Source organism: Hemiscyllium ocellatum, chromosome 6 (genome assembly GCF_020745735.1).
Source record: "Hemiscyllium ocellatum isolate sHemOce1 chromosome 6, sHemOce1.pat.X.cur, whole genome shotgun sequence".
NCBI classification, from domain to species: domain Eukaryota; kingdom Metazoa; phylum Chordata; class Chondrichthyes; order Orectolobiformes; family Hemiscylliidae; genus Hemiscyllium; species Hemiscyllium ocellatum.
This window is the reverse complement of record NC_083406.1, coordinates 111144480-111213176: the sequence shown is the minus strand read 5'-3', so window position 1 is coordinate 111213176 and position 68697 is coordinate 111144480. Positions and strand designations below refer to the sequence as shown.

Here is a 68697-nt window from a genome sequence, read left to right as displayed (position 1 = left end):
AATTTTATTATGCTCCTAGTTAATGGTAATACTGGATAATTAATATTTTAGAATGAAACATACCTTGATGGATCACATTTTATTTTTACAATTGGTTAGCATCTGGTTATCCACTGAACCATAATGACAGGAGGCTGCAGATGTTCTTTAACAAAAGAACGTAACTATTACACAAAATAAAGAAAACAAATAATATGATACAGTTTTTAAAAAACTTTTAAAAATCAGCAAAACGAAATTTCAATCTGTTTCTGAACACTGTCCTTCACAGATGTATGATTCCAAGAAATTTCACTCTGATCTCAACCTTTACTTAACTGACCCCACTTTGCTTTGAGTGTGGCAGCAATTTTATAAATCATTCCTGAGTTTACCAGCAAGCCCTGTTCACAACTCTGATGGTCCAAACTCTTTCAGTTCTGCCAGTTTGAAGATTTTTATCTGAACTCTCCTGCCTTGGAAACTTCACAAACAAAAACACTCCAGCTCAGTTATCTGAGCTCCTGAACTGACTTGACTCTCCTGCAGGGAGAAGCTGTTTCATCTGTTGAAGTGAACTTGTCTTCCTCTGAACTAAAACTTTGAACCCTCTGCTCTGAATTAGAAACTAAATCACTTGAATCTGTGTTGTAAACGCAACAATATAAACAGTTAATCTCTTAACACTACAGATGCAAACTAGACAAGTGACTGAAGTCTCATACCTTCAAAATTATGTGTTTACTATCCAAATGACTTTATGGTATTTAAACAAAAAAAACTTATGGGACTAACCAAAACCATATGGTTCTGCCTTTTTTTAAAAAAATCCAAATCCCCAAAGTGTAATACATAACAGATATTCAACACAATTTTAAAATTTTCTCACTGTCATAATGGGTTTTCAATTCTTGTCCTCAAAGCATTAGTTTGGACTTTTGGATTGCTAGTCTAATGACATTACAACTCCATGAACTTTCTCTAGAATTCCTACAGTGTAGAAACAAGTCCACACTGACTCTCCGAAGAGCATCCCACCGGACTCACTCGCCTACCCTATCCCTGTACTTCTTGTGGCTAATTCATCTAGCCTGCACATCCCTGGGCACCAGGGGCAATTTAGCATGGCCAATGCACCTAACCTGCACATCGTTGGACTCATGGAGGATACCCACAGGGAAAATGTACAAAGTTTACACAGACAGTCACCCAAGGCTAGAGTTGAACCTGGATCCCTAGTATTGTAAGGCAGCAGTGCTGACCACTGAACACTGTAGAGCTAAACGAGATTCAGAGCTGTGCAAATATGATAGGATTCAAGGTAAAGCCTGATGCTACATTTATTCATTCAGACTTCATTTTCCAATGGGTTTCATTGTTGAATTATCAGGATACTGAGCCAGTGCTGTTTGTTCCTTTGCCTGACCCACAGCACTGAGTGTGATTATGGAAGTCTGACCAAATCTGGAAGTCGAATGCACCTGGATTTGGAATCTGTTGCTGCAACTTAAGGGTCTCTCAATGGTTTACTTTTCTGCTCAGTTTAAATGTCAGCCTTCATGTGCTGCATTTGAAAAACACTATAATGCAGTTACATCTGAAGATGGGTCACTAGACTCAAACCATTCATTGCCTTCTCTCCAGAGATGGTGCCAGATCTGATGAGTTTCTCCAGCAATTTCTGTTTTTGTTTCAGATTTCTAGCATCCATGGTATGTTTTTGTTTTATGAACACAATTATATCATGTAAAATAAAAGCAGTATTTATTATGACCTAAGATTAATCAAAAATGTAACAAATATTCTGTAGCAATTGTTTTAAAATGTCAGTAACACGTTCAAGTGTTTTCTATATTTTGATGACATGTCCTTGCAAAAATGTCTTTACATTCAGAGTAGATCCCTTGAAGTACCACTTTCTTCCAAGCAGATAGAGTGCTTCAGAAAAATATAAATAATACACACACATATCTATAATGCTGCAGAATCCTACAATTTCGGGCTGATCCAGTTTCAAGGCTGATCCAGTTTAATACTGCAAGTGTTAAACTCACAAATGATATTGATTGCAGACAACATAACAATAAGTGGCAAGGCAGGTTGAAGAGGGATACAAACAGTTGACAGAGAGATATTGATAGCTTAAGTAAATTGGCAAAAGGTTGGCAAATGGAGTATAATGTGAGAAAATGCAAAGTTGTTCATTTTCGAAGAAGAACAAATAATGGAATATTAGTTAAATGGTGAAAAACTGCAGGAAGTTGCAACACAAAGGAACTTGTGCATGAAACATGGAGAGCTGGCACATGGGTGTAGCAAGTAATCATGAAGGCTAATTTCAAAGGAGTTGGAGTGTAAGACTTGTTCTCGGTGCTGGTGAGGCCACATCTGGAGTATTATGAGCAGTTCTGGTCCCCTTATTTAAGGAAAGATATAATTTCATTGGATCATCATCAGATCATTATCTACTCCTTTGTCTGTCCAACCACTCTTCTCTCTCTTTGGGCTCTATCCCCATCTTTCGTTTTACTCCTTACCTCGTCCCCCCACCCTATCTTCTGCATAGAAACCAAAACTTTCCTAGCTACCATCAGTTCTGAGGAAGGATCACCAGACCTGAAACAATAACTCTGATTTCTCTTCTCAGATGCTGCCAGACCTGCTGAGTTTTTCCAGAAACTTCTGTTTTTGTCTATAATTTCACTGGAGGCAGTTCAGAGAATGTCGACCAGGATGATGCCCGGTATGGAGGGACTTTCTTGAGAGCAAAGGCTAGACAGGTAGGATTCTACTCATTGGAGTTGAGAGAAATGAGAGTGATCTCATTGAAACATGTTGGATTCTTAAGGGGTTTGTCAAGGTAAATGCTGAGAGGACTTTTCCCCTCATGGGAGACACTAGGACCAGAGGCTTAGGCTCAGAATAAAGGAGCACTGATTTAAGACTGAGGTGCAAGGGGAATGTCTTCTTTCAGAGTCGTGAGAGTCATTGGAATATCTTGCCACAGAGAGCTGTGGGGACAGAGTCCTGATGTATATTTAAGGCTGAGATAGATAGATTCTTAATCAGTTGGGGAATCAAGGGTTATGGGGAAAACACAGGAACATGGATGTGAGGAATGTCATCCAACCAGCATGATCCCACTGAATTGCTAGAAGAAGTGGTAGATGATATGTGTTTAGTTACAACATGTAAAAGACATTTGGACAGGTACATGGATAGGAATGGTCTAAACGCAGGTAAGTGGGACCAGTTTAGTTTGGGAAACTTGGTTGGCAAGGACAAGTTGGAGACAAGGGTCTGTTTCCACGTTGTATGACTCTAAGACTCTACAAATCAATGTATGTAAAAGACAGGTCAATAGTGTGGAAAATAAAACATCTCGGTTTTACTAAAGAGTACAAGGGTGAGTATTTTATGTTAAACTTCTGCAAAACAGTGCTTTCAACTCAATTAGATTCCTCAAGAAGGGCTCATGCCCGAATGTCGATTCTCCTGCTCCTTGGATGCTGCCTGACCTGCTGCGCTTTTCCAGCAACACATTTTCAGCTTTCAACTCAATTAGTTCTGCTCACCACACTTTAGGAAGGAAGTGAAGGTTTTGGAGTGAGTACAGAAAAGATTCATGAGAATGGTTTTAGGGATTAGGAACTGCCATTATGTCTATAGGTTGGAAAAGAAAACACTGAGAGTAAATTTCATAGTGATATTTAATGAGGTATCTGGATACATTAAATTAGGAGAAAATGTTTCCAATGCTGGAAGGATTGCGAAGCTGAGGATGCAGAATTAAATTAGTTGGCGAAAGAAGAAATGGTGACAGGATAATAGAGTCATAGAGGTCTCCACATGACAACAGGCCCTTCAGCCCATGCCACTAGGTTTCATAATTAAACTAGACAACTTCATTACGATCTCAAAACTATTGCTTTAGAGTTTTGGGGAAGATGCTTCCATTTGATGATTTCAAGAGGGAATTGAATTGTTATCCAAAAAGGAGAGTGTGCAGGGTATTAGGGAGAAGATGGGAGCATAATGCTTGCTGAGTTGCTGGTTCAGAGAGCTAGCACAGATTGGACGGGCCTACAGGCCTGCATTCCATGATTCTATGATAATCTCAAAATTGGAGCTGAGCTTTCAGTGATGGTGTCAGGCAGCACAAAAGCTGGTGGAAATCTGGAGCTATTTCCCAAACAGCTACAGGCATTGGAGTCAAATTAGAAACTTCAAAACTGATATTGATAGATATCTGCTATGTAAAGACTCAAAAGGATCACAAGCAAGATGGCACATGAAGTGAAGATAAAGATTGGCTTTCATCTGATGGAATGATGCAAGTGGCTGGAAGGGCTGAATGGCCTACTCTTCTTCCAATCATCCTTTAAATGCGTTTGTGATTCAGGAATGCACAATGCATGAACAAGCAATAACAGAACGCCATATGTGTGCCAGAAACCATTTGCTCGCTCAAGGGTGGTGATAATAGACATAAAAAGTTCGGCCAATATCAGCAAAAAATGAAAAATCTGACAAATTCCTTTCTGATTGGTTTAAGCAAACAAACTTTGTTGAGGTGATCTCTCTGGCCTGATAATCCCTTACAGCATTAGCCCTTTATACAAGATGACCTTCAACCCTGAGAGAAACATGCTCAGATTTTACATGATCTCAGTGATAGTGAGTTTTGAAAAGATTTGTAGCTCAGGTTGAAGTTCTGGATGTAAGTTTGCTCGCTGAGCTGGAAGGCTTGTTTTCAGATATTTTGTCGCCATACTAGGTAACATCATCAGTGAGCCTCCGGTGAAGCGGTGGTCCCGCTTTCTATTTATTTGTTTAGGTTTCCTTGGGTTGGTGACATCATTTCCTGTGTTAGTGCTGTCATTTCCAGTTCTTTTTCTGAGGTGGGGTCCAAGTTGATGTGTTTGTTGACGGAGTTCCTGTTGGACTGCCATGCTTCCATGAAATCTCTATCACTGGTATCCTTAAATACAGATGAGGAAGGACATTACTTTGCCTGGGAAAACACATCTATCCTGGGACAAGCCAAACAGAGGTACAGATGAGAATTCTGGAAATAACATCACCAACCCAAGGGAACCTAAACACATAAATAGAAAGCAGAACATAACACCAGCTTCACCAGATGTTCACTGACGATGTTACCTAGTACGGTGACGAAACGTCTGAACAAAGAACAAAGAAAATTTACAGCCCAGGAACAGGCCCCATCGACCCTTCAAGCCTGAGCCAATCCAAATTTACTGTCTAAACCTGTCGGTCAATTCCTAAGCGTTTGTATACCTCTGTTCCCCACCTACTCATGCATCTGTCCAGACGCATCTTTACTGAATCTACCGTGCCTGCCTCTACCACCTCTGCTGGCAACGCGTTCCAAATGCACACCACCCTCTGTGTGAAGTACTTGCCGCGTGTATCCCCCTTAAGCTTTCCACCTCTCACCTTGACCTTGAAAATGAACCTTCCAGCTCAGCGAGGATACTCACATCCATGATCTCATTGAATTGGAAACGATAACATAAATGTGCAGCATCTTGCATCAATTCTTGGGGTGAATTTGTTTTTGCAGATACTTTCTATTTTGTTCAAAAAACACATGATCTGCAGACAGTCAAGTCAATGTACCATTTTATAAATTCCTACTTTGGAAATAAAACCAATCTGACTCCGGATTGAGACACAGACTGACTCCATACAAGGTTTCACACTTAAAATGCATTGTCTGACCTGAGGTGTCACCTCTTTTACACTGACTTGAAAGTATTACTCAATCGAAACCTGCATCTCTATTCCAACTGATTAAAGATTTAATAGCCATCTTGGTTGGTTCAATACATTTGCATCAGTTGGATAACCCTTTGACCTTTTACTTACAAATTCTTTGTCCGATGTATTCGCTCTCACTAGCTACCTGAAGAAAGAGCGAAAGCTTGAGGCTTCAAATAAACCTGTTGGACAATAACCCGGTGTTGTGTGATTTTTGACCTTGTCCACCCCAGTCCAACATCAGCACCTCCACATCATTGCAGAAACAAAGGAAAAGCTTTTAGTCAGCAATAAACAATGGTTGAAGGAACTTTATGCCAATCGGTTAAATATTTAGATGACACACCACAGGATTTTCAGGTCATGAAAACTTGGCTGTCAAATGAAGACTTTTTTTATTTGAGCAGTTCTTTATCTGTTAAACAAAGCACAAGCTTAGTTTGAATAATGATAAGCAAAGTTTGTCAGTTTGCAGATCGTAAAACCAGTTTATTGTATTATTATATGTTGTGGTTCTGCTCGCCGAGCTGGAAGTTTTTGCTGCAAACGTTTCGTTCCCTGGCTAGGGAACATCATCAGTGCTGTTGGAGCCTCGTGTGAAGCGCTGCTTTGATGTTTCTTCCGGTATTTGTATTGGTTTGTTCTTGCCGCTTCGGGGTGTCAGTTTCAGCTGCAGTGATTTGTATGTGGGGTCCAGGTCGATGTGTCTGTTGATGGATGTTCTTGCCGTTTCCGGGTGTCAGTTTCAGCTGTAGTGGTTTGTATATGGTGTCCAGGTCAATGTGTCTGTTGATGGAGTTTGGGGATGAATGCCATGCTTCTAGGAATTCTCTGGCTGTTCTCTGTCTGGCTTGTCCTATGATAGTGGTGTTTTCCCAGTCAAATTCATGTTGCTGGTTGTCTGAGTGTATGGCTACTAGAGATAGCTGGTCGTGTCGTTTTGGGGCTAGCTGATGTTCATGGATGCGGATTGTTAGCTGTCTTCCTGTTTGTCCTATATAGTGTTTTGTGCAATCCTTGCATGGTATTTTGTAAACTACGTTAGTTTGGCTCATGCTGGGTATTGGGTCCTTTGTTCTAGTGAGTTGTTGTCTGAGCGTGGATGTTGGCTTGTGTGCTGTTATGAGTCCTAAGGGTCGCAGTAGTCTGGCTGTCAGTTCTGAGACGCTCCTGACGTATGGTAGAGTGGCTAGTCCTTTTGGTTGTGGCATGTCCTCGTTCCTCGGTCTATCTCTTAGGCATCTGGTGATAAAGTTGCGTGGGTATCCGTTTTTGGCGAATACCTTGTATAGATGTTCCTCTTCCTCTTTTCGCAGTTCTGGTGTACTGCAGTGTGTTGTGGCCCTTTTGAATAGTGTCCTGATGCAGCTTCGTTTGTGTGTGTTGGAGTGGTTACTTTCATAGTTTAAGACTTGGTCTGTGTGTGTTGGTTTCCTGTGTACCCTTGTGGTGAATTCTCCGTTGGGTGTTCTCTCTACTAACACGTCTAGGAATGGGAGTTGGCTATCCTTTTCCTCTTCTCGTGTGAATCGGATTCCTGTGAGTGTGGCGTTGATGATTCGGTGTGTTTTTTTCTATATCTGTGTTTTTGATGATTACAAAGGTGTCATCAACATATCTGATCCAGAGTTTGGGTTGGATTTGTGGTATGGCTATCTCTAGTAGCCATACACACAGACAACCAGCAACATGAATTTGACTGGGAAAACACCACTATCATAGGACAAGCCAGACAGAGAACAGCCAGAGAATTCCTAGAAGCATGGCATTCATCCCCAAACTCCATCAACAGACACATTGACCTGGACACCATATACAAACCACTACAGCTGAAACTGACACCCGGAAACGGCAAGAACATCCATCAACAGACACATCGACCTGGACCCCACATACAAATCACTGCAGCTGAAACTGACACCCCGAAGCGGCAAGAACAAACCAATACAAATACCGGAAGAAACATCAAAGCAGCGCTTCACACGAGGCTCCAACAGCACTGATGATGTTCCCTAGCCAGGGAATGAAACGTTTGCAGCAAAAACTTCCAGCTCGGCGAGCAGAACCACAACAACGGATACCCGAGCTACAAATCTTCAATCAGATTTTAAGTATTATTATATATCAGTGCCATATGTTTCTGTCTGAGTCCAGGAAAAGGCAAAGCAAAGTACTTAGTAATCATTATTTTTGCACTAAGATGTTCCACAATACCTGTGTACTTCATCACTTTTATTATTAATTACAATGAAAATTAATGAGCATTTCTGACATAACTTAGCTTTTACTCCTGAGATGTTCAAATATACCCAATCTCAAAAGCACAATTGTTTTGCATGTTTTAATGTTTAACATTGGCGCGTGCTTCATGATTCTGATAAAAGCTTCTGAACTGGTTTAGAAAGACAAGGAATGTGCAAGTTCAAGCAGATATTAAGATGATGAAAGACTGCCCCCAGAAATGTGTATTGGCAACATACATGTGTGCAGTTTCTGACAGAAAAACATGACCGTCTTACAATCTTAGAATTTCTTCAAGCTCTGTGTAGGAAATTAGAAGGTTGCAGTTACTGTTGTATTGCAGGAAACCTTTCAGTGATCTTCACACAGCAAGATCCCATAGAGAGCAATGAATCATGCTTTGGTTGAGGGATAATTATTTGCCTGAGGAAACAGGCAAATTGCAGCCTGCAGCTATCGATGGATAATGATGGTCGAGGCACCAACATTTCTTCCACTAGGAGGCTGACCTGCCCCTACCTCCTGCTGTTGGCCTGTATTGGTAGGACTTGTAGCTTGATTCCCAACTGGTTGTTCCAGTCTGAGTGTATCTTCCTTGGCCATCAATCCTGAAGTGAGACTTAAGCCTGGAGTTTCTTGCCCAAGGCAGGAATATTATTTAGTGTGTCATAAGACCTCCATATATAAGTTTAGTTCCCTCTTTAAATTAGTTGACAAAAATTGCAGCCATCGTCAGGGTGTGGTTTCAAGATTACCTTGCACAGTTCAGCAAGACTGCCCTATTTTAACACTCGATTTGACTCACAGTTATAGCAGTATTCCATTTACCCTGTTTATTAGTCATTGAACCTGTATGGTAACATTTTCTGTTTCAAATGCAAAGACATTTTGACTCCTCTGTACGACAATATTCTGTTGTCTCTCTTCATTGAAATGTTATCTTGCTTTTTTACTCTTTCTGTTGAAATGAATATCTTTATATTTACTCACATTGCACATCTGCAAAAGTTTGCCCACTCATATATTATCAACCTACGTATACCTCATGGGGTCCTCTTCGCAACTTGCTGTCTGACTTATCTTTGCCTCATCAGCAAATTAAGCTTCAATACACATGGTCCCTTAATTCAATTTAGTTATATTTCTCATTGGTTTTAAGTAGGTGACAGACTGGCATTGATCACTGTGGCACCCCAGGGGGTTTTCCAACCTCAAAATCACCCATTTACCTCGACATACTGTTTCCCATGAAGCAGCCAATCCTCCATTTCTGTTAATATATCACTCCCAATCCATAAGTTCTTCTCTTCTGCAGTAAACGTTTATGTAGCACCTTCCCTGATGCCTTTTGGAAACCAAAATACATTACATTTACAATTTCCTCGTTACCCATCTGCTATTTAATAATCAAATACCTCCCATTTATTTTCCCAACACAGACTCCTGTTTTTGATCAGGGCCTAGATCTGAAATATTTATCCAAAGTGCTGTGACTGGCTCACGTAGCAAAGCATCGCAGTTTACTTTCATTTTCCCTGATACACTACAGCGTTCAAAATGCAGGATAGAGCAAATTATTTCAGAGGCTGGAATCTATACTGAAAACAACAGGTGCTCGAGATCACAGTGGGTCAGGCAGAACCCAGAAAGAGAGAGCAAGCTAACGTTTCGTGTCTAGAAGTCATCCAGACTCAAAACGTTAGCTTGCTCTCTCTCCCTGGAAGCTGTCTGACCTGCTGAGATCGCCAGCATTTGCTGTTTTCAGTTCAAAACTCAGGCTTCAGCTCGACTTAGATTCAGAGTTTCTCAAACTATTGGTATTTAACTACAATTGTATTTGTTGTGGACTACATACCCATTAGCTTCCAGGAACTATAACTGCAATAATTCACTTGCTTTGTTAGTCCTCTTCTTACTTAAGTAATTACACTTAATTACAAAGTTTTGAAATATAACTGAATCAACTATTTATAGCTTTTAATATCGGGTAATGCCCTTACATTTTGTTACTTGCTTTAGATTGTTTCTGTAGCTTAGCCTGAAATACCAATTTAATCCTACCTGTTTTTATCATGTGTATTTAGTAAGCAGTGCCTTTTACCCTCATCTCACTGAATTCTCACAGTCACCAAAATCCTAGACTGTCAGGTAAACTTTCACTCCAGTGAAGCTGCTATAATGATCATTATTAATTCAATTATTTCAGGGATCCTTTTAATTTCTGACTCTGAAACCAATACCCTATTTCAGGGAGAAAAATACAGGAATACTCTTCAACTGATTACTTCCTTACATTCCATTGAAAGTGCATTAACAATTCTCTCCTTGTGGAAACTGCCTTGCTCTTCTTTAAAAACACAATAGAATCTTTCTCATCGCTCAGTGGAGATTTAGTTCTTGTGTTCAATTTTTGTAGAGGAGTTTAAACACACAATCGTCTCACTCAGGATGGTGTTACTGAGCTAGGAAAAACATGTATATATTCAGGCCTAGTGTGTCAACACATTCCCACTCCATAATGAGGGGTACAGACAGGATTAATGGCAGGTGTCTTTTCCCTTGGATGGGGGATTTCAAAACTAGCTGCCACATTTGTAAAGCGAGAGGACAGAAATTTTAAAAAGACATGAGGGGCAAAATGTTTATACAGAGGGTGGTCCATGTGTGGAATTAACTTCCTGAGGAAGTGGTGGATGTGGGTACAATTACAATGTTTAAAAGACATTTGGATAAGTTCATGAATAGGAAAAGTTTGGAGGGATATGGGCCAGGTGCAGACAGGTGGAACTGGTTTAGTTTGGGCTAATGGTCATCATGGCCTGGTTAGACTGAAGGGTCTGTTTCCATGCTGTATGACTCTATGACTATGACTGCAAAGGACACAAAAGCACTGAACATAGCTGACATAGATTAGAGTGAAAGTTCATGCATCCAAAAAAAAAAGAAGCAGCATTTTAGCTTATGAGTTGCTACTCAGAGAAAATACAGTCAATGGATTATCTTGTTATTGAACAGGTTTTCTGCTGCTGTATTCTGATTGGTATTAACTGTTCCATGTTTTAACATTGTTTGATCACTTCAAACCAGGGTGGCACAGTGGATAGCACTTCTGCCTCACAGCACCAGGGACCTGTGTTCGATTCCAGCCTTGGGTGACTATCTGAGTGGAGTTTGCACATTCTCCTTGTTTCTTCTGGGTTTACTCCCATAGTCCAAAGATGTGCAGATTAGGTGTTGTCTCCAGTGAAGTACAGGCTAAATGGATTAGCCATGGTAAATATGAAGTCTGGGTGGGATACTGTTCAGAGGGTTGGTGTGAATTCTTCTGCACTGTAGGGATTCTATGCATAAATCCCATCTTCTACTGTAACTGTAATGCATTCCTCAGGTATTTTGGCTCCCAAGGATTTGGCATTGATCCATTCCTGATCAAAGCAAAAGGAATCATGTCAAATATCTTTGCTGAGACACATGCTGTATAACAGATTCCTTAATTTATCTATTACAGCAGATAAACTCACTTTGCTGCAAACCTGAGTTTTAACGATTGCAATTGTAAATGCTGCCATGTCAGGAGCCTTCCCACGGCCTCCCAACTTCCTCACTCTGTAAAACTTTACATTGCAGATGCTTGGGAATGGAAATGGCTTGAAACCTGTGCTTGGGTGGCACGGTGGCACAGTGGTTAGCACTGCTGCCTCACAGCGCCTAAGACCTGGGTTCAATTCCTGCCTAAGGCAACTGTCTGAGTGGAGTTTGCACGTTCTCCCCGTGTCTGTGTGGGTTTCCACTGGGTGCTCCGGTTTCCTCCCACACTCCAAAAATGTGCAGGTTAGGTGAATTGGCCATGCAAACTTGCCTGTAGTGTTAGGTGAAGGGGTAAATGTAGGGTGGGTTGTTCTTCAGAGGGTCGGTGTGGACTTGATGGGCCTGTTTCTATGCTGTAAGTAATCTAATCTAAAATCAGATCCCTTCATATATCCACTGGTCAAAACGATATACCCACTTGAAATACAAATAGCTCTTGAGAAAGGCTATTCTGTCATTTATTTATATCATCTGTACCCTAGTAACATTCAATAAAATAGATAGCTGAACATTCCTGGTGACCAGCATTGTTTGGTCACTGGGAATTTGTGGAAAATTACATTTTAATGGCTGGTTCAACAATTGGATCATGACTAATCATCTTCCTCTCTGCATCCTTTTCCTGAACTAATCCCCTATCCTTTGATGTCACTAGTCTCTAGAAATCTATCAATTTCTGCCTTCAACAATCCTCTTGGGTGGACAATTCCAGTGATTCACTACCTACCTCCCTAATTCCATCTTATTACTCTGCCCCTTATTCTGAAAATAGGCGGTGGGCAGCACAGTGACTCAGTGGTTAGCACTGCTGCCTCACAGCGCCAGGCACATGGGTTCGATTCCTGCCTCGGGTGACTGTCTGTGTGGAGTTTGCACATTCTCCCCGTGTCTGCATGGGTTTCCTCCAGGTGCTCTGGTTTCCTCCCACAATCCAAAGAAGTGGAGGTCAGGTGAATTGGCCATGCTAAATTGCCCACAGTGTTAGGTGCATTAGTCAGAGGGAAATGGGCGTGGGTGGATTACTGTTCAGAGGGTTGGTCTGGACTTGTTAAGCTGAAGGGTGTGTTTTCGCAGTGTAGGGAATCTAATCTAAAAAGATATATATCTCCCACTTGGCTCAAGACTCACTTTCCAAGAGAACTAACCCGTTCACATGTACTCTGCCACACCTTGTAAGGGTGTGCATTGGCTTGGTCACTACTCTGTGCTGTTAGAATTTCCAAGCCAAATGCAGCTTTGCATGGATCACAACTCAAAGACATCATTTTCACAACAATCTCCATATGAGAGATTTTATCCAGTTTTCCATATACTATCACAAAATCACAAAACTAAAATCACAAAACATTGGTGGGTCAGGCAGTATCAATTTGGAACGCTTACTCTGTTTCTGTTTCATAGATTCCTGACTGACCTGCTGACTATTTACAGCATTTTCTGTTTGGGTGGCACGGTGGCTCAGTGGTTAGCACTGCAGCCTCATAGTGCCAGGGACTCGGGTTTGATTCCAACCTCAGGCAACTGTCTGTGTGGAGTTTGCACATTCTCCCCGTGTCTGTGTGAGTTTCCTCCAGGTGCTCTGGTTTCCTCCCACAATCCAAAGATGTGCAGGTCAGGTGAATTGGCCATGCTAAATTATCCATAGTGTTAAATGCATTAGTCAGAGGGAAATGGGTCTGGGTGGGTTACTCTTCGGAGGGTCAGTGTAGACTTGTTGGACCAAATGGCCTGTTTCCATACTGTAGGGAAACTAATCCAATCTAATTAAAAAATGGGGCAGCACAGTAGCTCAGTGGTTAGTACTGCTACCTCACAATGCCAGTGACCTGGGTTTCATCCCAGCCTCGGGTGACTGTCTGTCTAGAGTTTATACATTCTCCCTGTGTCTGCGTGGGTTTCCTCTCACAGTCCAAAGATAGGCAGGTTAGGAGGATTGGCCATGCTAAATTACCTGTAGGGTCCTGGCATGTGCAGACTACGTGGATTAGCTATGGGGAAGACAGGGTTGTGGTCGTTCAGATGGTCATTTTGGACACAATGGCCAAATGGCCTGCTTCCACAGTGTAGGAGATTCTAGGATCTCCAGCACCATCAATATTTTGCTTTTGACCAAACTGTTTGCAAGTCCAGTGTCATTTGTGACATTGGGCAACCCGTTTGGTCATTACTAAAGTCATTACTTCGAACTCTGGAATACGGCCCACTTGACAGAATGTCTTCCTGCCTTAGAAGTACTACATAAATGTACATTGTTGTGCATTCAATATTCCTTTTGCCACCATCCATTAGTACCTGAAAATTGCCGTGGTGGTAGTCAAATAGACCTTTAAACTTCATTTCAGGATCAGGGATTGGTTGCCACAGTTTGTCCAATGACCTGTCAGAATAAAAATATCCAATTAGAAGGATTTAGTCAAAAGATTATTTTCATCTCTTACATGATCAGGAGTAGGCCATTCAGCCCCTTGAGCCTGTTTTGTCATTCAATGGCATCATGGCTATAGTGATTGCAAAAGAGTGTCATGGCGGCTCAGTGGTTACCATTATGCTAGGGACCAGGGTTCAATTCCACCCTTGGGTGACTGCCTGTGTGGAGTTTGCACGTTCTGTGCGGGCATCCTCAGGATGTTTCAGTTTCCTCCAACAGTCCAAAGCTGTGCAGATCAGAGTGGATTAGCCATGGGAAATGCAGGCTTCCACACTCTAGGGACTCTACCAAAAGATTAGCCAGCTGCACATCATGGAATATAACTTCCTGTGATTGGGGTGGTTAAACTGGTCCAGTTAGGGAAACCTGGTTGACAGAGAAGAATGAGTGTCAGGGATATTGAGCCCCTCAGTAACTGATGCAGAACTACTGCCAAAGGTTCTGCATTTGTAAATGATTGCTAATGGGATGATGAGTTATTTCAATGGCTGATCTGTGGCCTAACTCCATGTATCTGCCTTTGGCCCATTTCTCATAATACCTTCGCTTACCAAAACTTTATCTATTACAGAGACCTGCTGCCTGAAAATAACCTATGAATGTGCTTGGACCGGGTGGCTGTGGTGCCTGATGAGTGAGTCCAATTGTATGACTGAGTGCCTGTCATGAAACCTGGCCAAAGGCTGCATGTGATGTTTGTAGGCATTTCTTTCTGTTCACTGTGAGTATTATTTGGGCAAAGCTGCTGAGTTCAGTGCCCTGAGGGAAAGTGAAGGAGATTTCTTTCGCAAGCAAACACCCAGTCTCTGGCAAAGCCAACAGCTGGAAGAAGCTGATAAATTTTGGCTGAGCCTTAGGCCTACAGGCAGCTCAGCGAAACAGAAGCAAAATGCTGCAGTCACTGAAAACGTGGGATAGAGAAAAGTAAACAGGAAGGGCTGGGAAGACACAGCAGGCCAGGCAACATCTACAGACAGCGAGAGTGTATTGCGTCAGGTTGATGACTTATTATCAGAACGTTCAGAAAATCTTGCCTGCTCAGTTCTTGATTTCTGAATTTGCTACCCTGTGCCATAAGTACTGCAATACCGTGTGAAAAACAGAATTAGATAAGAAACTTACTTTCTGCAAGTGAATATCACCAGGGACATCAGAATGATGAAAGCAAACACAACTGCAATCATTATCAGCATTTGGAAATTGTTCGGTTCTGCCTCTGCAAATAACAAGATAACCTCAGATTACTGACTTTCGCAACTTACTGACATGTTTCCTTATGAAATGGGGATAACTGCACGTGAGGTGGACTGGAATACAACATGGATTTACTACATGATGGGGATTGGCAGCTGTGGGGGTGCGGGGGGGAAGGTGTCAGTTAACTCAGTTGGTGGGACAACTAGTCTGCGATCCCGGGTCCCTTGCCCTTTGCCTTGGACGCAGTGACCCTCAGGTGAAAGCAGCACCAGTCCTCTCTCTCTCTCTCTCTCTCTCTCTCTCTCTCTGTCTCTCTCTCTCTTTCTAATGAGAGAGCCGTCTCAGACGATAGCGACTTCACCTCACATCCAGTTATGTTTCTCAAATAACTCACAGTTGTGAGAATGCAGGCAATACTTGTGGATGATGAGAAAGGTTCCTAATGGGACTTGGCTGAATACCCAAGCCTCCCTCCTGAGATGTAACACAGGGAACTGGGGTGGATCGCACAGCAGATCTCAGTGGGTTGGCTGATAGCCTATATCGCTCTTCCAGCACCACTAATCCAGAATCTGGTTTCCAGCATCTGCAGTCATTGTTTTTACCGATATCCCACCTGTCTGCTCCACCCTCCACTCCGGCCTATCACTTTTACCACCACCTCCATCCACCTATTGCACTCTCAGCTACCTTCTCCCCAGCCCCGCCCCTGTCCCATTTATCTATCCACCCTCAAGGCTCTCAGCCTCATTCCTGATGAAGGGTTTTTGCCCAATACACCGATTTTCCTGCTCCTCAGATGTTGCCAGACCTGTTATACTTTTCCAGCACCACTCTAATCTTGATAGTCAATTTTGCCTGATTGGGATGCACAGCTACAACTGCACTTAACCAGGACATTCTTCATCTAATAGCAGGCAACAGTGATTATTCACTGTCAAATGCCTTAAGCACCCCTGTTTATTTGGGTTTTACAGCATCAAGAGTGATTTTACTGAGGTTCTGTGATGGGATATAGCTTCAGTGGTGCCCAACCTTTCTGCACTGACTGGCTACATAGCATAACCTGACAAGGACCATAACAGTACATTTTGGAATGTCTAATATAATTGTAAAAGCCACAAAATTAGCGATCAATAAAGTTGGTGTATGGAATACAGTGCACAGACGATAGCTTGCAGATAGGTCATAACTTACTCTGCTTGTGGGCAGGTCAGGAACAGGAAACATAAGATGATAAATCAGGAAAGCAACGAATGTAGGAAATAGAACAGGAACAGACCACTCAGCTCCTCAAGTCTGCTTCATCATTCAACAAGATCATGGAAGATCCTGTATCACGACACCATTTTCCTACACCATCCCCATTCCCTCCATATGTTCAATATCCATCTATTTTGTTTTTAGATTACTTTCAGTGTGGAAACAGGCCCTTCAGCCCAACAAGTCCACACCGACCCTCCGAAGAACAATCCACCCAGACCCATTCCCTTACATTTACCCCTAACACCTTAGGCAATTTAGCATGGCCAATTCACCTAACCTGCACATTTTTGGACTGTGGGAGGAAATCAGAGCACCCGGAGGAAACCCACGCAGACACGGGGAGAATATGCAAACTCCACACAGACAATTTTGTAGATTAGATTAGACTTACAGTGTGGAAACAGGCCCTTTGGCCCAACAAGTCCACACCGACCCGCCAAAGCGAAACCCACCCATACCCCCACATCTGCCCCCACCTAACACTACAGGCAATTTAGCATGGCCAATTCACTTGACCAGCACATCTTTGGACTGTGGGAGGAAACCAGAGCACCCGGAGGAAACCCACGCAGACACGGGGAGAACGAGCAAACTCCACACAGTCAGTCGCCTGAGACAGGAATTGAACCCAGGTCTCTGGCGCTGTGAGACAGCAGTGCTAACCACTGTGTCACCATGCCGCCCATTTCTGGCTTGAACATGCTTATCATGCATCCTGATGGGCTGAATGGCCTACTTCTGCTCCTACGTTTGATGGTCTTAATGACTGAGTTTCATAGTTCTCGGAAATGGAGATTTCCAAAGACTCATCACCCACTAAATAAGTTCCTCCTCATTTCAGTCTTAAACAGCCTTGAAACTCTTGTTTAGAGACTGAGTCCCCTGGTGCGTGATCCTTTGTTTGAGGTAAACAACTGTCTATCCTCTTGAGCACTGTTAAAATTTGCTATGCTTACATAAGAAAAATTAGGAAACATCTCTTCACAAAGGTGTGTAGGAGCTATGGAACAATGCTCCAGAAAATGTGATAAGATTCAACCCCAGCTAAATGAGTTTAGATGAAAACAGAAAGTTCTGGAAAAACTCGGCAGGTCTAGCAGCATCAATGGAGAGAGAAATACAGAGTTTCAAGTCCAACGTGACCCTTCAGAACTTAAACTGAGACCTGTAAAGGACCTGTCAATTACAGGGACAGCATGGTGGCTCAGTGGTTAGCACTGCTGCCTCACACTGCCAGGAACCCAGCCTCAGGCAACTGTGCAGAGTTTGCAATTTCTCCCCGTGTCGGCATGGGTTTCCACCGGGTGCTCTGGTTTCCTCCCACAGTCCAAAGGTGTGCTGGTTAGCTGAATTGGCCATGCTAAATTGCCCGTAGTGTTCAGGGATGTGTAGGTTAGGTGCATTAAGATCAATGTTTCAGGCAGAGGCCGAGGCTCATTCTTGATGAAGGCCTCTTGCCTGAAATGCTGATTTTCCTGCTCCTTGGATGCTGCCTGACCTGCTGTGCTTTTCCAGTACCACTCTAATCTTGACTCTGATCTCCAGCACCTGCACTTCTCACTTTTGCCAAGGTGCATTAGCCAGGGGTAAATGTAGAGTAAATAGGTAGGGGAATGGATTCTGGATTAGTGGTGCTGGAATCTCTTTATTTATATAGAATCCCTAACAGTGTGAAAAATGACCATTCGGCCCAGCAAGTTCACACTGACCCTCCGAAGAGTATCCTGCCCAGACCCATTCCTCTACCTGGTAAAAACAATGACTGCAGATGCTGGAAACCAGATTCTGGATTAGTGGTGCTAGAAGAGCACAACAGTTCAGGCAGCATCAAAAGTGCAGCAAAATCGACGTTTCGGGCAAAAGCCCTTCATCAGGAATAAAGGCAGAGAACCTGAAGCATAGAGAGATTAGCTAGAGGAGGGTGGGAGTGGGGAGAAAGTAGCATAGAGTACAATAGGTGAGTGGGGGAGGGGATGAAGGTGATAGGTCAGGGAGGAGAGGGTGGAGTGGATAGGTGGAAAAGGAGATAGGCAGGTAGGACAAATCCAGACAAATCATGGGGACAGTGCTGAGCTGGAAGTTTGGAACTGGGGTGAGGTGGGGGAAGGGGAAATGTGGAAACTGTTGAAGTCCAATGCAGTCATCAATGTAGCGGAGGAAGAGGTGGGGAGTGGTGCCGGTGTAATTACGGAAGATCAACTGCTTTATGTAGCCAACAAAGAGACAGGCATAGCTGGGGTCCATACAGGTGCCCATGGCTACCTCTTTGGTCTGGAGGAAGTGGGAGGATTCGAAGGAGAAATTGTTAAGGGTGAGGATCAGTTCGGCCAAACCAATGAGTGTCGGTGGAAGGGTACTGTTGGGGACGTCTGGAGAGGTAAAAATGGAGGGCTTGTAGGCCCTGGTCATAGCGGATGGAGGTATAGAGGGATTGGATATCCATGGTGAAGATGAGGCGTTGAGAGCCGGGGAAACAAAAGTCTTGGAGGAGGTGGAGGGCATGGGTGGTGTCTCGAACATATGTGGGGAGTTTCTGGACTAGGGGGGATAGGACAGTGTCGAGGTAGGTAGAAATGAGTTCAGTGGGGCAGGAGCATGCTGAGACAATGGGTCGGCCAGGGTGGTCAGGCTTGTGGATCACCTCCTCCCTCACCTCCATCCAAGGCCCTAAAGGAACCTTCCACATCCATCAAAGTTTTACCTGCACATCCACCAATATCATTTATTGCATCCGTTGCTTCCGATGCGGTCTCCTCTACATTGGGGAGACTTGATGCCTCCTAGCAAAGCGCTTTAGGGAACATCTCCAGGACATCCGCACCAATCAACCACACTGCCCTGTGGCCCAACATTTCAACTCCCCCTCCCACTCTGCCGAGGACATGGAGGTCCTGGGCCTCCTTCACTGCCGCTCCCTCACCACCAGACACCTGGAGGAAGAATGCCTCATCTTCCGCCTCGGAACACTTCAACCCCAGGGCATCAATGTGGACTTCAACAGTTTCCTCATTTCCCCTTCCCCCACCTCACCCCAGTTCCAAACTTCCAGCTCAGCGCTGTCCCCATGACTTGTCCTATCTGCCTATCTTCTTTTTCACCTATCCACTCCACCCTCCCCCAGCCCCTGACCTATCACCTCCATTCTCACCCCCCCAACTCACCTATTGTACTCTATGCTACTTTCTCCTCACCCCCACCCTTCTCTCACTTATCTCTCCACCCTTCAGGCTCTCTGCCTTTATTCCTGATGAAGGGCTTTTGCCCAAAACGTCGATTTTGCTGCTCCTCGGATGCTGCCTGACCTGCTGTGCTTTTCCAGCAACACTAATCCAGGATTAATTGTAGTACTTGGGCAATATATAATTCAGTCATGATTGAATAGAACAGACTAGAAGAGCCAAATAGCAATTCCTGTTCCTATTTTCCTGGATTCCTTGGCTACCAATGGGAGGAGGAGACTTTCTTGCCAAACCGTACCCTAACTCTCTGATATACTTATCATTGCTATCACCATTGCAGACAATAATGACTCTCTTCCACTCTCAGAGTGAGTCCACATGTGGCTGTACAGTCCAATGTGATTTCTGCAGACTCTGCTATACCTGGTGCAGAAGATTGTCGTTGGAAGGGGTGGATGTGCCTTGGCGTTTTCCCGATAGCAAGTCTCAAAGTGTTTGATGCTTTCCCAAATGCTCCTCCTCCACTTTGGACGGTCTTTGGTCCGGTGATTCCAGGTGTTGGTGGGAATGCCGCACTTCACCAGTGTGGCCTTGAGGGTATCCCAGAAGCACTTCCAATGTCAATCTGGGGCTCACCTGCCATCTTGGGGCTGAGCACCTGCTTGGAGAGTCTCATGTCGGTCACATCGCAACCAATTGAAGGTATGGTCAGTGCGTCGATGCCAGGGATGTTGGCTTGGTGGAGGATGCTGGTGTTGGCTCGTCTGTCTTCCCAGCGGGTTCGCAGGATCTTGCGCAGTCAGTGTTGGTGGGACTGCTCCACTGCCTTGAGGTCCCTGCTGTAGATAGTCCACGTCTCAGAGCCATACAGGAGGGTGGGAACCACCACAGTTCTGTAAACCATGAGCTTGGTGTCGGATCTGATGTTGTTTTCCTTGAAAACCCTTTTCCTCAGACAGCTGAAGACTGCGCTAGCACACTGGAGTCAGCGCTGGTTCTCTTCACCAATAGTTTCTTTGGCCGACAGGACACTTCTGAGGGATTGGAAGTGGTCAACGTCCTCTATGGCCTCCTCATGGACCTTGATGATCGGGGATTTGCTCTACAATGCCAGGCCTGTTTGATAAAGGACCTTCATCTTGTGGATGTTCAGGGTGACACCCATGCTCACATATGTCTCCATAAAGGTGCTGACAATGGTCTGGAGTTTGTGCTCTGATCTTGCACATACATAAGCATCTATAAGTATACTGCAGCTCGATGATACTGGATGGGGTAACTTTGGTTTTGTTTTAAAGGCTGTGGGAGGTTGAATAATTTCCCACCGATTCTGTAAGTTTGCCCCACTCCAGCAGCAGTGAGGTGAAGCATTGCAGCAAGGTAGTTCGAGAACAGTGCTGGGGCAATGACACACCCCAATTGACACCAACCTGAACAGTGAATGGTGGGGGAGTCATTGGTCATTACCATAACTTCCATGTCATTGTGGAGTAGGCCAGAAGGATGGTGACAAACTTCGTGGTGCATGGTGCATGGAGAAGGAAGCTCCATAATGCTTCCCAATTGACGGTGCCAAATATCATAGGACCATAAGATACAGGAGCAACAATTAGGCCATTCAGCCCATTGAGTCTTCTCGGCCATTTAATCATGGAAGATAGGTTTCTCAACCCCATTCTCCCGCTTTCTACCCATAACCCTTGATCCCCTTGACAGTCAGGAACCTATCTCAGTCATAAAGGCCTTTGTAAGGTCAAAGATGGCCATATACAGGGGTAGGTTCTTTTCTCTGCATTTCCCCTGCAGCTGTCACACGGTGAAAATCATGTCTGCTGTGCCCCTCTGTGGTTGAAGCCGTACTGTAATTCTGGGAGGAGTTCCTCAGCCACAGGGAGGAGACAGCTGAGGAGGACCTTGGCATTGACTTTTTCAACGGTTGACAGCAGGGGGATTCCCCTGTAGTTACCACAGTCAGATTTGTTCCCTTTTTTGAAAAATACTCCCGACTATGGTATCTCGGGGCTCTACCAGGATGCTCTCCTCCTTCCAAATAAGGCAGACAAGGGCTTGTAGCTGCAGCAGGGGCTCTGTGCCTCCACACTTCAATGCCTCAACAGGGATACCGTCTGCTCCAGCAGCCTTATTGTTCTGGAGCTGGCTGATGGCCTTTTCTGCTTCTTGCAGGGCTGGGGTATTGTTGGGTTTGTGGCATGGAGTGTGCAGTGGGATGCGTTCAAGGACACTCAGATCAACATTAAAAATCACACACCACCAGTTTATAGTCCAACAGGTTTACTTGGAAGCACTGGCTTTCGGAGCGCTGCTCCTTCACAACCACCTGATTGGAGCAGGACTCCAAAAGCTAGTGCTTCCAAATAAACCTGTTGGACTGTAATCTGGTGTTGTGTGATCTTTCACTTTGTACACCCAAGTCCAACACTCAAGTCTCCAAATCATGACTCGGATCCCTGGTTGTGGAGGTCTCTGGAATGCTCCCCTCAGTGTTGATTGATGGCTTCTTTGTCTTTGATAAGAGTCACTCCATTCTTGGCCAGCAGTGTGGTGGGGTCTTTGGGGTTAGGTGGTCTTGACATCCCAGAAGAAACCCTGCACACCATAGCTGCCGGCCAGTCGTCGCGCCTCCAGTATTTTCCCCAATCACCACCTGGGTGTTCTTTATGTCACAGGCTCGTTGTTAGACCTTGGCCTGTGGGTCTGCCTTTTCTCTACGGAGTGCGTTTGCTGTTATACACTCAGAAATGCCACGCGCTTCCGGCTTGCCAGTTCTTGGATCTCCTGATTATTCTCGTCAAACCAGTCTTGACGTTTCCTGGTTAAGTGACCGACTGAGGTTTTGCAGGCATTGATGATGGCGGCTTTGAGAGTGGATCAGAGGCTGTTGGAATCCTGTGACTTGGTGTTGCTGAGGGTCGCTAGATTTGTGGAGAGGAGCTGGTTGTATGATGCCAGGTTTCTCTCCTGCCAGGTTTCACTGAGGGCAGCAATGGCAGCATTGAAGCACCCAAGCTCCCCGGCAACAACATTCTTATAGTGCTAAAGGATTAGGGCATTATTCTTCAGACCACATATAAATATGAAATAGCAATTCCTTTCACAGTAGAATATTACAGTCAGCTTTCACAAGTTTGATACATAAAGCAGGAGAGAGTGAGGTCTGCAGATGCTGGAGATCAGAGCTGAAAATGTGTTGCTGGAAAAGCGCAGCAAGTCAGGCAGCATCCAAGGAACAGGAGATTCGACGTTTGAAGGGCTTATGCCCCAAACATCGAATCTCCTATTCCTTGGATGCTGCCTGACCTGCAGCGTTGATACATAATGCAGTCAACCATGCTACAAAGGAGCTGCCCACAAGAAAAAAATCACCACTTTCCTCTGGTCTAACTCTATTCCTGGCTCGACCAATACAGTATGCATGCTAAAAGCTATCAAGAGACCAGAGGTTTGGGTTATTGTGAGGAATGAGCTTCTGGGGGATATTGAGGGTGAGGAGGGCAAGGGGATGTGGGAAAGGAGTGGTGTGGAGGTTGGATCAGAGCTTTGAACAGAGATCGGAGATCAGAATGGTGAAAGGAATTTGTGCATGGTTCAGATTGAAGGTGCCCTGTGCAGCGCAGAATGAAAGTATTGGTTGGGTTAATAAGAGGCTTTCATTTGTGGGGGGCACAGATACAGTTGGGTGGTTCAGAGGGAAGATCAGGAAGGTCCAGGTGGGGGTGTGAAATGCTGGGGATTCACAGTTTAGACTGACCGGACCCAGCAGGAAAATGGTCCTCTGAGTATTTCAAAACTCAAAAGTACTGTAGGTTACTTGGTGGATTTCCCAAGGCCTACAAAACCAAATTGAATCATGATGGGACAGATTCTTTATAGGACAGCCAAAGACCACATATGTGGCCCAGCACCAGTTCTGGGATTGAGATAATTGGTGGTGTTAACAGGGTCTCTCATATCATCCATTATCCCAGTTCCCACTCTAAGGGCATTCCATTGGATTTGATTTGGGCCATGCTCACTGCTGATTGAAAATTTCAGTCAATGTGGCAGCATTGGCATAATAACACACATAATTAATGTATGTTATGCTGAACCATTTGCTCATTAGATCCACCCCCCAGGCATTTCTTTGCCAAGGACTCAAGGTGGGAGTGATGAAGGAATCAGTATAAAGGACAGAGATGCTAAATTGTTCTAACTGCTCAATCTATTCTCAATCCCAATGCATTTTAAATTGTAATCCTAGGTGTGTGGTGCAAACCTGGTTAGGAGAGATGATCGTCTTACCAGCAATGACAGCCTCAGTCCAATCACTCCAGATAGAAAAGTCCAAGTGATTATTAATTCTTGCTCTCACTTTTACAGAGTAGCTTTGCTTCCGATTTTCAATGTTCCAGCTATTGGATGTTACATTTTCAATCTAAAATGATATAATAATCATTAGAATTTCATGAATGATACTATATACGCTAGTGCAATTCATATGGCTGCAACTGTACAAGGTGCTGGTGAGACAATACCTGAAGTACTGTGAAGAGGTTTGGTCCCCTGATTTCAGGAAACATATTATTTTATTGGAGTTGTTCAGAGATGTTTGACTCGGATGATCCCTTGTATGGAGGGGAGGGATTGTCTTATGAGCAAGGGTTAAACAGAATGAGACTCATTGCAACATATAGGATTTTTAAGGGGCTTGACAGGGTTAGTACTGAGAGGATGGTTCCCCTCTTGAGAGAGTCTAGGACCAGAGGGCATAGTCTCAGAATGAAGGACCTCCAATTTAAGACTTGGATGAGGAAGAGTGTCTTCTCTCAGAGGATTGTGACACTTTGGAACTCCTTGCCACAGAAAGCTGTGGGGCAAGAGACCTTGTGTATATTCAACAAGGAGATAGCTAGATTCTTGGTCTGCATGGGAATCAAGGGTTCCAGGGAATGGGCAGAAAAGTAGCATGGTCTTATTAAATGGTGGAGTAGGCTCTTGGGCCTAAACGGGAGACTCCTGTTTCTATTTCTTAGGGGCTTATATTACTTCAATTTAATGCAGAGAAATTAGTCTATAAGGTAATGGATGTTGAAGAAAAGACAAAATGATGCCACTTGAGAAGCAACAAACTGTATACAGTGTATCTGAAAGTCTGAAACATAAACAGAAAATGCTGGAAATACTCAAGCAGCATATGTGGGGACAGCAACAGTTAGCTTTCCAGGTTGATGACCCTGCATCAGAAAAGGTTAATCTTAAACATTAACGCTATCTAAAAATGCTATCCAATCTGCTGGAAATGGAGCTATTCCTGCTAATCTGGAGTAGGGTGTGGGCAACATTCCAGTTTGAGTTTACAAATTGCAAGCGGCATCACTATGTGAAATAAAACAAAATCTTCTTGGCATTCTTGACTTTCAATGACACTACCATGATGGGTAATGTATCCTGCACATCCAGCTTCATTAACAGCGTTGTGGGTGATGGATCCTCACCACTGCTCACCATGTTGAATGAGCTAGCAGTGACTCTTAGTCACTGTAAGATAGATTTGCTGCCACCATCCTCCTTTCAGGTTAGGATCTATTGGATCTACTTTGTCTAGTGGGCCAGAGAAAAACCATAAGATAGATAATACAAACGATCTTGTCTAAAATAAGACATAGTTTATTGCAAGATAGGAATCCAGAACAATTAACATTGGTATGTTAGCTAGGCCATGAGGAGGTCGAAATAGTAAGTCTATCTCCTTCAAAATCCACATTGGTTTCCCCATTAAGTCTTTATGGCAGCATCATATTGAGTGGAGCTTAATTCACTCCTCAGTATTAACCCTTTCAGAACCAAGCATCTTCTGCAACTTTATACAGCGAACAGTGCCAGGGACTGCATGCATACAGGCATTTGTTACATGACCCTTTTGAGCATCTATTTATTGCATTTACAGGTTGGCAATAGTATAACTGCACCAACTATAATTTACCTTTAAACAGAATTGTCAACGTCATAATGTGCCTAAAGAGAAGCATGTGACCTAAAACTTGATGAAAATGACAGGTTTTAAGATCATTCTGAAGGCGGAGATGTAGAGAGATTTAGTGAAGGAAATCCAAGGAATGTAGGATCAAGGTTCTGACAGGCATTGTTAATGATGGGGTGAAGAACCTCAGGGATGCACAGGAGGTGAGTTGGTTTCAAGCAGAGATCTCAGTGGTTTCATGCGCTGGACAAGGTGACAGAGAGAAGAATCTGACGATTCAAGGAGACATTCGAAAACAAGCATACAAATTTGACAATTGGATCATTTTGAGACCCAGAGTTGACGTAATTCAGTGAGTACAGGCATAATGAGTCATTGTGTGTTACCATTTTTAGGACAGGAGAACAGAGTTTTGACAGCTGCTGTAAAAGTGATGTGGAATTGTGTTGCATAAAACAATTAGTGAGATCCAAACTTATTTACCTTCATGACGTTGGTACTCCTTTTTGTGACTTGTATCTGATAATAAAAGCCGTGGGAAGGATGGTTACCTTCTGGTTCATCCCATATTACTTCATTTTCTTTGACTCTAATGTTAATTGGAGGACTGACCTTATCTAAATCAAGACAGATAATATATTAATGTTAAAATATTACAGGTTCCTTCAAATTATTATCCATTGCCATTATATTTGGTACATAGCACTTGCTTTTCTCATTCATTCATGCAATGTTGGTGATGTTAGCTGGGTTGGCATTTGCTGGGACCAGTGTTTTTGTCCCTCTATTTATATTTGAGAAGCTGTTTTCTTGAAAACCTAGCGGCCACACGCTGTAGGTAGACCCACAATGCTGCTGGAAGTCAAGGAGTTTGGCCGAATGACGTTGAAGAAATTAAGAAACATTTCCAAGGGTTGGTGTGTCCATTTATCTGTTGCCCTTGTTCTTTTAGATGGTAGTGCATATGAGTTTGGAAAATGCTGTTAAAGCCACCTTGGTGAAATTTTTCAGTGCATCTTGTAGATGGGAAACACGGCTGCGAATGAATATTGGAGGTGCAGAGAATGATGCTTGTAGATACAGAGCCAATCAAATGGGCTGCCTGGTCCTAAACAGAGCATTTTTGAGTGTTGTTGGTGCTACACTAACCCAAGCAAGAAGGGGAGTATTCCATCACAATCCTGATTTGTACCTTGTAGATAGTGATCAGGCTTTGTGGAGTTAGCAGGTGAGTTACTTGCTGCAGGCTTCCTTACTTTTCATTTACTTTTGCAGCCACAGAAAAAAGTGGCCAGTCCAGTTTAGTTTATGGTCAATGATAATTACTAGGAAATCGATAGGGATTTAGTGATGGTAATGTCATTGAATGTCAATGGGCAATGGTTAGATTGTCTCTTACTGAACATGATCATTGCCTGGCACTTGTGTGGCACCAAAGTTACATACCACTTGTTAACCCAATCCTGAATATTGTCTGGGTCTTGCTGCATTTGCACATGGATAGCTTCAGTGTCTGAGGAGTTGCCAATGGTGCTAAACATTGTACAATTCTTTGTGAACATCTCCATTTCTGGCCTTATGATGGAGAGAGGGTCATTGATGAAAGAGCTGAAGATGTTTGGACCTACAGTGATATCTCCTACGAGGCCCATTAATTAAACTCCCTGTGGAGCTTGTTGAGTATGAGTTTCTTTGGTAACAGATGATGGCCCACCCAGGTGGAACTCATCACTTGAGCCCTTTATAAAGCAGACTCTGAGGGGCCCTCCTGTGACACAGAAATAGAGTTCTATCTCTGCACCAGGAGGCACAGGTTCAAGTCCCACCTGCTCCAGAGTGAGTAATAACACCTTTGAACAGGTTAATTAGAAAATAAGTAAAATAAAAGAAAATAAAGCAGACCATGGTGTGATATGGTGACAGAGACATTAGGGCAATAGATTGTTAATTCATTGTGTTCTACACAAGTGTGTTCAAATGCAACACTCTTTGCTATTTGTGGTTCATGGACTCTCATCAGCCCAACTGTTTTCTTTGTGGCTGTGTTGAGGGTGGAGGGTGAGTGCTTTATTTCCTCCTCCAACTCAACTTTGATTTAGACCCTTCCCTCTCTCCCTACCACCACCCTCCTCACTTTTTGATGTTAGCATTTCTCTTAATAAGCTTTGTTTGCAAACATTCGAATGGCCACACGGGTGTTTTCCTGGTCTTGGGGGTTAAAAAAAACAGACCCTAAGGCCCCTCCTGTGGCACAATAGTTAGTATACCTATCCCGGACCAGAAGGCTTGAGTTCAACTTGCTCCAGAAGTGGGTAATAAGGTCAGTGAACAGGCTGATTAGAAAATAAGTTAAATGAAAAGAAAACAGAGCCTGGACTAGGACTGCAGAACTATCTCTCCCAATTGAGACTAGCCTATATATTCTAAGAGTAGTGGTACTATTTTGGCATTCAATAACAAATGATGTCCTTTTCCAATTGGGTTTCCTGAGGAGAGATGTCCTTTAGCTGAGATGACTGATCTCTGACAACCAAAAGCATTGTCCTATGTACTAGACATGACTCCAAGTGTCCAAGAGCAGATGCACTGATTCCTAATAAGTCCAGGTTTGCCTGGGTTTTTTGTTGTGACCTTTGCTCAAATGTAGCCTTGCTGTTAAGAGTACTCATTCTCACCTCACCTTTGGAATTCGTTATTTGTTCATATTTGAGTGAAGACAGTAATGAATGCAAGAATTGAGTGCCCCGGCAGAACCCAAACTGAGCAACAGTGAGCTAGTCATTGCTGAGTAGATATTGCGTGATTGCACGTGAGGACTCATTCCATCACTTCACAGAAAGATTGAGGATAGACTGATGGGGTGTAATTGGCTGGGTTGGATATACGCTTTCTTTTAGTGTAGATGGCATACCTGAAGAGTTTGCAAAATTACCAGGTAGTTGTAGTTATACTGGAAGAACTCGGCTAGGGACACAGCTAATTCTGGAGCACCTGTCATCAATACTATTGCTGATATGTTTTCAGAGCCTGTTAGCTTTTGCTATATCTAGTGCCTCCTACTGTTCCTTAATATCACACAGAGTGAATTGAATTGGTTGAAGACTGGTATCTGCAATGCTGGGGACCTCCACAGGATGATGAGGCAGGTCATCCACCCAGCACTTCTGACTAAAGATTATAGCAAATACAAAATACAATAGCTTGACTAATGTGCTAGGCTTCTCCTATCGCTGGGGATATTTGTGGAGCCTCCTCCTTCAATAAGTTGTGTAATTGTCCGTTCCCATTCACTCCCTCACATTGCAGGTTGTGATGGAGTACAATTCGGCTGCAGATGATGCTCCACAATGCCTTCCCGATGCCCAGTCTTGTATTGCTGGTTCTGTTCAAAATCTATCTCATTTACCACAGTGATCATGCCACACATGATGAAAATTATCCTTAATGGGAAGATGGAACTACATCTCCAAAGGATTTATGAGGGGGCCAGTATTACCGATACTGTCCTGGACAGATGCATCTGCGGCAGGCAATTTAGTGAGGATCAGTATGTTTTTCTCTCTTGTTAGTGCCCTGCCCTGCTGTCGCAAACCCAGTCGAGCGAGTATGTACTTCAGGACTCATCCAGCTCGTTCAGTAATGTGGCTAATGTGGGAGTGAGGGGGCTCCTCTTAATGGTGGGTTTCAATTCTTATTGTTAATGCCATTGTGGCTATAAATAGGTACGTTTATTTTTAGAACTTATTTCAATCTTACAATAGAGAACTAAACTCAATATAAATTGAAAATGAATGACTCTTACAATAGTTGACTGGTGTCAAATCTATGCAGTGAAGTTTCGAGAAGTTTTGGCCTAATTCAGTGACACAAATCTGCATCACATTGAAGAGATTAAAGCCAACGTCCTGAACATGGCAGGTTACATTTCTCCAACCATTCTTACGAGAGATCGTTCTGGACTGGGTATTTTGTACATCTGAAATCCTGGAAAGATCATGTTTAAGAAGTAAATGAGTGTGCGCGCGCATGAGTAATGCATCTTTTCTGAAAGAATGATTATCACATCAGTTAAAGTAATGACAGGATGGTGGACAGACTCCTGATATTGCTTACCCAATTTCAGGGCATTAGCAGCCTCCTGGACTGTTATGCTCTGCTAGGGTGGCTCTGAGAATTGGACAGTGCCTCTGAATGGAGGCACAAACAAATAGGTGAATGTATTCAAATATTTGCGAGGGGTTGATGAGGTGGCAGGCCCTGTCAAATGAAGGAGAAAAGTCCCCCTCAAGGGATCATTTCTGCTCACAGCCTTCTCTTTAGAGGGGTGACTTCATTAGCCACTTCCTCCACACCCTTAACCAACTAGTCCATAAAGGCTGACTTTATTGCAGTTGCACCTCTCCCAAACAGCGAGAGGAACTACCCAATCTTGCCTCGTCTAATAAACGGCTTTGAAAAGTTCAAAGAGTAAAAAGCTAAGTTTGAAGCAGTGCTGCCTTTGTCTGGGTGACCCTGTTTAATGTTTCAGAAAAACAACCAAGGAGTATACATTTACACTGATGAGACAAAGCTAAATGTGATATTTTCATTTATTTACCCCTTACCTTTGTTTGTTTGACTGTTTGAATGGAGGCTGACATTAAAAGCTGACTGTGTTATTTAATTTTCTCTCTGCTGAAGTTATTTTGCAGCTAATACACTGTTAAATATTTTACTTAAGATACTAAACTGGTGTCTAGTAATGAATTACTCACAAAGTCTGGGATTGGTTATTCACAAGTCTTGTTTAGGAACCATTGGAGCGACTATTTGGGGATTAACTTTATTGTATTGTGAATGCAGAGCGAGAAAGGCTGATTGGGTTCGGTGGAGTAACAACAGCTCACCTGCACCGTGGCCTAAGGCAGGGAGCTATCTGAGTGGCGGGAAGGCACTGAGTGACATTGCAACTTGGCTGCCGGAGAAGCCCACAACACTTACTCGGCCCAGCCTCCACAGGTTCCAGACTGTTCTGCCTCTTAACCCTGCTTCTGTTTCCATAGATGCTGCCAGATTAGCTGAAGATTTTCTGCTCTTAATATCAGATTTCCACAGTCTGCACAATTTTGCTTTTGAACTGAAACGCACCATCTCTTAATTTCTGATAGAACTCAAAACAGCCATTTCAGGCAGTTGCATAGATGAGTAAATGTTTATACTTACCCATAAGACAAACAGTACTGTGCATCCGCTGGTGCTTGTGCCCTAATACCCCAGGTACAGGTCATTTGTTGGTAATAATAAAACATGCACTCCAGGTTGTGGATTGAGGAAGTGTGATTACCTGTGCCAATGAAATAATTGAAAAAATTACAGACATATCAATACGAAGATAAAAGCCTGACTTTCTGTAGATATCTGACAAAGGAAATGAGTAAATCAAAGCAGTGTTTTTCTTCTGCAGGATGAGAATTGAATTAAATTGAATTGAATTGAATTGAATTTATTGTCATGTGTACCAAGGCACAGTGAAAAGCTTTGTCTTGTGAGCAATACAGGAGGATCACATCGTTAAATAGCACAGATAAGTAAATAATAGCTAAACAGTGGCAAAAACAAAAGCACAGGTAAAGGCGAATGTTAAGGGTTTGTGAGTCCATTCCGTATTCTAACAGTAGGTTAGAAACTGTTACAAAATCGGCTGGTGAGTGTGTTCAGGCTTCTGTACCTTCTCCCCGGTGGTAGAGGTTGTCAAAAAACATTGCCAGGGTGGGATGGATCTTTAAGAATGCTGGCGGCCTTTCCTTGACAGTGGGCCTGGTAGATGGATTCTATAGATGGGAGGTTGGCCTTTGTGATTGTCCAGGCTGAGTTCATCACTCTCTATAATGGGTAGTTTATAGCAGATAGAAAAGGGATCTGGGTTGTATTGGATAAATAAAGACCGAAAGAACTGCAGATTCTGTAAATTAGAAACAAAATTTGAAATTGCTGGAGAGCTCAGCAGGTCTAGCAGCATCTGCGAAGAGAAATCAGAGGTATAAGAAACTATCATGGAGGATTAACATAACAAGGATTCAAATGGATGTAGACAGGTTAAGTGAATGGGCCAAAGTTTGGCAGATGGGGTATAATGTGGGTAAATGTAAAATCACTCCTTTTGAAGAATTTTAGAAAAGCAGAGTATTATTTAAATGAAAAAAGACTGAAGATTTCCAAAGAGGATAGTGAGGTCTGCAGATGCTGGAGATCAGAGTTGAGAGTGTGTTGCTGGAAAAGCACAGCAGGTCAGGCAGCATCCGAGGAGCAGGAGAATCGATGTTTCGGGCTAGAGCCCTTCATCAGGATCCTGACGAAAGGCCTTTGCCCGAAACGTCGATTTTCCTGCTCCTCAGATGCTGCCTGCCCTGCTGTGTTTTTCCAGCAACACACTCTCAACTCTGAAGATTTCCAAAGTCCAAAGTCTTCCAAGTATTCTGGTGCATGAGTCACAAAAAAGTCCAGCAAGTGATTAAGGGGACGCTATGTTTTATTCAAGAGAAATTGAGCAGAAATATAAAGAGGCTATTGCTTAATTATATGGAGAATTGGTGACACCATATCTCAAATACTGTTTGCACCTTTGATTTTCTTATTTAAGGCAGAAATGTAAATGCAATGGAGTCAGCTCTGAAGGCATTTACTAGATTGACACCTGAAATGAGTGGTTGGTCTTTTGAGGATTTATTAGATAGGCTGCGATTGTTTTAGTTGGAGTCTAGAAGAATGAGGGGTAATGTGCTTGAAGTTCATAAGGCCTTACACAGTCTTGCTAAGCTGGATTTAGAAAAGATGTATACTCTTGGGGGTCAGTCTCAAACAAGCAGACACTGTTTTAAAATTAGGTGTCACCTCTTTAGGTCAGAGACAAGGGAATTTTTTTTCTCTCAGAGGAATGTGCAACTTTGGAACATTGCCTCAAAGAATGCCTGGGTCAAGATTATTAAATATTTTTGAGGTAGAGGGGATGGACAGTTGATCGAAATGTGGAATGTGAAGCACAACTGATCAGTCATAATTTCATTAAATGAAAGTATAACTTGAAGGGCCAAATGGCCTACTTCTGCTCCTAATTCATATGTAAAAATATTTCCAGACCTCGTATTCTGTTTTTGCCTTAAGCAGCCCGCTCTTCATAACTTTAGAGAAACAAGGAATTCAGACTATAACTTTTGTGCTAGTTTGTTGAAATATTTATTCACATGTTGTCTTGTTATTTGTGTGTAAAGTTATTTGTTGCATTCGAAGGTCAAAGTCAATGCTTCAAACCGTTGGCATGGTGCCTGTACTCACAATCTTTTCAATTTGCCACTCTGGAGACCAATGGAATGAAAATCAGGCCAGCTTCAGTCATGGGCAACTACTCCAGTAATGACAGTTCAAAGGTCACCCCAGTAAGTTTCAGTCTTCCCTGATCCCTGGCACAAAGGTTCACAAGTTTGGGCGACACGGTGGCTCAGTGGTTAGCACTGCTGCCTCACACAGCCTGGGACCAGGGTTTGATTCCTACCTCAAGCAACTAACTGTGCAGAGTTTGCACATTCTCCCCGTGTCTGTGTGGGTTCCTTTCAGGTGCTCTAGTTTCCTCCCACAATCCAAAGGATGTGCAGGTTAGATGAATTGGCCATGCTAAATTGCCCATTGTGTTCGGTACATTAATTAGCGGTAAATAAAAGATATGGGAATGGGTCTGGGTGGGTTACTCTTCAGAGGGTCAGTGTGGACTTGTTGGGCTGAAAGGCCCTGTTTTCACACTGTAGGGAATCTAATCTAATCAAGTTATATTCTTGCATTACAAATCAAGCAGACATTGCTGGAAACTCTGAGCAGGTCTGTGAAGAGAAATCACGCTACAGAACCAGTCGTGAAGAAGGGTCACTGGACCAGAAACATTAACTCCGACCTGCTGAGTTTCTCCAGCATTTTCATTTTTTGCTTCTGATTTCAGGCATCTGCAGTTTGCTCTGGGTTTTTTTTTGTTTTGTTATATTCTTATGTCCTATGCATCATCTCAAGGTGAATTCACCATCATCCTGAAATTATTGGGATGTTGGCTTTGCTCTGTTCTGATGTCTGATGACATTGGACAGGGAAGAATTTGCATTTGTGATTATGCAATGTGCCATTTATAATCAAATGTAGAAACCACAGTCCATTACATATTCAGAGAGAAAGTCCCAAGCCACTTCCTCACAATCTCCTCAGTGTACCGTGGCTTACACATTTACCTTCACAATAAGGTTAGTCAGACTTCCTGGGAAGTCCCACCTACTGTAAGTTCCTCTGTTGACATCTTGCTAAACTGTTGACAAAACCATTAAACCACTTCTGCGGTGACATTTAACAGCATTACTCAGTGAACTGAACAGGCATTTTGCTGAGGAGGAATGCAACTTTCCGTGACAATCAAATCCACTCCCAATGAAGGGTTTTCTCCACAATGCTTCCTATCCTACTGCCTCAGATGTTCTCTCAAAGGGGTGTGCATCAGTGGAATTCAATATCCCAGAGGGTGTTGCATGCCAGGAAACTGGATACATTTAAGGAGGAGATAACAGACAGCTTTTTTTAATTCACAAAAGATTAAAGGGTTATGGAGAGTAAGTGGGAAAGTGGAGTTGAAACTGAGATGAGATCAGCCATGATCGTATTAATTGGCAGACTTGAGGGGCTCCTTCTAGCTCTTAGGGAACACAGGGCTAAAGTAGATAGGTGCTTGACTACCAGCATGGACACAGTGGGCTGAAGGGCCTTTTCCTTTGCTGTAAATCTCAATGACACTATGACTGGAATGCACAGCTGATACAATCATTGACACAGATTCAAAACATAACTTTAAATGGAACTTTAATAAATACATGAGTATGGAGTATTAGCAGGTAGATGCAGGCAGCTGAACTATGACACATGAGCATGGGTGACACAGTGGTTCAGTGGTTAGCACTGCTGCCTCATAGCGCAGGGATCTAGGTTTGATTCCAGCCTTGGGTGACTGTCTGTGTGGAGTTTGTATCTTCTCCTTGTGTCTGTGTGAGTCTCCTCCCACAATCCAAAGATGTGCAGGTCAGGGTGATTGGTCATACTATTGTCGAGAGACGTGTGGGCTAGGTAGATTAGCCATGGGGAATGCAGGGTTATAGGCTGGGTGGGGGTGAGTCTGGGTTGAATGCTCTTTGGAGGGTCAGTGTGAACTCGATAGGCTGAATGGCCTGCTTCTATGCTGTAGGGATTCAATAAGACTAAAGGAAATCAACGTGCAACAGCAGTGATAATGAGTTGTGTAAGACTTGCTTGAATATTGAAGATCATCACGAGAACTCCAACAAGATGGGTCATGACAATTTTGCTTGTATTTATTGAAGGTGATGTCATAAAGCAACAATTATAATGCCTAAAGATATATTCATTTTCCCCATTTTTTATGTTCTATTATTTTAATGCATCTTATCCACAAGGCAGATAAAAACATTTCCCTTTGCAACAGTAGTTGATAATATCAGTTGAGACACCCATGATTTCATAATGACAATGAATCTGCAAAACTGCTCCATGCATGACTGAATATCACAATATTGTTTTTGCACTCATTAACATCCTGATTTTGGCCAGGCATGGGGACTCTATAAAATCTATCACAGGGAGAACGTATTCTATATGAAAAGCCTCATTGTCCAGGCTTTAAGTGAAATAAATCCACAGAAGCCAGTATCTGGTCGTCAAGTCACTCTTTATTTGCATGTGGAAAGTTCTTGACACTGATCCGGCTTCCTCAGAGCCAGCTCTGAAGGGGAACAGAACCTCTGTCACTCCTGTTTATTTTATTTTTTTTAAATAAATAACATCTCTGAACAAGTTAATTAGAAAATATCAAAGTGCTCTTGCAGTGCAGTGGTCGTGTTCAGTCCTCCCTGTCCTCGGTATGTCGCAATATATGAAAAACAGGTTGATTTTAATGAATACATAAATGTGAACAGTACTTTTGAAATTGAGAGGGTCTCATTGCCACTGAGTTTGATTTATAGTCAGTCACAGTGTCTGTGTTGAAAGTCAACATACACAAATCACTCCTGTTTATATCTGTCAGCCAGGGCTCCCTGATTGGACCAGGTTAACCACCCCAATCAGGGAACCTATATTCTATGAGGTCCACCTGGCTGACCTCATTACAATGACTAGGAGAAAGTGAGGACTGCAGATGCTGGAGATCAGAGCTGAAAATGTGTTGCTGGAAAAGCGCAGCAGGGCAGGCAGCATCCAAAGAGCAGGAGAATTCGACGTTTCGGGCATGAGCCCTTCTTCAGGAATGATCATGCCCGAAACATCGATTCTCCTGCTCCTTGGATGCTGCCTGACCTGCTGTGCTTTTCCAGCAACACATTTTCAGCTCATTACAATGACGACAATAAACAGCTTCAGTGAACCAGAAATTAGCCTATAAATAATCTACTGACAAGTTGATTAAAATATAAATAGCTCAGCAATTTAATGTTTGGCCTAATTATGCAATGGCCATGGTTCTGTTGGCAACATCCACCATTTGAGTCAAATTCAAGTGAAAGTACACAGACCCAACTATGAAAGCAAACAGATTATAAACAGAAGGTGTTGGAAGAAGTCAACAGGTCAAGCAGTGTATGTGGAGAGAGAAATAACGTTCACATTTCAAGTCTAATATGGACGCCTCAAAATGGAGATACCCTCTGATCCTAAGAAGCTAGGTGACATCCTGGACAAAGCTGTCCATTTGATTGGCTGTCCATCAATTGTCCTAAACATTGGCAGCATGTGGACCACCTACAAGATGTACCTTAACACCCCACCAAGAATTTTTAATTAACACCTTCCATACCAGGAATTTAGGTGTTAACAGCTTGAAAGACAAAGGCTGCACATTCATGGGAATAGCACTACTGACAAGATACTTCCCAGGTCCAATGATCTATTTGAGTCAGCATAATTCTCCAATGCTGGCAGCTGGCAGCTTTATTTATTCAGGAGATGTAGACATCACTTTATTGCCATGGTAATATTTTATTTACAGCAATTCTTGCCCATCCCCAATTGCTTAGATAAGGCTCAAACACACTCCCGTGGATCTGTGTCACTTGGAAATTTGGTAAAGACAGAAGCAATATATTAATTTAATTCCTCTTTCATATCCTTTGCTTCAGTGAGCAACTTACACTGTGTGTTCCTAATGGGCCCCACTCTATCCTTCCCTTATCTTTTGCTGTCAATATATTTGAAGAACATTTTACCTTCTGTTTTAGCACGACCTGCAATCCTTTTCTCATGCTTCCTCTTTGCCTTCCTTATTCCAGTCTTGGAGAAAGTGAGAACTGCAGATGCTGGAGACTCAGGGTTGAAAAGTGTGGTGCTGGAAAAGCACAGCATAACAGGCAGTATCCGAGGAGCAGGAGTTTTGTGCATGAGTCTTTCATCCTGTGCTTTTTCCAGCGCCACACTTTCTGACTCTTATCCCAGCCTTGGCCTCCCTCCCACATTTATTTCCTATTCCTATTATTGCTTGCATTATATACCTCTTTTCTCTTCATTATTTGCTCATCAATAATCTTAGTCATCCAGGATATCCTAACTTTGGATACCCTACATTTATTTCTCATTGCACCCAATTCATCTCTCTTTTGAAATTCTCCCATTATTCATCCACTGTTTTATCCATCAAAATGCATTTTCAATCGAAATACTCCAGTCCAATTTTTAGACCCCTAAAACCTGTTCTTTTTCAATCTGAAATCTTAACCATTGATTGATTGTAATCCTTTTCAAACCTAATTTTGAACCTCATTAAGTTGTGAATGCTATTTCCCAAATGTTCCCCTACTCTACATTCTCTACTTGGCCTGCCTCATTTCCTAGGATTAGATCCAATGCAAGTGCATCCCTTGTAATCAGGAAATGGACTGTTCCAGGAAATTCTCCTGCACACATTGCAGAAATTTCTCCTCTTCATGTCCTGTAGAATTCCATAACCTGCCTCCAATCGTCTCTTTTACTATTTGAAGGCCTATAATAAATACTCACCAGGATCACTGCTCCCTTCCTGTTTCCCTCCTCCAACCAAATTGATTGTAATTAAATGCATCTCATTTAAGGGTAATGATACTATTTTTTGATCAAGACTGTTATATGCCCTTCTTACCTGCCCTGTTTGTCTGAAAAGCCCTGTAACCCTGTACATTAAGTATCCGGTCCTTTCTGACTTGAGCTACATTTCTGTTATTGCTACTATGTCCTAACCCCCAGAGCAATTTCTGCTTCCAATTCTCCAGTTTTGTTCAGCGTATTCTGTGCATTGTCACACATACAATTTATCTCTTCCTTGCCCATTGGAAGGTGACCATTTTAGATTAGATTAGATTAGATTAGATTACTTACAGTGTGGAAACAGGCCCTTCGGCCCAACAAATCCACACCGACCCGCCGAAGCGCAACCCACACCGTACCCCTACATTGACCCCTTGCCTAACACTACGGGCAATTTAGCATGGCCAATTCATCTAACCTGCACATCTTTGGACTGTGGGAGGAAACCGAAGCACCCGGAGGAAACCCACGCAGACATGGGGAGAACGTGCAAACTCCACACAGTCAGTCGCCTGAGGCGGGAAATGAACCCGGGTCTCTGGCCCTGTGAGGCACTCAAGCCTTCCTTCACTTCCTTACCCTGTTAACCTTCTTTCTCTTTAGCTGTCTCTGATAGTTCATGAGTTATCCTACCCCCTGCCTTACAAGTTTGGACTTATTTAATCTCTCAGTCAAGAGATTAGTTCCATTTCAGCTCAGGTGAAGCCCATCTCTTCTGACCAACTTCCTCCTTTCCTAAAACTGATCCCAATACTCCAAAACTCTGAATCCCTCCCATCTGCACCATCCCTCAAGCCAAACATTCGACTCCCTTTGCCTAGATGGTGAAGTCTGTGGCACGGGTAGTATGGGAAGCAACTGACCATATGGAGCTCCCGATCTCACTTGTAAACTAGACAGTATATCCCCCAAACTACTGAGTCACCCATTACTACTAACTTTCTAATCTGCTTTTACAACAATGGACAGTGTTTATGTAGTCAACATTACACAAGCTTTTATTTTCAGATTGTTATTGAATTCAAATTTTCACCTTTTGCTTCGGTGGGATTTAAACCCAGGACCTCAGAATATTGGCTTGGATTGCTGGAGTATCAGTCCAATGGCATAACCACAATATCAATGTCTTCCGTTGTGTGAGTCTGTGTGAATATGTGTCTGTGTATACCTGTATGTGTGGTATGTGTGTCTGTCGTGTGTGTCTGTGTGTGTGTGGGGTGGGGTGTATGTCTAAGGGTCTGTGTGTATCTGTGTGTGTGTATATCTGTGTTTTAGTGTGTATCTGCATGTGTGTGTATGTGCGTGTGATGTATATCTGTGTGTTGAGTCTGCATGTGTGTATTTAGTGTTTGTGCGTTTTGAGTGTATGTGTCTGTGTGCATGTCTGTGTGTGATCCTGTATTTGTGTGTGCATATATTTGTGTGTGTGCCTGTTTTCATTTGTTGTGTATCCATGTCTGTGTCCACGTGTGACACATGCACAGCAGGGTCACGCTGGAGTTAACAGCGAGCCATTGTCAGTGACCCAGATTTCAATGTGCTTACTTAAACCCACACTACATGGGAACGAAGGCATCAGAGAGATTTACTTTAAAAGATTATGGGTTAACAACTGAAATACAGTTTTATATATCAGATTATTTTGATATTAAAATGTTGAAATAACTCACTCATGTGTGCAAAGCAAGTTATAGCAGCTCCATTTAGTGCTGTTGTCCAAAGTATGGCTGTTATCAAGAGAGGTGGGACAAACAGCATGATGCTGTGGCGTAAAGGGCAGATTAAAACACTCGCAGTCCAAGCTCTACCTGAGGAATAAAACATGTATCCATTAAAATATTGCTTCCTGACTGTTTCTACTTTTTTGTTTAACACTAATATGTTAAATATATTGAATTCTTAATGTTTTGCTTCCATTTAGGCTGGCTCTGTGCCAAGACGTGGAATAAAATAGAAAGAATAGGTAATTTCTTTAAGGGAAGATCAATCTACAATGACATCTCCATGCACTCTTCATGCATGGACACAGGCATACATACACACAGATACGGACACACAGAATATACACATCCTTACAACACAGACACATACAAGCGGACATGGACACACAACATATACAGGAACACATGTACACGCAATGCACATACACGACATACTCTTAGAAATAAATAACACACACTTTCACATAATAAATGACACACACACCAATGCAGACACATACACAAATAGTGCACATATGCAGATACACAGACAGGGGCACACACACAGACATCATGCATGCAAATACATACATAGTCCCATATACATATACGCACAGCCATACAACACACATTCACCCAGATACACATAAAGACAGGCACACACAGAATGACACAGATACACAGACAGAGACACACACAGAGACATGATGCATACAAACACACAGTCACACACACGTATACACAACATACACTCACCTAGATACACGTAGTGATGAGCACATACACAGAGACGCTGATACACAGACAGACAGACACACACACACATATATATACAGATAGATGCAGAGACATACAAGCAGACAGACATACATTGTGGCTGTTTGAACAATCAGGCTGGGTATTCTGTGGTGAGTAGCGTTGCCCAAAACCCCTCCATTGTTTGCAAGATGGAATGTGATCCCACAATTAGAGGGATGCAATACCTAAGATTGCTAGACACCATGTGGTTCAAGAAACCAGCTCCTCACCACTTTTTCAGGAACAACCAGTGATGGGGAACAAATGCTGACCGTGCTAATGATGTCACGCCCCCTGAAAGAAAACAGGAACAGAAAATCCCCAGGTCATTTAATAAATTAATTGGTTTGGGAAATGCTGTGATAGAAAGTTGTGGGAATAATTGAACATGAGAGAATTTTTACTGAAAATTGATAGGTTTCTTGGGTTGTACTGCGAGACCAATAGAGCATAAAATTTGGGAAGAAACTTAGAACATTTAAAAAGCTCAATTTTCCCTGTCTGGAATACAATTCTAGTCAAGATTCAACAAATACAAAAGAGATAAATGCAACACTTTCTGCACGATGAGACACCCACACCTTGCTATCGAATAAAGTAGAATCCCTACATTGTGGAAACAGGCCATTTTGGCCCAACAAGTCCACATCGAACCTCTGAAGAGGATCCCACCTAGACCCACTCTCCACCTCAAAATTCAGATGTAACAATTTTAAGCAGGGGGTTACTGAAGGTATATAATTGGACAAATGTATGAGAAAGTTAAAGAATGGTCTTCTAAACATCTGAAGCAAAAATATGATAAAGCTAATGCCTAGCAGGTGTCATAGAGCACGATGCTCCCTGTTGACTGGAGCTCTCCAGACAGTATATGCATTACAATGGATCACTTACATCAAATTCCCTGTCAAAATGTCACATCTCTGAGCCATGTTGATTGAAACTGCCTCGTCCCACTTCTCTGACATTGTGTTGAGTGGCACTGCTTGGTGTCATGAACATGATCAAATTGCAGCATTGAATCTCCCCATTATCTGTAGCAAACAGTCTGGGGAATCCCAGAAAAACTGCTCAAGTGACATTTTCCCAGGATTTTTACAGATCTTCCACTGATAGAACAGTAAGCCATCTAGCACATTCACAGGGAAAGAGGACCAGGAATAGACTTTGTACTCCTTCAGCCTATTGCGTCACTCTGTATGGATGTGGTGGGCCTGTCCCTTAACTCCATTTGTTCACAGGAAGAGGAGTATTTCTGCCTGGCCCTTCCCCAGTTACCCAGAGGACAGTTAAGAGTCAACCACATTGCTGTGAGTTTGGAGTCAAATGTAGGCCAGACCATGTAAGGTCATTAGTGAAACAGACGGATTTTCCCCCAGCAACCTCATAGTCATCATTAGACTCTTAAATACAGATTTGGTTTTTTGAAATTTAATTCAAATTTTATATTTGCTACGGTGGGATTCAAACCCAGGTTCCCAGAATATTCCCTGGGTCTCTGGATTAGCAGTTTAGCGATAATACCATTAGGCCATTACTTGCTTTCAATTTACATGGCCCTCCATACATTGAAGAAACAGTGGAATTAAAACAAGCTCCCCATACACCCGAGCACTGAACACATTTTGAAAGCTCAAATAGATTCACCTACTTTGTCAAAGCATTAAAATGAACTGTCTACATTCATCAAATTCTAGTGCTGGCCAGAAAGCAGGCCACACTGGACCTGGAATGAGATAAGAGTAATTGAGGCACCCATAATGAAAGCACCCTCAAGAAACAGTGAACGTAATATGATTGAATTCTGTGTTCAGTCTGAGGGAGAGGGAAGTGGATCTGAGCATTTTTTTAGCACCAGGTTCCCCATGAACATGAGGTGCAAGTAAAGGAGAGAGGCAGCGCCCAAACGGCCACACTCCAGACCAGATTCGAATGGTGATACGCACCAATTAGAGTCGGTTATCCTAGGCCAACCATTGATCCACGGCCCTATGGTATTGTTACATTTAGGCGGGATTCTGACTTAGAGGTGTTCAGTCATAATCCCACAGATGGTAGCTTCGCACCATTGGCTCCTCAGCCAAGCACATACACCAAATGTCTGAATCTGCGGTTCCTCTTGTACTGAGCAGGATTACTATTGCAACAACACAACATCACTAGGGTAAAACTAACCTGTCTCACGACGGTCTAAACCCAGCTCACGTTCCCGATGAGTGGGTGAACAATCCAACGCTTGGTGAATTCTGCTTCACAATGATAGGAAGAGCCGACATCGAAGGATCAAAAAGCGACGTAGCTATGAACACTTGGCCACCACAAGCCAGTTATCCCTGTGGTGACTTTTCTGACACCTCCTGCTTAAAACCCAAAAGGTCAGAAGGATCGCGAGGCCCCGCTTTCACGGTCTATACTCGTACTGAAAATCAAGATCAAGTGAGCTTTTGCCCTTCTGCTCCACGAGAAGTTTCTGTCCTCCCTGAGCTTGCCTTAGGATACCTTTGCATCAGCATTTACTGTGGAAAAGGATATGGAAGATATAGACTGTAGGGAAATAGATGGGTTCATCTTGAAAAATGTCCAGATTACAAGGGGGAAATGCTGGATGTCTTGAAATGGTTAAAGGTGGATAAATCCCCAGTACCTGATCAGGTGTGCCCAAGAACTCTGTGGGAAGCTAGAGAAGTGATTGCTGGGCCTCTTGCTGAGATATTTGTATCATCGATAGTCACAGGTGAGGTGCCAGAAGACTGGAGGTTGGTGCCACTGTTTAAGAAGGCTAGTAAGGACAATCCAGGGGACTATAGACCAGTGAGCCTGACCTCGGTGGTGGGCAAGTTGTTGGAGCGAATCCTGAGGGACAGGATGTACATGTATTTGGAAAAGCAAGGACTTATTCGGGATAGTCAACATGGCTTTGTGCGTGGGAAATCATGTCTCACAAACTTGATTGAGTTTTTTGATGAAGTAACAAGGAAGATTGATGTGGGCAGAGCAGTAGATGTGATCTGTATTGACTTCAGTAAGGCGTTCGACAAAATTTCCCATGAGAGACTGGTTAGCAAGGTTAGATCTCATGGAATACAGGGAGAACTAGCCATTTGGATGCAGAACTGGCTCAAAGGTAGAAGACAGAGGGTGGTGGTGGAGGGTTGTTTTTTAGACTGGAGGCCTGTGACCAGTGGAGTGCCACAAGGATCGGTGCTGGGCACTCTACCTTTTGTCATTTACATAAATGATTTGGATGTGAGCATAAGAGGTACAGTTAGTAAGTTTACACCAAAATTGGAGGTGTAGTGGACAGCGAAGAGGGTTACCTCAGATTACAACAGGATCTTGACCAAATGGGCCAATGGGCTGAAAAGTGGCAGATGGAGTTTAATTCAGATAAATGTGAAGTGTTGCATTTTGAGAAAGCAAATCTTAGCAGGCCTTATGTATTTCATGGTAGGTTCCTAGGGAGTGTTGCTGAACAAAGAGACCTTGGAGTGCAGGTTCATAGCTCCTTGAAAGTGGAGTCGCAGGTAGATAGGATAGTGAAGAAGGCGTTTGGTATGCTTTCCTTTATTGGTCAGAGTATTGAGTACAAGAGTTGGGAGTTCATGTTGCAGCTGTACAGGACATTGGTTAGGCCACTGTTGGAATATTGTGTTCAATTCTGGTCTCCTTCCTATTGGAAAGATGTTGTGAAACTTGAAAGGGTTCAGAAAAGATTTACAAGGATGTTGGAAGGGTTGGAGGATCTGAGCTACAGGGAGAGGCTGAAGAGGCTGGGGCTGTTTTCCCTGGAGCGTCGGAGCCTGAGGGGTGACCTTATAGACGTTTACAAAATTATGAGGGGCATGGATAGGATAAATAGACAAAAGTCTTTTCCCTGGGGTTGGGGAGTCTAGAACTAGAGGGCATCAGTTTAGGGTGAGAGGGGAAAGATATAAAAGAGACCTAAGGGGCAACGTTTTCATGCAGAGGGTGGTACGTGTATGGAATGAGCTGCCAGAGGATGTGGTGGAGGCTGGTACAATTGCAACATTTAAGAGGCATTTGGATGAGTATATGAATAGGAAGGGTTTGGAGGGATATGGAGCGGGTGCTGGCAGGTGGGACTAGATTGGGTTGGAATATCTGGTCGAAGGGTCTGTTTCCATGCTGTACATCTCTATGACTCTAAACAAGAGCAATTTTGAGTGCATGAAAACAAAGGTGACGAAAGTGAATTGGCAAATTAAATGACCAGTCAATTACAGATGCAGTGGGAGAAATAAAAATGGATATTACAGAATCAGTAAAGGATAATATTACTGTAATCCTGCCAGTTCATCAGGCTGCTCTCTCATTTGGAACCAGTGATGGTTTAAACTAAGGTTCACCATGCCTCGGGTGAGGGCAGAGGTTGAGGCTTAGAGCCTTTCATAGTAATCTCAGCTGCTCTGGGAATTCAAACCATGCAGATCGCTCTCTGTCAGTCCCTTTTTGAATAACATTGTTGTCTGTCAATAGAGTTGGACCTTCTCCAAATCTGGAGAAGTTTGGAAAATTAATACCAAGGGCTGAAATCTTGCTTTTTCTGGCTAAGTCAGAGTTGCATTATGTTTTTGGAGGATTTTTCACCATGAGTTTGAGCTTTCTCATCTTGTCTTACTAAAGCCAACACATTAATTCCTTACCCTATCCCATGGCATTTATCATGTCGATTTTCCACCCCACCTTACAACAGCAGTGCCTGGAACATCCCAGCATCCCTTGTGCTTGCCCCACCCCTAAAAGCCTGTTCTGCACCCGACCACACACTGGTACCACGAAGCTGCCATACCCATTGATGGCAGAATTGTAACCTGTCAGAGAAGGGGAAGATGGCATCACGTTTCCCTGATGAGAAGTCCTGGGGGGTCAGAGGGCTGCACGGGAAAGGAGTCCGCTACCTTGTGAGCTATCAGTATCTCTGCTACTGCACCCATTTTGCACCAAGGTCATACTCTGCCTCTGTGAGTTTTGCCTTCAAGACTTTGCCTCTCGCACTCTCCCCCACAGCACCCTCTCAAGCTCCCACACCTTGTTATCCTACACACTGTGCTGCCTCCTCTGTCTTTCAGTACACCTTACCAACCTTTCATCCATATGCAATCGCACCAGCAACTGTGCCACCCATTGTCATCCCACCCATTCCTCATCCCTCATTTGCTTATTGCAAGACGAGACAGTCCATAACAGGGCAAAGGGAAGCTAGCAGGATGGAGTGTGTCTGACCCGTCCTGTGGCAATGCACAGACAGTTGGACCAAAGGATCTGTTTCTGTGTTTCTATGACTCTATCACAGTCACCTAATTATTCCCATATGCTGCAGCTAGGACACATCATTCAGCCTGCTTTATTGCATTTCAATTGATTCCTTAGTTCATAATGTGCTTACTTTTAGAGTCATAGACATAGAGATGTACAGTACGGAAACAGACGCTTCAGTCCAACCTGTCCATGCCGACCAGATATCCCAAACCAATCTAGTCCCACCTGCCAGCATCCGGCCCATATCCCTCCAAACCCTCCCTATTCATAGACTTATCCAGATGACTTTTAAATGTTGCAATTGTACCCGCCTCCACCACTTCCTCTGGCAGCTCATTCCATACACGTACCACCCTCTGTGTGAAACACATGTCACTTAGGTCTATTTTATATATTTCCCTTCTCACCCTAAACATATGCCCTCTAGTTCTGGACTCCCCCACCCCAGGGAAAAGACTTTGTCTATTTATTCTATCCATGCCCCTCATAATTTTATAAACCTCTCAGCCTCAGCCTCTGATGCTCCAGGGAAAACAGCCCCAACATCTCCCTGTAGCTCAGATCCTCCAACTCTGGCAACATCCTTGTAAATCTTTTTTGAACCCTTTCACGTTTCACAACATCTTTTTGATAGGAAGGAAACCAGAATTGCACACAATATTCCAACAATGGCCTAACAATGTCCTGTACAGCCGCAACATGACCTCCCAATTCCTGGACTCAATATTCTGACCAATAAAGGAAAGCATACCAAACGCCTTCTTCACTATCCCATCTACCTGTGACTCCACTTTCAAGGAGCTATGAACCTGCACTCCAAGGTCTCTTTGTTAAGCAACACTCCCCAGGACCTTAACATTAAGTGTATAAGTCCTGCTAAGATTTGCTTTCCCAAAATGCAATACCTCACATTTATCTGAATTAAACTCCATCTGCCACTTCTCAGCCCATTGGCCCATCTGATCAAGATCCTGTTGTCATCTGAGGTAACCCTCTTCGCTGTCCACTACACCTCCAATTTTGGTGTCATCCGCAAACTTACTAACTGTACCTTTTATGCACACATCCAAATCATTTATGTAAATGACAAAAAGTACAGGACCCAGAACCAAACTTTGTGGCACTCCATTGGTCACAGCCCTCCAGTCTGAAAAACAACCCTCCACTACCACCCTCTGTCTTCCACCTTTGAGCCTATTTCCAAATGGCTAGTTTTCCCTTTATTCCTTGAGATCTAACCTTGCTAACCAGTATCCCATGGGGAACCTTGACAAACGCCTTACTGAAGTCAATATAGATCACATCTACTGCTCTTCCCTCATTAATCCTCTTTGTTACTTCTTCAAAAAACTCAATCAAGTTTGTGAAACATGATTTCCCAAGTACAAAGCCATGCTAACTATCCCTAATCAGTCCTTGCCTTTCCAAATACATGTACATCCTGTCCCTCAGGATTCCCTCCAACAACCTGCCCACCACCAAGGTCAGGCTCACTGGTCTATTGTCCCCTGGATTGTCCTTACCACCCTTCTTAAAGATTGGCATCATGTTAGCCAACCTCCAATCTTCTGGCACCTTACCTGTGACTATCGATGATACAAATATCTCAGTAAAATACCCAGCAATCACTTCTCTCGCTTCCCACAGAGTTCTCGGGTACACCTGATCAGGTCCTGGGCATTTATCCACCTTTATGCGTTTCAATACATCCAGCACTTCCTCCTCTGTAATATGGACATTTTGCAAGATGTCACCATCTATTTCCCTACAGTCTGTATCTTCCATATCCTTTTCCACAGTAAATACTGATGCAAAATATTCATTTAGTATCTCCCCCATTTTCTGTGGCTCCACACAATGGCTGCCTTGCTGATCTTTGAGGGACCCTATTCTCTCCCTAGTTATCATTTTGTCCTTAGTGTATTTATACAAACCCTTTGGATTCTGTTTAACTCTATTTGCCAAAGCTATCTCATATCTCCTTTTTGCCCTACTGATTTCCCTCTTAAGTATACCCCTACTGCCTTTATATTCTTCTAAGGATTTGCTTGATCTCTGCTGTCTATACCTTACATATGCTTCCTTCTTTTTCTTCACCAAACCCTGCATTTCTTTAGTCATCCAGCATTCCCTATACTTGCTAGCCTATCCTTTCACCCTGACAGGGATATACTTTCTCTGGATTCTCATTATCTCATTTCTGAAGGCTTCCCATTTTCTAGCTGTCCCTTTACCTGCGAACATCTGCCCACAATCAGCTTTTGAAAGTTCTTGCCTAATACTGTCAAAATTGGCCTTTCTCCAATTTAGAACTTCAACTTTTAGGTCTGGTCTATCCTTTTCCATCACTATTTTAAAACGAATAGAATTATGGTCGCAGGCCCCAAAGTGCTCCCCCACTGACACCTCAGTCACCTGCCCTGCCTTATTTCCCAAGAGTAGGTCAGGTTTTGCACCTTCTCTAGTAGGTACATCCACATACTGAATCAGAAAATTTTCTCATACACACTTAACAAATTCCTTTCTATCTAAACCCTGAAGACTATGGCAGTCCAAGTCTATGTTTGGAAAGTTAAAATCCCCTATCATAACCACCATTTTATTCTTACAGATAGTAGAGATTTCCTTACAAGTGTTTTCTCCCTAAGCATTGTGGCTAGTGCACAGACGTTACAGTGGGGAGAATTAAGAGGTTAATTGTGTAGAGATTACTGTAGTTGATAATGTGAACTGTTTTTCAGGTTACAGCTTCCGTATTTCTTCAGCAAGACTATGATAAGGAAATATGATGCAAAACGCTTTCCCGAAAATAACTGCAATGCTGGCAATAGTATAGAATGGGCTGCCAAATTCAGAAAGTATTTGTTCTTTTTACAATTGCATAGAATTAAATCTTATTAGTTCTGAGATGTGAAGAGATCCAAGTATGCTGCCTCACAGCGCCTGTAGACCCGGGTTCAATTCCCGACTCAGGCGACTGACTGTGTGGAGTTTGTACGTTCTCCCCATGTCTGCGTGGGTTTCCTCCGGGTGCTCCGGTTTCCTCCCACAGTCACAAAGATGTGCGGGTCAGGTGAATTGGCCATCCTAAATTGCCCGTAGTGTTAGGTGAGGGGTAAATGTAGGGGTATGGGTGGGTTGCGCTTCGGCGGGTCGGTGTGGACTTGTTGGGCCAAAGGGCCTGTTTCCACACTGTAAGTCTAATCTAATCTACACTTGGCCATGAATTACAAATGGTTAGTATGCACATGCAGTAAGTAATTAGGAAAGTTAATAGGAATATTATTGTCAATTCCAAGATGAATTGAGCACAGAAGTAGGCAGGTTATGTTTCAAATGTACAGAACACTGGTGAGACCACATCTGAAGTGTTTCTCTTTCACTTATGGGGTGTTTGATGGTGAGGCCAGCATTTGTCATTCAATAAGATCATGACTGATCCGTTTATGGATTGAGGTCCACTTACTCACTCACTCACCATAACCCTTAACTCCTTTATTGTTCAACAATCTATCTCTCTTTGCCTTAAAAATACTCAGCGAGGAAACCTCAACAGCTTCACTAGGCAGGGAATTCCACAAATTCGCAACCCTCTGGGTAAAAAAGTTCCTTCTCAGATCAATCCTAAATCTGCTCCCCTTTATTTTGAGACTACAACCCCTAATTTTACTTTCACCTGCCAGTGGAAACAACCTCCCTGTTTCTATCTTATCCATTCCCTTCATCATTTTATACATTTCTATAAGATCCTTTTTTGTTCTTCTAAATTCCAATGAATATAATCCCATTCTAGTTATTTTCTCTGCTATAAGCCAAAACTCCCATCTCTGGAATCAACCTAGTGAACCCCCTCTAGAGCCAGTACATCATTTCTCAAGTAAGGAGACCAAAATTGCACGCAGTACTCCAGGTGTGGCCCCACCAGCACTTTGTACAGCACAACAGCGGCATAATCTCGCTGTTTTTAAAGTTCATCCCTCTCATAATGCAGGACAATATTCTACCTTCTTCTTAATTACTTGCTGTACTTGCACACCAACTTTTTTGTGATTCAATGCCATAAGGAGGGAGTTCCAGGGTTTTGACCTAGCAACACTGAAGGCTCAGAGATGGGATTCTAAGTCAGAATGATGAATGACTTGGAGGAGCCTTGCAGGTGGTGGTTGTCCCATATATCTTCTGTTTTTGCCCTTCTAGATGGTAGTGGTTATGGGTTTGGAAAGAGCATTGTGTGTGGTATTGTTTTCCTTATTTAAGGAAGGATGAAAACACATTTGAAGCAGTTCAGAGATGGTTTATCAGACTAATACTAAGAACAGGGTGGGTTGTCTTTTGAGGATAGGTTGGACAGGCTTGATTTAGAAAAGTGACAGATGATTAGATGAAACATGTAAGATCCTGAGGGGTCTTTTCAAGGTGAATGTGCTAAGGATATTTCTTCTTGTGGGAAGGTCCAGAACTAGGGATCACTGTTTAAAAATATGAGATTGCTCATTTAAAACAGAGATAAAGAGAATGTTTTCTCACAGACAATCATGAGAGTTTAGAACTCTTTTAATCAGAAGATGCTGATGGCAGACTGCTTGAATATTTTGAAGGCAGAGGAAGGTAGATTCATGATAAGCAAGGGAGCAAAAGGTTATTGTGAATAGGAAGGAATGTGGAATAATCAGATCAGTCGTGGTCCGTTGAATGATGGAGCAGGTTTGATGGGGTAAGTGGTCTGTTGCTGCTTCAACTTCATATATCTGTTTGGGAAACTTTGAGATTTTGAGAGAGAGAGAGAGACTAGGAGAGACATCAGACTTCGAATATTTCCTGCAAGTTTGTAATGTAGAGGTTCTGGTTTTAATCATCTCTTGCTCCACGTGTGGCATTGTGTCATAACAACTGCCTCAAATAGGAGTCAAAACACTGAAAGATCTGCAAAGAAAATCGATAAAACATTGCTTACCCCTTTCCTTCAAAACTCCCTTACCATGCTACTGCCCACATCTAAGTGAGGCAACGTCTGCCTCATCCTTCAAAGTGCCATTAACCAGAGGGAGAAACGAGGCAAATACCTCATCCCATTCCAACCCAAGCCAATGGCAACCCATCATCCTGTAGCCATTGTGAGGACTCAGCTAAACCCCTGACCTTAAACTAACCTGCAGGTATATTCAGGTAGTGAAAAGGGAGCCAAATATCTCTCCTACTTGCTTGTGTACAGGAGTTGAGATTTCCATGGATGGAACAGAGAGTAAGTTATGCTCTGTAAGTTCAGCTCTGTAAGTCAATAACTATTTTAGTTGGGTAGAGTTTCAGACTAACCAAGGCACTACTTTTCTATCAGCCTTTATTCTGCTTGAAACGAAATAGTTATGTTGATGATGAAATAGAAATCCCTATAAATCCATATTAATAGAAAAATATCACTATTAATATCAGAACGGGAGATGCTAACAAGAGAAAACTTTAAAAATTTTAACATTAAATAAAAAGCAGAAATACCAATGTCAATATTGTAAATACTAACAAAACAGTATTATAAAAATAATAGCAGAATATTTCAGAAACATGAATGCAAATGGTCACTGAAATTACTCTTAAGGACCGATTCAAATTCAATCCAGCCTTGCAATTTAGAAGCCATATGAGCTCACCAGCTTACCGGTACAAGATCAAACAAATATTCATATCTCAGAAAGGAGCAAAGAGAGAGGGGAGCAGTAAAATTAACATTCTGCGAAGGTTGGGAGATCTGATACTTACCCACTGGATCCCAAGCACAGGTCTAATGGGAACGCTTGCTGGTGCTTTGTGATGCTGAGTAAACCAAACTGTTTAAATTTTTAAAGTCATGCTCTGCTGATGACGAGTGAATTCCAAGAAATAGAACTCACATAACAAGGTGAAAAACAAATTTGCTCAATAACTTAATTACTCACAGCAAACACCCTGACAGTACATTACTGATGAACCTGTGGGAGTGGGTAAAGTATGAATCAAGTGAAACAGCAGATTTATTCAACCACAAAATTGTTTTGTTTGATGCAGCAGGAGTTATCTCATAGGACTTTGTAGTGTACGGCTGTATAATAGGGTGTATTGTTCACAATTGTGCCAATTTTTATAACTCTAATTGCAGACCTAATGGGACATACTGAGGCTTTCAGTTTGCATTTGTGCTTCTAATGTTGTAAAACATTACAAAAGGTATAACAGGAGGGTTGACAGAAAAGATTTGATACTTAACAACAGGAATAGAGAACATGAGAGTAGCTGAAGACGGATTAGCTTCTCAAGAAAGGACAGAGAGAGGTTAATGCAGTTTCCTGAAGGGATTCTAGAAAGGGAAACTGCTACTAGTGAAGACTGCCAGGAGTTGCCGATTTGGGTGTGTGCAAAACAAATTGAAGATACACAGGAGGCAAAATTAGGAGAGGTGCAAAGACCTTGAAGAGTTGTAGGGCAGGAGGTTAAAGAGAGGATTCTATTTATACGATATGTACATCACAGCCACCAGAAATCTAAGAGCCCTTTACAGGCGTAAGTATGGTTATCGCTGTCAGGCAGGAAGCACAGAAAATAAGCACACGGCTGACTCTTACAGACAACAGCCTGTCAAAGATCAGATAACATACTTTATTGATGTGGGTGGAGGGATAAATATTTGACAGAACACCAGGGAAAACTCCCCTGCTCATTTTCAAAATAGTGTCATGGGCTATTTTATATTGCCCTGTGCATTAGGTGGGGCCTCAGTTTAATGTCTCATCAAAAAATTGTGGAATTTCCTGGACCCACCCAAAGCTTTTGGAAAGGCGGGTGGGGGATTTTTAAATTTGCTTATGGGACATGGATGTCACTGGCTGGTCATTTATTGCCTATCGCTTTTTGAGAAGGTGATGGTGAGCTGCATCCTTGAACCTCTGCAGTCCACCTGCTGTGAGTTGACCCACAATGCTATCAGGGAGTGTGGTCCAGAATTTTGACCCAACAACAGTGAGGAAATGGTGACAAATTTCCAAGTTCGGATGATATCTGGCCTGGAGGGGAACTTGCTTGTGATCGTGTTCCCATATATCTGCCGCCCTTGGCCTTCGAGATGGAAGTGGTTGTGCATTTGGAAAGTACTGTCTCAGGAGCCTTGGTGAATTTCTGCAATGCATCTTGTAGATAGTACACACTGCTGCTACTGACCATCATTGATGGAGGGAGTGGATGCTTGTAGATGTTGTGCCAATCAAGTGGGCTGCTTTGTCCTGGATAGCATAAAGCTCCTTCAGTGTTGCCATCCAAGCAAGTGCGGAGTATTCCACCACACTTCTGACTTGTTCCTTGTAGATGGTGGACAGGCTTTGGGGAAATCAGAAGTTGAGTTACTGGCTGCAGTATTCCTAGCTTCTGACCTCGTCTTGCAGCCACTATGTTTAAATGGCAAATCCAGTTGAGTTTCTCATTAATGGTAACCCCAAGAGTGTTGATAATGGGGAATTTAGTGATAGTTCCACGACTGAATGTCAAGGGGTGGCAATTAGATTGTCTCTTATTGGAGATGGTCTTTGCCTGGCATTTATGTGGCATAAGTGTTACTTGCCACTTACCAGCCTAAGCCTGGATATTGTCTAGGTCTTGTTGCATTTGAACACGGACTGCTTTCAGTATCTGAGGTGTTGTGAATGGTGCTGAACACTGTGCAATCATTGGCGAGCATCCCCACTTCTGATTTTATGGTGGAGGAAGGGTCATTGGTGAAGCAGCTGAAGATGTTTGAGCTTAAGACACTACCCTGAGGAACTCCTGCACAGATATCCTGGAGCTGAGATGACTGATGCCCAACAATCATTACCATCTTCCTGTGTGTCAGGAATGACTCTAACCACCAGAGAGTTTGCCACCTGATTCCCATTGATTCCAGTTTTGCTAGGGCTCTATGTTGCCACACTCATTTGAATGCAGCCTCAATGTCAAGGGCTGTCACTCTCCCCTCACCTCTGGAATTTAACTCTTTTGTCCATATTTAAACTAAGGCTGTAATGAGATCAGGAGTTGAGTGGCCCTGGTGGAACCCAAACTGGGCGTCACTGAGCAAGTTATCGTTGAGCAGGTGTTCCCTGACAGCACTATTGACATCACTTTACTGATGATTGAGTTAGACTGAAGGGGCAAGATTGGAGTTATGTACCTGACATACCTGGGCAATTTTCTACTTTGTTGGTAGTTGCCAATCTGTATTGGAAGACCTTGGCTATGGGAGCAGCATGAGCTGGAGCACAAATCTTCAGGACTATTGCCGGAATGTTGTTAAGGCCCTTAGTCTTTGCACTATCCAGTGGCTCCAACTATTTCTTGATAACAAGTGAAAAGAATTGAATTGGCTGAAGACTGGTGTCTGTGATGCTGGGGACCATAGTTGGAAGCTGAGATGGATCATCCACTTGGCACTTCTGGCTGAAGATTGTTGTGAATGCTTCAGCTTTATCTTTGGCACTGTTGTGTTGACTTCTACCATTATTGAGGATGGGGATATTGTTGAGCCTCTACTTCCAGTGAGTGTTTGATTGTCCACCACTACTCAAGAGGGTGTGGCAGGACTGTACAGCCTGGATCTGATCCATTGGTTGTGGGGTCGCTGAGCTCTGTATGTCACTTGCCACTGATGCTGTTTGACATACCAGTAGTCCTGTTTGGTAGCTTCACCAGGTTGACACCAGATGTTCTTGGTGCTAGTCCTGACATGCCTTCCTGCTCTCTGCATTGAACCAGGGTTGATCCCCTGGCTTGACGGTGATGGTTGAGTACGGGATATGCCAGGCCTTGAGGTTACAGATGTGCTTTAAAGGATGGGAAGCAAGAACTCATTTTCCCAATGGTGAGCTAAAGTTTGAATATTAGGTCCTTAAAAACCTTTCATGTGGGTGGCCTTTGGGAACCTCTCTTGCATTTTCATGTACTGTTGTGAGTGCCACATTTTCAGAAGGATGCGAATTAATTAACGAGTCAGCATAGCAATTCACAAGAATGGTTCCAGGGGTGGGGATCTTCAGCTATGGGACAGACTGGAAAGGTTGGACTTCTTCTCCTTGGAGAAAAGACAAAGCTAAGAAGATGCCTGATAAAGGTTTCCAAAATCATGAGTCAGCTGGATAACATGGATAGGATGAAGCTCTTAAAAAGGAACAAGAATGACAGGCAAACAATTCAATTGAGCTGTAGAAGAAGTAAGGGAAAATTCAATTGCCATTGGAAAATTCAATTGACACTCTTTTCATGTAAACATATAGATAAGGAAAGAGAATCCACTTTCCCCTTCAGGTCTGTTCCATGATTCAATAAGACCACAGCTGCTCTGATCTTAACTTTGACTCTATATTCCTGTGTAACCCTGGTAGACTTTAATCCCCTTGTCATGGGATTTGATTACTAGGGCACTCCTCCTGTCTGAATTATAGCAATATTTTCCTGGTCATCCTTCATCTTTTGCCAACATCAACTCAATGCTGGTCCCTGTTGTCTATGCAGTGCCATGTCAAAGGTAATTCGAAATACAAAATCTTAGAAAAACAGTAATTAAGATACATTGTAAAGCGCCACTAGCAAATTCCCCTCCAAGTCATAAGCTGTCCTGATGTGGGACCACACAGCCGTTAAGAAAATGTGAGGACTGCACATGCTGGATAGTCAGAGTCGAAAAATGTGTTGCTGGAAAAGCACCGCAGCATCCGAGGAGCAGGAGAGTTGACATTTCAGGCATAAGACCTTTGTCAGTATTGTGGGGTTGGGGAGGGGCTGGGAGGTAAATGTAGGGGTGGGGTTGGGGGGGAACTTAGCTGGGAAGGCAATAGGTGAATGCAGGTGGGGGTGGTGGTGATGGTGATAGGTCAATGGGGACAGTGGAGCGGATAGGTTGGAAGGAAGATGGAGAGGTATGACAGGTCAAGGGCACTGTGCCGAGGGTTGGATCTGGGATGAGGTGGGGAAGGGGAGATGTGGAAACTAGTGAAGTAAATGCCTCATCTTCCACCTTGGGACCTTACAATCACACGGCATCAATATTGACTTAATTAGTTTCCAAATCCCCCCACCCCATCCCAGATCCAATCCTTCAACTCTTGACCTGACCTGTCCTCCCTGTCCATCCTCCTTCCCACAGAACTGTTCCACTCTCCCCACCAATCTTTCACAATTACCCCCACCACCTGAATCTATCTATCACCTTCCCACCTACCTTCTCCCGAGCGCCACCCCCACCTTCTATTTATCTCTCAGACCCCTCCCTCCACCATGTTCCCGATGAAGGGTTATGCCCAAAACATCAACTCTGCTGCCCCTCGGATGCTGCCTGATCTGCTGTACTTTTCCAGTGCTACACTTTTCAATCATATTGCTGTTCCTTCACTATCATAACAAGGCTGGAACTATCTTCCCAACAGCAGTGTGTATGTTTGCTAGACTGCAACAATACAAGCAGGTAACTCACCACCAACTCCTCATGGACAGTTCCGGGTGGCATTGGGTTTGTCAAGGATGCTTATCCCCCATTCCAAACATTGTGACAAAGGGAAATGCATATTGCAATCAAACATTGTGAAATAAACTGTGCCATTTGATGCAAACTTGTTTATTGGCGAAACAATTCTTATCAGGAATTGATCTTCAACTGTTATTGCTGTAAAATCTATTTTTTATGTTGAGCTTAAATCTAAGCTGTCCTTATATTTTATCAATGCTAGTTAGTTGATGCCTTATATGTGTAACAGTTAAAATGTAATCACCTCATCTTAATACCCTCCTAATAGTAATATGCAATGGACCCTGCATCACTGAATCTAATTCGCATTTTGTTTGAACAAGTTTGATTGAGAATAAAGTCCTTGAAGTATCCGGTCTTCTTCCTAGTCCTGAGGAAAGGTCATGGAACTTGAAACGTTAACTCTGCTTTCTCTCCACAGATGCTGCCAGACCTGCTAAGCTCTTCCACCAATTGTTATTTTTGTTTCTGATTTCCAGCACCTGCAGTTATTTCAATTTTTATTCATCCTTCCTGGGTGAGTAGCAGGTGGGTGCCTTTCCCACTGAGACCTGCGGCAACTTACTACAGTGAGCATGTCAAAAAGAAGCAGTATGGCAAGTCAATAAGTGGGCAGTTTGTTTTGGGCAGGGACCAATTCTGAGGAAGTGAGGGTGAGGAAGTGTAGTGAAGTGATCCAGGATAAACTCTGGAGTGGAGTGGAAAGCGAGGAGTTAAGGTGGAGCTTGACAGGATGGTGATTAACAGAGACACGACGTCATAGTTTGGCAGATCAGGTGAGCTATAATATGCATTGTTATCTGTACTTCAGCTGATGTTTATAGCATTTGCAATCTCTGTTATCTCTCATGATTCATTCTGACTAACTCAGCCAGGCATCTATTACACTCAATGCTCTTTCAGCTCTTGGCTGATTTGGCGTCTGACTTTTTTTAATGTCAAAAATATTCTTTATTCATAAAAAATATCTTTGTATATGCACATCGACACAAAAGCAGTTCGATTCTATGCAGAGGCATATTAAGTAAACCAAAAAAATTACACTTTGACTCTATCCAAAAAACCATATCTCTCTTACAGACACAAAATTAATATTCACATATATTTGAGGCACTAAAAGAATCCAGTAACTGAATGTACATCCATTTACCTTCAGCAGGAAGACATAGAACATAGAACATTACAGTGCAGTACAGGCCCTTGGGCCCTCAATGTTGTTCTAACCTGTGAAATCAATCTGAAGCCCATCTAAACTGCACCATTCCTTTTTCATCTATTTGTCTATCCAATGACCATTTCAATGCTGTGAAAGTTGGTGAGTCTACTACTGTTGCAGGCAGTGCTTCCCTCACCCCTACTACTCTCTAAGTAAAGAAACTACCTCTGACATCTGTCCTATATCTATCACCCCTCAGCTAGCATGTCCTCTCATGCTAGCCATCACCACCCGAGAAAAAAGGCTTTCTCTGTCCAACCTATCTAATCCTCTGATTATCTTATATGTCTCAATTAAGTCACCTCGCAACCTTTTTCTCTAACAAAAAACAGCCTCAAGTTCCTCAGCTGGGAGGTCATGTTGCAGCTGGACAGGACATTGGTTAGACTACTGTTGGAATATTGCATGCATTTCTGGTCTCCTTCCTATCGCAAAGATGTTGTGAAATGTGAAAGGGTTCGGAAAAGATTTACAAGGATGTTGCCAGAGTTGGAGGATTTGAGCTATAGGGAGAGGCTGAACAGGCTGGGGCTGTTTCCCTGGAGTGTTGGAGGCTGAGGGGTGACTTTATAGAGGTTTACAAAACTATGAGGGGCATGGATAGGATAAATAGACAAAGTCTTTCCCTGGGGTGTGGGAGTCCAGAACTAGAGGGCATAGGTATAAGGTGAGAGGGGAATGATATAAAAGAGACCTAGGGTGCAGAGGGTGGAATGTGTATGGAATTAGCCACCAGACGAAGTGATGGAGGCTGGTACAGTTGCAACATTTAAGAGGCATTTGGATGGGTATATGAATAGGAAGGGTTTGGAGGGATATGGGCTGGGTGCTGGCAGGTGGGACTAGATTGGGTTGAGATATCTGGTCGGCATGGATGGGTTGGACCGAAGGGTCTGTGTCCATGCTGTACATCTCTGTAACTCTATGACTCTATAACTCTTTCCTCATAAGACCTTCCCTCCATAACAGGCAACATCCCAGTAAATCTCTTCTGAACTATTTCCAAAGCTTCCACATCCTTTCTACAATGCGGTGACCAGAACTGTACTCAATAATCTAAGTGTGGCTGCACTGGAGTTTTGTACAGCTGCATCATGACGTCATGGTTCTGAAACACAATCCCTCTACCAATAAAAGCTAACACACCGTATGCCTTCTTAACAACCCTATCCACCTGGGTGGCAACTTTCAGGAATCTATGTACATGGGCACCGACACCTCTCTGTTCATTTACCCTACCAAGAATCTATTAGCCCAGTACTCAGTATTCCAGTTCCTCCTTCCAAAATGAATCACCTCACAGTTTTCCACATTAAACTCCACTTGCTACCTCTCAGCCCAGCTCTGTAGCTTATCTATGTCCCTCTGTAACCTACAACATCCTTCAGCACTATCCATCATCATCTGTCTCCTTTTAGTTAGCCAATTTCTGATCTGAACTGCTAAGTCACCCTCAATCCAATGCCTTCTGTTTTTGTGCTATGGCTTACTGTGGGGAACCTTATCAAATGCCTTAGTGAAATCTATATAGGAGAAAGTGAGGACTGCAAATGCTGAAGATCAGAGCTGAAAATGTGTTGCTGGAAAAGCGCAGCAGGTCAGGCAGCATCCAAGGAACAAGAGAATCGACGTTTCGGGCATAAGCACATTCCTGAAGAAGGGCTTATGCCCGAAACATCGATTCTCCTGTTCCTTGGATGCTGCCTGACCTGCTGCGCTTTTCCAGCAACACATTTTCAGCAGCTGAAATCTATATACACCACACCAACCGCTTTATCCTCATCCGCCTGTTTGGTTACCTTCTCAAAGAACTCAATAAGTTTTGTGAGGCATGACCTACTTTCACAAAACCAAATACCTCAGACAATAGTCTTTCCTCACCGTGCATTGGTGGCAGATGCTCCAAGCTTTAGTGTGGCCCTCAGGATGTAGTCCTGGACCTTGGAATGTGCCAATCTGCAACACTTGGTCTGACCACTTAAACCACTGGGTATCTGGGTGCTCTGGTTAAAGTGAACCCTCCTCTTGCTTCAAAACATCACCAAATGCTCCTTCCCTTTAAGTTGCTACAGGTTGCTTATATGTAGTGGCTATCCTAGTAGATGACCTCCTCACCTCCCCCCCACCCCATCCCCCATTCTCTCAATCGGTAAGCCATCCATAGAGATTGCAGTCAGTCACAGTGGCCGCTCCCTGATTCCTCTGCATGGACGGAATACATTTTCCACCTACAAGCTACCGAATTACACATGCACAAGGAAATTATCCCAACACATTCACAGTTTACACTTTTTTACAGAAATTGAGGGACTTCTTTGCTGAGGAATGAGTATATGTTCTGTCTCCTAAATTTCCATTGAATGGATTAACTTTGAGGAAAATAATTTGAAGAAATTTTAACATTGCTCCCTCCCCCACTGCCCAACAGCATATGGAGGCTGGATATTTCCAATGTTCCAGGTTATTTACTCACCAAGTCCTGAACAGCATGAGCCAGTGATAGTGCAACCTCGGGAACAGGCCAGATTTTTAATCAACGAGAGAGTCAAGTGTTCTGGAACTAGCTGGGAATGTGAAGTTGAGAAAACAATCAGATCAGCCATTAATGATGGAATAAGCTCAAGGGGCTTATTATTATTACAATGCTGTATTATTACAATCAGTCTTGGGTTGACATTAACAGCTACCAAGAATTGATTTCAAAATTTTCAAACGAATTTCTTCAAATCTTCCACATACATTTATCTGCTATTACTGCATATTGGATACATACCCTAACAAGGCACTCCTCTCATTCTACTGCCTGCTTTCTATTCTCTAAGTCTGGAGGTTATAGGGTCATAGTCCAATGCATGAGACTGCAGCAGAATCTAGCCTGATACTCCAGTGCAATTAGATTAGATTAGATTACAGTGTGGAAACAGGCCCTTCGGCCCAACAAGTCCACACCGACCCGCCGAAGCGCAACACACCCATACCCCTACATTTACCCCTTTACCTAACACTACGGGCAATTTAGCATTGCCAACTCACCTGACCTGCACATCTTTGGACTGTGGGAGGAAACTGGAGCACCCGGAGGAAACCCACACAGACACAGGGAGAATGTGCAAACTCCACACACTCCTGAGTCGGGAATTGAATCCGGGTCTCTTGCGCTGTGAGGTAGCAGTGCTAACCACTGTGCCACCGTGCCACCCACTATTGCCGCGCAATACTGAGGGAATGCTGTCTGATTGGGGGGTGCAACTTTCACATTGCCAAAGGCCATCAGCCCTCTTAGCTGGACTTGAGAGATCACATATTACTATTTCAGTGATAGCAGGGGAGTTCTCCCTGTATCCTGGCCAGTATTTAACCCTCAATGAGGATCTGTTTTTTGTTAACAACAGATTGTCAGGTAAGCTTTTGCTATTTATCATACTTCAAAAATGCTGAGAAGAAGTGAAATGGCCACATTTTCATTCTCTAATATTCAATTGGAGGATTTGGCAAAGCTGGTCAAGTCTTGTTTGAATGATCTTTTAAACATTTGTCCAACTTTGCAAGATGCCACAATGAGTTACATGTCCATGCCCCACAACATCCAACATTCTCTTTAATGTCACTGGTAATGAAATATAATCGGATTTCTGATCCCAGATATTAAGACAAAGTTCAGGGTGCAGCAAAGCTATTGTAGAAGGTCATCCATATCCAATATCTGCCCCCAAGGATTCAGTGGATCAGACATCTGGCAGCTGACAATTTTGTATTGAGTTATTAGTGGACAGAAGGAAGCATTTCGGCCCATCATATCCATGATGGCTCCTTTAAGAGCAAGCTAATGAGAAAACATAGACAACATAGAAGCCATCCAGAGGAGCACAAAATTTTGTTTCAAAATAGGAAATGCATGTTGACAGAATGTCCTGTGATGTAAGATGTTTGGGTGAGATGCTGTATGATGAGAAATGATCTAACTCTTCTCAGGATTTAAGCTTCAGCCATCGGCAGTGCGTATGTTGCTGTCCAATAAACATTGCTCTTATCTAATCTGTAGCTTCAATATTCAGAATGCAGAAGTATAATAGTTAGGGTTATAAGAATAGAGGAAGAGGTGATGGAATCACATAGACACCTCTAAAATTCTAACAGGACTTTACAGGGTAAACACAGGAAGGATATTCCTGGTGACCATGAAATCCTGAACTGGGGTCACAATTTAAGGATATAGGAATAAGGGCTTGAGCATTTAAGACTGAGATGAGGACAAATGTCTTCACCAGGAGAGTGGTGTGTCTGTTGAATTCTCTGCCACAGAAAGTGGTTGAGGCCAAAACATTGAATGTTTTCAAGAAGGCGTTTGATATAGATATAGATCTTAGGTTGAAAGAACCGAAGGGAGAAAATGGGAACAGGAGACCGGATTGGATGATCAGCTATGATCATATTGAATAGCCGAACAAACTCCTATTCTGATCCCAGCTGATGGTAACACCTTACAAATAAGATCCCAGAATGAAATCTACCTTGATAGATCAAATGTTTAATTTTTGTAGTTATTAGTCACTGACAACATATTCATATGAGGCGGCAGATGGAGTTTAATAAAAGTTAAGTTTATTGCGGAAAAGAAAGTGAACAAAGTTGTATATATACAGCCTACAGTTAGAAAGGAATTCATTCAAGTGACTAAACAAAGGTTCCATAACATTGTCCTTTAATAAACATTCAATTCCAGGGAAATTAAACCCCTATCTCCACTCTTTGTATTTTTAGTTATCTGGCTCCTCCTAGTACCTTTTCTTTGGACTGTTAAGCCCACTTTGCAATTCTTTCAGAGCCCACTGGAATAGCATGAACCTTTCCTAATTTTGATGGCCAGAATTGTGGGCGGCACGGTGGCACAGTGGTTAGCACTGCTGCCTCACAGCGCCTGAAGACCCGGGTTCAATTCCCGACTCAGGCGACTGACTGTGTGGAGTTTGCACGTTCTCCCCGTGTCTGCGTGGGTTTCCTCCGGGTGCTCCGGTTTCCTCCCACAGTCCAAAGATGTGCGGGTCAGGTGAATTGGCCATGCTAAATTGCCCGTAGTGTTAGGTAAGGGGTAATGTAGGGGTATGGGTGGGTTTCGCTTCGGCGGGTCGGTGTGGACTTGTTGGGCCGAAGGGTCTGTTTCCACACTGTAAGTCTAATCTAATCTAAAAAAAACTTCTCTAATAACATGAAGATCTTCCTCAAAACTCTCCTGCATTTCAAGCTTCAAAACTAAAACTTGTTTTTCTTTATCCATTCAAGGATGAGGGCAGCACTGGCCAGGCCAGCATTTATTGCCCATCCAGAGGGCATTCACATTACTGTGGGTCTGAATAGGCCAGATATGGTAAGAATGGCAGTTTCCTTCCCTGAATCGGATGGCTTTTGCCCCCACAATTGGCAATGGTCATCATTAAATTCTTAATTACAGATTTTCTATTGAATTCAAACTGCATCATCTACTATGGCAGGATTCAAACTCACATCCCCAGAACATTGGCTGGGTCTTTAGATTAACAGTCCAGTGATAATACCACTAGGCCATCATTGCTCCTGAATTCAGCTATTGTGTTTGGTTCCCCTGAAGTAAAACTCGTCCTGGAGAAAAACTAACACTCGTACCTGCATTCAGCTCCTGATTCTTCTGAACGGAGACCTTGAATATTCTGCTTTGAATTCAAGTCTAAATTAATCGCCTCAAAGCATTTAATCCCTCTGTCATAAACCCAACAGCATACATTTTCCATCCATTAACAATGCGTAGGTTCTGCCAGGCATTTATCATAAGGTTGCTCCAATACCCGAAACAAAAAAAACCAAAGAATTGCGGATGCTGAAAATCAGAAACAAAACCCGATATTAGTGGAAAAGCTCAGCAGGTCTGACAGCATCTGTGGAGAGAAAGCAGGGTTTCGGGTCCTGTGACCCTTCTTCTTTCCAGCATCCGCTGTTCTTCTGTTGTTTTTGTTTTAGTCCCAAATTCGGTCAGCTGTTTACAAGTTGAAAGTAAATGATTAACAAGCTACTGAGTTAGTTGATTGCAACTTTTAATTGCCCGTTCATTAATTAAATGTCAAACAGGAAAGTGTTTTGGCAGGATGTCCATTGGATCAAATATCCTGCCACTGAGACCATGGCTGCACATTGCAGCAAATTCTGAAGTGAAGGTGGTAGAGTCTATATGTTTCCAGATCTCATCTATTAACCTTTTTGAGGTATGAAATATAGTAAGAGATTGAGACAGCATGGGTCTTTACATTTGTAGTCATGACAAATTTCCTGTTAATCCTTAATCCTATCTGCCGTATGAACTCCCAGGCGACACTGGCACTCGTGCTGAGCAAACTCTTTAATTCCTTTCTGTTGTTAACCACTGTTAATTGTTCCAATGATCTATGATTTGATGATCTGAAGTGGTGAGGGCAGACCAGACCAAACCTCCTCAAAATATATTATTCTGGACCCTAACGTTTTCTTACTTTAAAGGTAGGTGTAAGGCATTATGTTTGAATCAGAGTGGTGCTAGAAAAGCACAACAGGTCAGGCAGCATCCGAGGAGCAGGAAAATCGACGTTTCGGGCAAAAGCCCTCCATCAGGAATAGAGGCAGGAAGCCTCCAGGGTGGAGAGATAAATGGGGAGGTATTATGTTCCTGATGCAATTCAATTGGTCAAACTACCAGGCTTGAGGGAAAACTAATTTTATTCATAGACTATAATTAAAATACAGACAAAATAAAAATAAAACAATTGGCTTAATTGTAACTCTATCAAAATGCTTAATAAAATAATATATATATGAACTACTACTAATGAACTGTTCCAATATAGTAAGATCCCATAATTACACCCTTGGCAATAGCAAATTCCATAAAACAGAATTTCTCACATGCGAAGAGATCCACAGCTTTTAGCTATAACAGAGAAAGGAATAAGACCTTCCACATCCAGCTTCAAGACCTCAGCAACTGCTGAAAGCTAGAACTAAAAATCTTGGTTCTGTGGGAGCTTGACCCCACCCATTCAAGCTGCTTCTATTGTTACAACAGTTTTTTTTAAAACTCCAAGGCCTCCAAAGCTGTTTACTTTATTGACTTTGAAGCAGACTACTATTCACCTCTGCCTCAACCTCTCTTCATAACAAAAACAGGACAAAATACATTTAATCTTAAAGCCATAGAATCATCACAGTGTAAACCACATGCTTTCTGCCCAACCAAAAAACATTAATCCAACCCTTAACTGAAACAGCTATATTAATGTGATGGTTACAAACACAAGTTAGAGAATGGAAATTCTGAAACACAAACAGGAAGTGCTGAGAAACTCAGCAGGTCAGGCTGCATCTATAGAGAGAGAAGCAGAGTTACTCGTTCAGGTGCAGTGCCCTTCCTCAAGACCCTGCATCAGCTTCAGATTTTCAGCATTTATTGATGGGAATTTGGCAGTGAGTAGCTCATCTCCCGATTTGTCAAAGACAGTCTACCATCTGCAAGGCACATGTCAGGAATGTATTGGAACACTCTCCAGCTTTCTAAATTGGTGCAGCTCCAACAACAGTCAAGAAGCTTAACACCATCCGAGAGAGAGAGAGCAGCCAACTTGGTTTGCACCACTGCAAGTATTCAGTTTGTCCATTATTTGTAGTGTGAACACTGAAATGCAATAACTCACTGAGATTTCTTCAACACCACTTTCCAAACTCACAATCTCCACTGGGAGGAGAAAGTGAGGTCTGCAGATGCTGAAGATCAGAGCTGAAAATATGTTGCTGGAAAAGCGCAGCAGGTCAGGCAGCATCCAAGGAACAGGAGATTCGACATTTCGGGCATAAGCCCTTCTTCAGGATTCCTGAAGAAGGGCTTATGCCCGAAGCGTCAAATCTCCTGTTCCTTGGATGCTGCCTTTTTCCAGCAACACATTTTCAGCTCACAATCACCACTACCTAGAAGAAGAGGAATGACAAACTTATGGGAGCAGCACCATTTCAACCACTGATTTCCTCCCCAAATCATACACCATCATGACTTGGCACAGTAATGGCTGTTCCTTCATCATTGCTTGGTTAAAACACTGGAACATCTTGCCCAACAGAGCAGGTGATAGACCAGATAAACAGTGACAGTATAGCAAGATACCTCATCATCACTTTCTCTCAGGTCATTGGAGTTGAGCAGTTAATGCCAGCCTTGTCAGTGATGCACACATCTCACAAACAAATAAAAGACAAGCTGCAATAATCATGAAGTGTGTCAATCCTGTTGTTCACAATGCACCACTGAGGCTAGCCAGGATTTTGATGACTCTAGTACTCTGATATTAATGTCTTGGTTTTCATCTCTGAACACAGACACTTCTAAAACTTAGGTCAACTTTAACACTGAAACAGTAGAGTGGCCCTGAAATGAAGCAACCCCTGTGATTTATGGGTCCCTTTTGCATTCACCAAGTGAGCTGTTCAATGCAAGACAGGAGTCCTGACGCTACGCAGCAAGTTGGACATCATGCCAAGGAATGGAAATCTGAAACATTGCTCCTCCAAATAGTGGCTAACCCAGAGGGTCCAACTGAAATCATCCGAACTGAGATCGATTTTTTTGCTCGGAAACATTGTTACAGATTATAGATGCATAGGTAGATGCCAGAAATGAAGTGATTGACTCATCAGGAAAGGTTGAGTAGATCAAATCTGTGCATATTAGAATGTAGAAGAATGACAGGCAACTCTAGTGACACGTAGAAGATTCTAAGGGGATTGGACGGGGTGGATGGAAAGTGTGAATGTCTTGGGATAAGGAGTTGCATTTTAAGACAGAGATGAGGAGGAAGTTTTCCCCTCAGAGGGCAGTAAATGGGTTTGATTCTTTACCACAGAGGGCTGTCAAGATTGGGTGATTAAATATAATCAAGGCTGTGTTAGATTATTTTTTCAATTAGTAAGGGAATCAGGGCGATGAGGTAATGGATCTGAGGATTTTCAAATCAGCCATGATTTCACTGAATGGCAGAGCAAGACTCATTGGGCTGGAGTCTATTTCTGCTCCTATGGGATTAAGGTGATTCATGCTCTAAATGAATAACAGAACAGCCTGTTTCTCTTGCATTCTATGAAACTTTACATTTTAGGCGGTGCTCATCTTTCCAGCCTCGCTTTCTGAGACATATCCTAATCTCAAATTCATTCGGAGTTAATTTCTTGACGTGACATACTTTGTGAGCAGAGTTTCAAATCCCGAATTCACGCTAACCAGCAACGCAGAACACTTCTCATGTTTGTCCCCACCTCTCCCGCTCACCAAAACCCTCGCGCTTAATTCTACACCTTGCAGCTTTCACTTGAGTGAGTATCACCTCCTCAGGTCGCCAATAGGTACCAGGCAGATCATTCACCCACCGCTTTGATTCCTTGTCAACCTTCACTGGGTCCCCTTCCTCTGGACTGAGGTTGAAATATCCCGAGTCTGATGTGCGGATCCCTCTGTGTTTTTGTTCCGTCCGATCAGCTGTGGGCGAGATTCTCAGGAGTGACAAGAAGATATCTCTTGGTTGGACGTCCTGCAAAGCAGTTTGAATTAAATCCCAAAAACGGTGTGGATATCACTGTTCTGAAGTGAAAAGTGCCCCAGAATGGGGTGAAAAGCTCAGTCCTAGAAGGGTTGGCTTTGACAACCCGCCCATCTGATGGCTATTCACAATTAGATCGTGTGGAATTGCACTAATATTTCTTGGCTACGTGATTACCAAATGCAAGTGGGGCCCTCCGATGGTGAGATCTGAACTTGTGCAATGCTCTGCTGACAATTTATTTGCCACAAGAAACATTGTAAATATTTTCCTCTGAATACACCCCCCAATTTAAAAATAAACCCACTGTCGAGAAATGTCCCTACATGTTATTGTCCTTACTTGATATTGCTGCAAGTGTGTCTGAAACACGTGCATTATTGTGTGTTTTCCTTGAGTTCTAGTAATTTATGTTCAAAGAAGCTGCAGAGTTAGCACTTGCTCTCTGGATAATTCCTCAACTGTATGATTTTTCTCTGACTGCAGTGGGTTTGGTACCTTTCCAGTTGTAAGTTTGGGCTGGGGCGTCTTCAGAGGCAGCCTGGCTTGGAGAGTTGGCAGGTTTGTGAAGCCTGGGACTGGGGCTCTCTCTTCTGCACAGAGGGGATTGTGTAGCCCGGAGCTGGACTGTAGAAGCAGAGGAGGATGCGTTGAAGTGGGGTGGCTTCATAGCACCAAGGAGACGTGTTCATTTCCAACCTCAAACGGTTTCACGCAGAGGGTGGTGTGTGTATGGAATGAGCTGCCACAGGAAGTGGTGGAGGCTGGTACAATTACAACATTTAAGAGGCATATTTGGATGAGTAAATGAATAGGATGGGTTTGGAGAGATATGGGCCGAGTGCTGGCAGGTGGGACTAGATTGGGTTGGGATATCTGGTTGGCATGGAGGGTCTGTTCCTGTGCTGTATGACTGATTGTATGGAGTTTGTACATTTTCCCATTGTCTGCATGGGTTTTCCCTGCACAATCCAAAGATGTCCAGGTGAAGTGGATTGGCTATGTGTGACTTCCTGATGAAGGGGCTTATGCCCAAAATGTTGATATGCCTGCTGTCTGACCCACTGGACTTTTCCAGTGTCACACGCTTTGACTCTGATCTCCAGTATCTGCAGTCCTCACTTTCTCCATGTGGAGTAAATGTTAGGTAAATTGCCCTAGTGTCCAGTCTGGGTGGGATACTCTTCGGAGGGTTGGTGTGGACTTAATGGGCCAAGTGGCCTGTTTCCATGGTGGAGGGGTTCTTCTAAGTTTTCTTTATTTTAAGTTAATGTCAATGGTGCCTATGCATGGGGACAGTCCTGTACACACTTTTCACTGTATTTTATATTGAATACACATAACAATAAATAATTCAAATAAATTCTTGAATATGTTACCAGTTTTAAAACAAACTTATTGAAAATATTATTTTGCAATCACTGCTTAGAAATGTCCCTAATGATCAATGCTGGCAAGCCTATCATTTTGTACGTTTGCTATGGAGTTCTAGTAACTGAATATACTGACAATTTAAAAATAAACTCACTCAAAACATTTATTTTTGCACTCATTGTTTTCAAATGTCCCTATTTGTTATTTGCCAACAAACTGGTCTTGAAACATGCATTATTCTGACAGAGGAAAATGATTTGTTTTTGACTCACTTCTAACTAATCAATCAATCAGTGTCACAGCTGCGCATTGAGTGCAGAAATGAACTGGAAATAAGATTTAGCTTGTTGGGCGTGTTCTAATAGTGTCTGGATATCAGCCTTAGATTACCACTTTCTTCTTTAAATCAGTAACAATTTGTTCTCTAACTCAGAAGCTTGTTCCTCAAATCTCAAATCAACCAG

General features: G+C 43.0%; 1 protein-coding gene across 10 annotated transcripts; it reads right to left on the bottom strand.

Annotated features, from left to right (window-relative positions):
• Window positions 1–7985: 7985 nt before the first annotated feature.
• On the bottom strand, window positions 7986–67006 carry LOC132816542 (interleukin-21 receptor-like). Of its 10 annotated transcripts, none has more exons than XM_060826272.1 (10): window positions 66690–67006; window positions 59752–59842; window positions 39439–39576; window positions 30845–30965; window positions 29445–29626; window positions 26126–26259; window positions 23965–24097; window positions 15143–15236; window positions 13885–13969; window positions 7986–11429 (listed from the first exon to the last, which is right to left on the bottom strand). In XM_060826272.1, exons 3-10 carry the CDS (start codon window positions 39524–39526, stop codon window positions 11346–11348), a joined length of 921 nt encoding a protein of 306 aa, XP_060682255.1. In that variant the 5' UTR covers window positions 39527–39576; window positions 59752–59842; window positions 66690–67006; the 3' UTR covers window positions 7986–11345. The 10 variants fall into 10 exon arrangements, with proteins under 10 accessions (XP_060682255.1, XP_060682256.1, XP_060682257.1 ...); XM_060826273.1 differs by having other exon boundaries at window positions 39439–39572; XM_060826274.1 differs by having other exon boundaries at window positions 59752–59838.
• Window positions 67007–68697: the final 1691 nt, after the last annotated feature.

Bases quoted from the DNA above. Each gene is read 5' to 3' on its own strand.
- LOC132816542 (XM_060826272.1), bottom strand. From the start codon at position 39,526: ATGCTGTTTGTCCCACCTCTCTTGATAACAGCCATACTTTGGACAACA. The intron at 29,627-30,844 runs GTAAGTATAAAC...TGATCTTTCCAG, and splicing joins CAGTACTGTTTGTCTTATGG to GATTTCAGATGTACAAAATA. The intron at 26,260-29,444 runs GTAAGAGTCATT...GTCTTGATTTAG, and splicing joins TTTGACACCAGTCAACTATT to ATAAGGTCAGTCCTCCAATT.